This window comes from Scardinius erythrophthalmus (assembly GCF_964197995.2).
Source record: "Scardinius erythrophthalmus genome assembly, chromosome: 7".
Taxonomy (NCBI): Eukaryota; Metazoa; Chordata; class Actinopteri; order Cypriniformes; family Leuciscidae; genus Scardinius; species Scardinius erythrophthalmus.
The window spans coordinates 27,182,197-27,254,285 of NC_138227.1; the positions used below are offsets into that span (position 1 = coordinate 27,182,197).

The 72,089-nt window shown below is 40.8% G+C and overlaps 4 protein-coding genes across 4 annotated transcripts; all 4 read left to right on the forward strand.

Annotated features, from left to right (window-relative positions):
• Nucleotides 1-5,256: 5,256 nt before the first annotated feature.
• LOC308693775 (chymotrypsin-like protease CTRL-1) lies at nt 5,257-9,619 on the forward strand (the record flags this gene model as incomplete). Its single annotated transcript, XM_081370873.1, has 7 exons — nt 5,257-5,302; nt 7,710-7,810; nt 7,901-7,980; nt 8,085-8,166; nt 8,933-9,113; nt 9,232-9,362; nt 9,458-9,619. 7 exons carry the CDS (start codon nt 5,257-5,259, stop codon nt 9,617-9,619), a joined length of 783 nt encoding a protein of 260 aa, XP_081226999.1.
• Nucleotides 9,620-23,407: 13,788 nt separating this feature from the next.
• LOC308693776 (chymotrypsin-like protease CTRL-1) lies at nt 23,408-25,461 on the forward strand (the record flags this gene model as incomplete). The annotated part of the gene is made up of 7 exons (XM_081370874.1): nt 23,408-23,453; nt 23,577-23,677; nt 23,770-23,849; nt 23,954-24,035; nt 24,798-24,978; nt 25,074-25,204; nt 25,300-25,461. 7 exons carry the CDS (start codon nt 23,408-23,410, stop codon nt 25,459-25,461), a joined length of 783 nt encoding a protein of 260 aa, XP_081227000.1.
• Nucleotides 25,462-32,401: 6,940 nt separating this feature from the next.
• LOC308693777 (chymotrypsin-like protease CTRL-1) lies at nt 32,402-34,506 on the forward strand (the record flags this gene model as incomplete). The annotated part of the gene is made up of 7 exons (XM_081370875.1): nt 32,402-32,447; nt 32,608-32,708; nt 32,801-32,880; nt 32,985-33,066; nt 33,837-34,017; nt 34,119-34,249; nt 34,345-34,506. The coding sequence occupies 7 exons, from the start codon at nt 32,402-32,404 to the stop codon at nt 34,504-34,506; spliced, it is 783 nt and encodes a 260-aa protein (XP_081227001.1).
• A 19,790-nt stretch (nt 34,507-54,296) lies between these two features.
• Nucleotides 54,297-56,648, forward strand: LOC308693778 (chymotrypsin-like protease CTRL-1; the record flags this gene model as incomplete). Its single annotated transcript, XM_081370876.1, has 7 exons — nt 54,297-54,342; nt 54,519-54,619; nt 54,712-54,791; nt 54,887-54,968; nt 55,961-56,141; nt 56,261-56,391; nt 56,487-56,648. The coding sequence occupies 7 exons, from the start codon at nt 54,297-54,299 to the stop codon at nt 56,646-56,648; spliced, it is 783 nt and encodes a 260-aa protein (XP_081227002.1).
• Nucleotides 56,649-72,089: the final 15,441 nt, after the last annotated feature.

A 72,089-nucleotide genomic window follows, 5' to 3' on the forward strand; every position in this document is an offset into this window, starting at 1 on the left:
CCTGGGACCAAACGAATTTTTTCCGTAAAATCTATAGTGGGGCTACATGCCCACCAAATTTCATGTTCCCCGGTGTTTCGGTGTCCCTGGTATCGGTGACGAAAAATTCACGGGGGCCCCAGCGCGGGGGGGGAGTGGCCCCCGAGGACCAAACGAAATTTTTCCGTAAAAGTCTAGTAGACCAACATGCCATAAAAAATTCTTCATCCTCGGTGCCACGGTTCAGGTAGTTATTTAGGAAAAACTGCATTCTTTGGGTTTGGGGGGGCCCAGCGCGGGGGGGGGGGAGTGGCCCCCGGGGACCAACCGAAATTTTTCCTTAAAAGCCTAGTTTGGCTACATGCCCACCAAATTTCATGTTCCCCGGTGCTTCGGTGTCCCTGGTATCGTTGATGAAAAATTCACGGGGGCCCCAGCGCGGGGGGGGGGGAAGTGGCCCCCAGGGATCAAACGAAATTTTTCCGTAAAATATATAGTGGGGCTACATGCCCACCAAATTTCATGTTCCCCGGTGTTTCGGTGTCCCTGGTATCGGTGGCGAAAAATTCACGGGGGCCCCAGCGCGGGGGGGGGGGGGGGGGGGGGGAGTGGCCCCCGGGGACCAAACGAATTTTTCCGTAAAAGTCTAGTAGACCAACATGGCATAAAAAATTCTTCATCCTCGGTGCCACGGTTCATGTAGTTATTTAGGAAAAACTGCATTTTTTGGGTTTGGGGGGGGCACAGCGCGGGGGGGGGGGGAGTGGCCCCCGGGGACCAAACGAAATTTTTCCTTAAAAGTCTAGTGGGGCTACATGCCCACCTAATTTCATGTTCCCCGGTGTTTCGGTGTCCCTGGTATCGTTGACGAAAAATTCAGATGACAAAAAAAAAAAAAAAAAAAAACTTGGACAATCGATTATGGGCTAGGTTGATGTGGGCCCTTAAGACCAACATACCATAAAAAATTCTTCATCCTCGGTGCCACGGTTCAGGTAGTTATTTAGGAAAAACTGCATTTTTTGGGTTTGGGGGGGCCCAGCGCAGGGGGGGGGAGTGGCCCCCGGGGACCAAACGAATTTTTTCCGTAAAAGTCTAGTGGGGCTACATGCCCACCAAATTTCATGTTCCCCGGTGTTTCGGTGTCCCTGGTATCGTTGATGAAAAATTCACGGGGGCCCAAGCACGGGGGGGGGAGGGGGGATGCTGGGGGGAAGTGGCCCCCGGGGACCAAACGAATTTTTCCGTAAAAGTCTAGTAGACCAACATGGCATAAAAAATTCTTCATCCTCGGTGCCACGGTTCATGTAGTTATTTAGGAAAAACTGCATTTTTTGGGTTTGGGGGGGGCACAGCGCGGGGGGGGGAGTGGCCCCCGGGGACCAAACGAAATTTTTCCTAAAAAGTCTAGTGGGGCTACATGCCCACCTAATTTCATGTTCCCCGGTGTTTCGGTGTCCCTGGTATCGTTGACGAAAAATTCAGATGACAAAAAAAAAAAAAAAAAACTTGGACAATCGATTATGGGCTAGGTTGATTAAGACCAACATACCATAAAAAATTCTTCATCCTCGGTGCCACGGTTCAGGTAGTTATTTAGGAAAAACTGCATTTTTTGGGTTTGGGGGGGCCCAGCGCAGGGGGGGGGAGTGGCCCCCGGGGACCAAACGAATTTTTTCCGTAAAAGTCTAGTGGGGCTACATGCCCACCAAATTTCATGTTCCCCGGTGTTTCGGTGTCCCTGGTATCGTTGATGAAAAATTCACGGGGGCCCAAGCACGGGGGGGGGAGTGGCCCCCGGGGACCAAACGAAATTTTTCCTTAAAAGTCTAGTGGGGCTACATGCCCACCAAATTTCATGTTCCCCGGTGTTTCGGTGTCCCTGGTATCGTTGACGAAAAATTCACGGGGGCCCCAGCGCGGGGGGGGGAGTGGCCCCCGGGGACCAAACGAAATTTTTCCTTAAAAGTCTAGTGGGGCTACACGCCCACCAAATTTCATGTTCCCCGGTGTTTCGGTGTCCCTGGTATCGTTGACGAAAAATTCACGGGGGCACCAGCGCGGGGGGGGAAGTGGCCCCCGGGCACCAAACGAAATTTTTCCGTAAAAGTCTAGTAGACCAACATGCCATAAAAATTTCTTCATCCTCGGTGCCACGGTTCAGGTAGTTATTTAGGAAAAACTGAATTTTTTAGGTTTGGGGGGGGGCCCAGCGCGGGGGGGGGGAGTGGCCCCCGGGACCAAACGCAATTTTTCCGTAGAAGTCTAGTGGGGCTACATGCCCACCAAATTTCATGTTACCCGGTGTTTCGGTGTCCCTGGTATCGTTGACGAAAAAATTCAGTTAGATGATAGAAAAAAAAAAAAAAAAAACTTAAAAAAAAAAAAAGCTACGCTAGCAGCGGTCATAATAATTCTGATTGCTTATAGATTTAGATGTAGTTTTATGAGCTCTACTTTTATGGCTGTTTGTTAGTCTACTGTAAGTGGATGACTTAGTAATGGTGCGTTCAAGTCCTCCTGGGAAGTTCGTACATACGAGGTGGGAAGTCGTGCTTATAACGGCTTGTGCGTTCAAGTCACTTTCGTCGGAGCAAAATGGCAGAGTACTTTCTATTAATTAATTACACAAAAATACAGTAAGGTTTTTAAACTCTTGTTCTAGAAAATGAAGAACAAAGAAATGTGCATCAGGTGTACTTTGTATTTTTATGCTTTTAATTAATTTATGAAGCCACTGCCAACACATCATTACATGTTGCATTGTTATATTATAATACTATCGTATTCTGTGTTGGCGATTAGCTAACTGAGCTGTTAATAGAAAAGCCTGACAATATCACAGCTAAATACCTTTACGTATTGTGTATTCCGCCATGTTAATCACTGACACGCCCCCAACTCGTACAGATCGGGGCTTAAAGAAAATCCCGAGCTCCCCACTGGTATTTACGACATTGTGGTGGCGTTCATGTGCGTTCAACTCGTAAATACAATCTATACGAGATGACTTGAACGCACCATAATACTCTGTTGTTTTTCAGATTTATAAAATTAGCTTATGAGCACAACTTAAAGGGATAGTTCAGGATTTTAGACATGCATCTCTATAGCCACAGGAAATCTTTGAAATGTGTGAGGAGAAATAATATATCACTCTTTTGAACACATAATGATTTGAGAAGAAAAAAGCTTTATTGCCGTGACCCCAGCAATCTTGCCGGACTAATTTCATCTTGACCAAAACTGGACCGGAGCTCGGCTCACAGGACGCTGTCGGAGGTAAGTCATGGTCAATGCACCACACTGCTTATGGGGAAGCTATAGAGATTCATGTCTAAAATCCTGAACTATCCCTTTAAAAGAAAGATTTGAAACGAAACGGGGGGGGTTCTGAAAATTTGAATTTTTCAGATAAGTGGCCATTGTCAGTAGAACAAAATGCCTTTGAGGGGGAAAATTACATTTTGATTGTTTTGATTATTTTCCACTGGTGACAGAAACTCAATGATCTTTCAGCAAGTTGCAGTGTTTTTCACTGTTCCTTCATTGAGAAACTTCCTCATACCCACAAAACCATATCCTTCTCCTCATAGCTAAACGTTTAAAGACATGCAACAATAGGAGGACATCATTGTTGTCTTGCATTGTTGTCACAGAAGATCTGTGAATATCTGAGATGTAACTGATGATTAAAACTGAAACTAAACCCACTTTTAGCTGTACTCGTATTTTAAATTGAATGATCTAAAAGAGACTGCACAATAATTAGGCTACTATGTTTTTTGCCATGTGGAATCCAACAATAGTTTTGTGAAGACTTGCAAACTGTTCTCCACTGTCATTGATGTCCCATGTCAACAGTTGAAATTGCACATGTAGACAGACACAAACACACTGATCGCTGACTCGATCAAGTTATTAATAATTTAGCTTGAGAGCATACAATATTTTAATAAAATAAAAAGAGGCATAAGGAATACAAAAACCAGCCATAAAGTGAACAATTTATCATGCACAACTAGACTGTGTATGTACAGTAATTAAACCAGCCATTAACATTTATTACAATCTTTTACATAATGATCCAATTTTCTTTTTTTTTTCTTTTCTTTTAATAGCTTGGCACTTCTGGCAACTCAAGAACTTTAAAAAAGGAAGTTTACATTAGCAACAAATCAAGAGCAGAATCAGAACATGTGTTTGAAACAAGATGAGCCAGATTATCTTGCTGTTTTTTTTTACAGTTCACAGAGATATGATTGAAGCAAAGGCGTTTTTATGTGTTTCTCAGTGGCTATGTAAAATATCTTTCATATTCTATTGTGTTGTTTGTGAGGAAGTTTGATTATCTTTCCCAGTACTGTGTACAAACTGATGTTAATACTTTAAAATGTACACTTAATAATTTTGAAAACAATACAATCCAAACACAATCCAACACTTAAATTGCATTTAACAATTAGTACTAACTTTCATTACATCATCAGTCCACATACTGTGAGTCTTACTGACTAAGTAAAGCAAGCTGGCTTTATCTTCCAGTCATAAATTCTGTATAACTAAGTATAACCAATATAAGTATAATAACCAGTAGACAGAGAGACGATAGATGTGGTATATTGTACACATATATACAGTGATATGCATAAGTTTAGACACCCATGCTTAAGTTGACTAAAAAGAGGAATAAAAAATCATATTTTGGAAATTGAACTTAAAGGTATAGCGGAGGATCTTTCCAAATTTTAGATAAGACCCGCCCTCTCCACTTTTTGAAAAGTTTGATTGATTCACCAGAATGATTGACAATTAGGAGGACCAATAGTTTACACTACCCACCAGGAAGTAAAACATCCTCCGCTATACCTTTAATGCCTTAATAAAAAAAAAATAGGAAAAATCCAACTTTTAAGGACACCAATTTTATTTGTGAATGAATAATGTATCGTAAATAAATAAATGTTCTTCCTTAAAATACAGGATGCATAAGTTTGGACACCAACAAAACAACAAAACAACAACAAAAACTTTTTCCCATCAGAAACATTTCATAACCTATAACTACAGAGGAAGTATGTTGATTTTCAATAGAAAGAAGTCACACCTTCAAAAGATGCAGATTGTCTGAAGCGATTACAGATCTCAACATTCTTCAGCTGTGAAGTCATGCTGCTAGAATGGAGCTCGATCACATCCCACATTTAATAGATGATATAAAAGCGAGAGAGAGCATCTACAGGTACAACAGTGAGACATCACAAACTCATTGTCATCATGATCTTCACCATCACCTTCCTTGCCCTGGTGGCCTCTGCTCTGGGTAAGTGTCTTTAGAAGTTTGCAAGAAAATTATTGGGTGTACAATAGGGTGCATCAAATTTGAATGGGAAATTTTAATTTCAAAATATCAATTTGGCTGGCATTGCATTTTGTTCCAATTAACATAAAAATGACTTTTGCAAAGTTTTGAGGAATTCCATTGAGATTTAGGGGTGCCACCTAACACATGAACTTTGGCGAAATTTCGAAAAATGTGCAATTTTTAGTCTAATTGCCAAAAGGTTGACCTGGAAATGTTGAGTACAGTGAACTTTTATACAGTAACATGTTCTATAGGGTTATCAAAGTAAAAGTTGTTTGTTTGAACCCTTTGGGCAACTTGGGCATTTCTCAGAATTCAACTTTCAAGATTCTCCATTCATTTGTCCTATAGACAAAATGAATGGAGGTCAATGGGACATGTTCACGTGGCCTTACCCTGTTAATTTACTGTAACAATTACAATGCTACTCTCAATACACATGAGACATCTACAGTGGGGAGAACAAGTATTTGATACACTTCAGATTTATCAGGTTTTCCCACTTACAAAGCATGTAGAAGTCTGTAATTTTTATCATAGGTGCTCTTCAACTGTGAGTGACGGAATCTAAAACAGAAATCCAGAAAATCACATTGTATGATTTTTAAGTAATTAATTTGCATTTTATTGCATGACATAAGTATTTGATACATCAGAAAAGCAGAACTTTGGTACAGAAACCTTTGTTTGCAATTACAGAGATCATACGTTTCCTGTAGTTCTTGACCAGGTTTGCACACACTGCAGGAATTTTGTCCCACTCCTCCATACAGACCTTCTCCAGATCCTTCAGGTTTCGGGGCTGTCGCTGGGCAATACAGACTTTCAGCTCCCTCCAAACATTTTGTATTGGGTTCAGGTCTGGAGGCTGGCTAGGCCACTCCAGGACCTTGAGATGCTTCTTACGGAGCCACTCCTTAGTTGCCCTGGCTGTGTGTTTCGGCCCATCTTCAATGCTCTTACTGAGGGAAGGAGGTAGTTGGTCAAGATCTTGCGATACATGGCCCCATCCATCCTCCCCTCAATACGGTGCAGTTGTCATGTCCCCTTTGCAGAAAAGCATCCCCAAAGAATTATGTTTCCACCTCCATGCTTCACGGCTGGGATGGTGTTCTTGGGGTTGTACTCATCCTTCTTCTTCCTCCAAACACGGCGAGTGGAGTTTAGACCAAAAAGCTCTATTTCTGTCTCATCAGACCACATGACCTTCTCCCATTCCTCCTCTGGATCATCCAGATGGTCATTGGCAAACTTCAGACGGGCCTGGACATGCGCTGGCTTGAGCAGGGGGGCCTTGCGTGCGCTGCAGGATTTTAATCCATGACGGCGTAGTGTGTTACTAATGGTTTTCTAGACTGTGGTCCCAGCTCTCTTCAGGTCATTGACCAGGTCCTGCCGTGTAGTTCTGGGCTGATCCCTCACCTTCCTCATGATCATTGATGCCCCACGAGGTGAGATCTTGCATGGTGCCCCAGACCGAGGGAGATTGACCGTCACCTAGAACTTATTCCATTTTCTAATAATTGTGCCCAGCCTAGCATCCCAGCCTTGTGCAGGTCTACAATTTTATCCCTGATGTCCTTACACAGCTCTCTGGTCTTAGCCATTGTGGAGAGGTTGGAGTCTGTTTGATTGAGTGTGTGGATGGGTGTCTTTTATACAGGTTCTGAATTTTTGTTTTAGATTCCGTCTCTCACAGTTGAAGTGTACCTATGATAAAAATTACAGACCTCTACATGCTTTATAAGTGGGAAAACCTGCAAAATCGCCAGTGTATCAAATACTTGTTCTCCCCACTGTATACTCTGAATATGACATTGTCCACTCTTGAATACTGTTGATGTTAAGATTAATAGCTTAGCTAACATAGATAGCTGACTGTGGTTAGCAAACTGTTGCTAGCTAACATTAGCTAGATGTAATGCGCACCAAATACCTATAAATATGACTTAAATGACTTATGATAAATAAGTATACAAAGACAAAATTACAGATATGATAGTAATTATGTAATAATACATACCCAACACAGAAAGATCACCTCAAACAGAAAGATCATCTCAGTTTTCTTGAGCTGTAGTATTGTTTACCTCAGATCTCCATTGTGACCATTGAGCACTGTTGACCACTTTATCCAATAAAAACAGATGTGCGGTGGCACCCCTAAATCATCATGTACTGGAAAAATATTTTGCATGTGTTGTTTCTACATATATTGGAACATTTTTAGCACCCAGCCATATCAAAATTCAAGAATTGTGTTTTTTGATGCACCCTAGTGTACAATACATATATATATATTTACAAAACGCAAAACCTACACAAAGAGCTTCATGTGTCATGAACTTTTGTTCTTTATCTACAGGTTGTGGAGTGCCAGCGATTAAGCCACAGACGATTGGCAGCAAGATTGTGAATGGACAGAACGCCATCTCTGGTTCTTGGCCCTGGCAGGTCTCTCTCCAGGTAACGGTGTATTGACCGACTTTTATCCTGTATTTGCCTGATTTGGTCAAAGAGTATGCCATGTGTTCAATGCTTTTACCTCTGAAACAGCTATCCAACGGATTCCACTTCTGCGGTGGATCCCTGATCAACCAAAACTGGGTTCTCACTGCTGCTCACTGCGGTGTCTTGTAAGAGTCTTCAGTCTGACAAATGACACTTACAATGGTGCTTTATAGATGCTGTTTCTCTTTTCTTTTCATAGTTAGTTTTGTCTTTACTGCTCTCTTTTTAGGGTCGGCAATCATCGTGTCATTCTTGGAGAACATGATCGTGGCTCCAATGTTGAACCCATCCAGGTCAAACTAGTTTCCAAGGTAAAAATGTTGATTTCAGTGATGAATATCAAAATTAGAGATCAACTCATACTATTTATTTCAGTGTTCAATTACTGAACGCTTTTTAATGGTTGGTTCATTTCTGCTTTTTCACACAACTGAACTGAACTGAACTGAATCAACACTGAACTGACTTGAGCTGAATAATGACACTATTGTGGTTTTTAGAGCTGCTTTACAGCAGAATTTGAATGTCTCTTATATGTCTCTTGAATGTCTTTTTTTCCTGTTTATTACTGTGATCATTATTGTATAAAGTGTTAATAAATAAATAAAATAAATAAAGGTGATTTCACTTGACAATAATAAAACGAGATCACTGGACTAGAACAATAAAAACAAAACAAATAATATGCACTATAAATGTTCATTATGAATCCAGTATTGTCCTTTTAAATGACTTGATTACTTTTACCTGTTAAATTGAATTGAGTGGAGGAATAGGTATTAGTCAGATTATCTCTAGATTAACTTTTGGTCCTGTCTGTCAGTTTATGAAGTCTAGTTTACCCCTAAAGAATTATCCAAATAGATTTACAGATTTAAAATTGAGCATTTGAAAGAAAACATCTGTACCATATTCTCAAATGAACATTCATGCTGAGGGTAAAAGGGGAAAATGCATGAAAAGCTTAAGACGACAAGAAGAAATAAAACATGCTTACATGTATATCTTAGATTACCTTCCACAAAGTCAGCTTCCACTAGTAACCGTCCATCTTTTTCGTTCTTTCCGTCTGTGCAGGTCATCACACATCCGCTCTACAGCAGCTCGACCATCAACAATGACATTGCATTGCTGAAACTTGCGTCTCCAGTTGTCTTCACTCCCCGTATCTCTCCTGTATGTCTGGCTCCATCAACCATCAACATCCTGCCTGGAACTCGCTGTTTCACCACTGGATGGGGCGTAACTGCCACCACATGTAAGTTAGACAAAGACCTGTTAGACAAAGACGAATTGCAAAAATTTCTCTTGTATATTACTTGTTTTGTTTTTTCCACATGACTCTGAACAGTCTGTCTAATGTTTTATTTTTTCAGGGAGTCGTCTAATCCTGCAGCAAACAGGTATGCCCATCATGAGTCCTGCTGTGTGCAGACAGATCTGGGGTCAGAGCCAAATCACTGATGCCATGATCTGTGCTGGAGCCTCTGGATCCTCAACTTCCATAGTACGTTAAGACAGATCAGGACAAACGCATTACCATATTAACGTTGCTGCTGTTTCGATCTCAAATGTGTGTTTGTGTCTGTGTGATTCCCACAGGGTGATTCTGGTAGTCCTCTGGTGTGTGAGAGATCAGGAGTCTGGACTCTGGTGGGGTCTGTGTCCTGGTGCAGCCGCACTTATGACATCCGTTTCCCAGTAGTCTACGCCCGTATCTCCCAACTGCGTTCCTGGATCGACAAGACTATCGCTTCCAACTAGAGCGCCAGTCTGAGCATTTATCCTTCAAAGGGGGCAAATGCAGAGTTTAATCATTAATCTGTATTACAGTTGGTCCCTGTTGATGGTCTTTTTATGACTTTTGGCCTTGTGTCAGTCTGAGCTCTCGTGACCTGTCTGTTGATGTTTTGTTTTTGGTTCATGTTACATGTTACGGGTTTAAACAAATAATGTAAATTTCTGGTAATGAAATAATGAAAATTAAATTAAATTAAAGGGGTGGTATAATACCCTTTTCACAAGATGTACAATAAGTCTCTGATGTCCCCAGTGTTTGTGTGTGAAGTTTTAATGCAAAATAGCCCACAGATATTTTTATATAGCAAGTTAAAGTTGTCACTTTTTGAGGGTTTGCAAAAACTCACCGTTTTGTGCCTGGCCCTTTAAATGCAAATAAGCTGCAGAGGGCGGGGTTTCAAGAGCTCATGTGTGTGTTAGCAGCTGCGATTACAGACACACTAAAATGACAGAAACTGTTCTGCCTTTAATGTTAAAACGGAGTCAGACAAAGATGGAGAGACTCAAGAAGAAGTGACAACATGTAGAATGAAACAGGATGTCTCTGAATGGTTAGTTGATGAATTTATGTTGCTGATGTGGAGTTAACAATCTTCAAGTAGCATAGTCTGTAGCAAAATCGCTTGTATAGGAACTGTTGTGAGATGCACACAGTGACTTTCTATTGCATGTGAAAAGATGGATGCTAAAGTTTGAGTTGACTCACAAATGTACTCTTATACAACAACTTTTCCTCTTCTCAACATGGACTGCGTGTTGCTGGGGGCGGGGTTTATGTAAATTCTAGGGTTAGTGATGTCACTAACCCGGGAGGAATGTCATGTAGTCCCAACCAGTCGTTTGTTGTAGTCCTTTTCTTTAAAAGCAAATATCTTCCTTTGCTTTGAACTTTGAGTATTGTAACTTTGCAGATGTTGTTTATGCTCAAACAGCAACATTACACACTAACTAAAGTTAGAAAAGTGAAATCATAATCAACCACCCCTTTAATACAATTCAATACAATTCAATTGTAATGAAGTGTAATCATTTATCTGACCTTAAAACATAAATTACCATAATCCACATAAAGTACAGCAAACAAAATGAAATATAAAATATTTTCCTTAAAAATAGAAGTACTTTTAAAATATACATTTGAATTGCAATTTAAAAAAAAAAACTGTGTTCCACTTTAACAGTAACAAATGACAGACAAAAGTGTTGCAATAGTTCCCTATCGTTCGGTCGCTAGAGAGGCCAATCTACTTCGAGTGAAACTAAACAAGCCAATGCACATTGGCGTGCAATCATTTGCATCAGCTGTGCAGCCTCGCAGCGCGGGTATTTAACGAGCAGCTGGTGAGATTGCACTTCAGCTTTTTGCTTCGGAGCCAAGCACTTCGATGCGTTCTACACAGAGTGACTTTGACAAGCCTTATTTGGACCTCTCCTTCCGGTGCGGGCGTTACAACACGGCAGCGCGAGCAGTCTTCTTTTTCCTCTCTCTTCTTTTCTCTGTCTTTTTTGTTTTTGTTACAAACTGAGCAAACAAAAAAGCTGTTATAACAGCTGGTAAGGTGCGCCATCAGAGCGCTCAAAAGCTGTTTTTACAGCTGGTAAGACCTGCCAGCGAGAGAGAGAGAGTCAGCGCACAGACAGGTGCACATTCCTGTCTGTGTTCGCAGTGACTGTTCCCCTGCGTGTTTCAGCACCAGTGAGAGCAGTCCCTAAAAGAGTTTACACAGATAGAAAGCGTCTTTTTCAAAAAAAAAAAAACGAAAAAGATGACTTTCTATCTGTGTGTTTCTGGATGCGGTCGTTACCTGGGTTCGCATGTCGATCGCGGCATCGGAGGGTGGGTCAGACGTCTCCGCGGATGACGACTGTGTCAACGCCGGTGTGTCAACGGTGCCTGAGACGGACCCGGAGATGATGGCCATGCTTTCCCAGGCCGCCAACGGGGTCAGGCTCGTGTGGAACCCTCCACCGTGTCCCGAACCCTCGAGGTTGGATGATTGGTATCTCGGGGTGGCGCGCGCTGGTTCTCAGCAACCCACCCCAGTGCCTTTCTTCCCGGAAGTGCATGAGGAGCTTACGGGGACGTGGACGGCACCTTTCACTGCCAGAAACCGTTCCGGTGGCTCCTCCTCCCTCACCACCCTTGATGGCGGGGCAGCTAAGGGATACACGCGCATCCCGCCAGTGGAACGGGCCGTTGCTATGCAACTATGCCCTAACTCCACTTGGCGCGGAGAACCGTGTCTCCCTTCATGGGCCTGTAAGTACTCGTCGGATCTAACCGGCAAGGCTTACAAGGCCTGTGGGGAAGCTGCCTCTGCCGTGCACGCCATGGCGTTGCTGCAGGTTCATCAGGCCAAGGCACTGAAGAACCTGCACGAGGGTGGTCATGATCCCCAAGTTCTTCAGGAACTTCGTATCGCGACGGACCTCGCGCTTCGTGCGACGAAGGTGACCGCGCGGTCGGTGGGTCGTGCGATGTCCACCATGGTGGTCCAGGAACGCCATCTCTGGCTGTGTCTGGCGGACATGCGGGAGACCGACAAGCTCCGGTTCCTTAACGCCCCCGTGTCCCAGACCGGCCTCTTCGGCGACGCGGTTGAGAACTTCGCCCAGCAGTTCTCGGCTGTACAAAAGCAGACTGAGGCCATCCGTCACATCCTGCTGCGCCGGCCAGCTGCTGCTCCCACCCCTCCGTCTGCGGCTCCTCAGTCTGCTCGTCGCCGAGGGCGGCCTCCTGCGTCTGCCCCTGCTCCCGCGCCGCAGCAGCAGCCTCCATCCAAACGGCGCCGTGGAGCCAGTCGCAGGCGGTCCGCCCCGCCCGTCCAGGACCCCACCAAGAAGGGCGGCAAGGCCAAGGGCAAGCGGCCCTAGGACGGGCGACCCAAAGATGGCAGGGACTGCTCTCCAGGAGACGATGACGGCATCGCTCCATCCCCCGGAAGAGGGCCGGGTGGAAAATCCTTGTTTTCCTTTTCTTTTTGTTCCGCCACTGGCCTCAAAACCAGTGGTACCCAAATTTTCAATAAAAGAGCAGTTTCTTCCGTCTCTGGGTCCGAAGAGGGCCCGGAGAGCAGTGGGGGGAGAGAATCCTTACCACTCTCATCCAACTCTTCTATCGCCAGCAGGCAGCAGTGTGCAGCTCGAGAACGCAACCAAGCCGTCTCCTGCACCTCCCGCCTCGTGGAACCAGGTAAGTGTTGCGCAGCACACTCAGACTCCACTACGGGCCGCCTCCCAGAGAGAGCCTCCCGAGCCGAGCCCCTGTGTTCCACCTCGCTGCCCCACTCCGGGTACGCCTACGGTCCCTTTGTCCCGCTTGTACGGTCTCTGCGAGCCTGGCTAGAGCTCCCCAGTCCGTCTCGCTGGCTCATTCGGACCATCAGGCTCGGCTGTGCGATTCAGTTCGCCCAGCGTCCCCCCAAGTTACGGACCATCCACTCCACTACAGTGAGAGCAGCCGATGCCCATGTCTTGCACGCGGAGATTGCAGTCCTACTGGCGAAGGACGCGATAGAGCCGGTCCCTCCAGCCAGTATGAGGTCAGGGCACTACAGTCCCTACTTCATTGTACCCAAGAAAGGTGGTGGGTTACGACCAATCTTGGACCTGCGAGTTTTGAATCGGAGCCTTCACAGGCTACCGTTCAAAATGCTCACGCAGAAACGCATTTTCGAATGCATCCGTCACCAAGATTGGTTTGCAGCGATCGACCTGAAGGACGCGTACTTTCATGTCTCGATTCTTCCTCGACACAGGCCGTTTCTGCGCTTTGCGTTCGAGGGTCGAGCATATCAGTACAAGGTCCTACCCTTCGGGCTGGCCCTGTCCCCCCGTGTCTCACGAAAGTCGCGGAGGGGGCCTTGTTCCCATGAGAGAACAGGGCGTTCGCATTCTCAAATATATCGACGACTGGCTCATATTAGCACACTCTCGAGATCAGTTATGTGAACACAGGGACCTCGTGCTCAGGCACCTCAGCCAGCTGGGCCTTCAGGTCAACTGGGAGAAGAGCAAACTCGCCCCTGTGCAGAGGATCTCTTATCTCGGTATGGAGTTGGATTCGGTCGCACAGACAGCGCGCCTCACAGAGCAACGCACTCAGTCGGTGCTGAACTGCTTGAACACGTTCAAGGGCAGGACGGCGGTCCCACTGAAATTCTTTCAGAGGCTCCTGGGGCATATGGCAGCGGCAGCAGCGGTAACTCCGCTCGGCCTGCTCCATATGAGACCGCTTCAGCACTGGCTTCACGGCCGAGTCCCGAGATGGGCGTGGTATCACTCACCGGGTGGCAATCACACCGGAGTGCCGTCAGACCTTCAGTCCATGGTCAGACCCCTCGTTCCTCCGGGCATGAGTCCCTTTGGAACAGGTGTCCAGGCATGCTGTGGTTTTCACAGATGCCTCTGCCACCGGCTGGGGTGCCACGTACAACGGGCATGCAGTGTCAGGGGTGTGGACGGGCCCCCAACTGCACTGGCACATCAACTGCCTCGAGTTGCTAGCAGTACATCTCGCTCTGAGCCACCTGAAAAGGCCGCTACAGGGCAGAGACGTACTGGTCCGTACGGACAACACTGCGACCGTTGCGTACATCAACCATCAGGGTGGTCTACGCTCCCGTCGCATGTCGCAACTCGCCCGCCATCTCCTCCTTTGGAGTCAGAAGCATCTGAGGTCGCTTCGAGTCATGTATGTCCCCGGTGTGCTCAACCGTGTGGCCGACAAGCTATCACGAGCTGTGCTTCCGGGAGAATGGCGACTCCACCCCCAGGTGGTTCAGCTGATCTAGAGAGAGTTCGGAGAGGCTCAGGTAGACCTGTTTACCTCCTCAGAGACCTCCCACTGCCGATTGTTTTACTCCCTGACCGAGGGAACACTCGGCATGGATGCACTGGCACACAGCTGGCCCCGGGGCCTCCGCAAATATGCATTTCCTCCAGTGAGCCTACTTGCACAGACCCTGTGCAAAGTCAGAGAGGACGAGGAACAGGTCCTTCTGGTGGCTCCCTATTGGCCCACCCGGACTTGGTTCCCAGAACTCATGCTCCTCGTGACAGTCCCTCCCTGGCCCATTCCTCTGAGGAAGGATCTTCTGACTCAGAGACGGGGCACCCTTTGGCACCCGCGTCCGGACCTCTGGAAACTCAATGTCTGGTCCCTGGACGGGACGCGGAGGTTCTAGGTGACTTACCCCCAGAGGTACTTAACACCATCACTTCTGCGCTAGCGCCGTCTACGAGACGTGCGTACGCCTTGAAGTGGAACCTGTTTGTCGAGTGGTGTTCCTCCCGCAGAGAGGAACCCCGAAGATGTTCGATAGGGTCAGTGCTTTCCTTCTTGCAGCAAGGGTTGGAGCGAAGGCTGTCTCCCTCCACCCTTAAAGTACATGCTGCTGCTATTTCAGCATATCATGACCACATAGATGGCAAAACAGTTGGGAAGCACGACCTGGTCGTCAGGTTCCTTAGGGGGGCGAGACGATTAAATCCTCCTCGTCCCCCCTCCATACCCTCTTGGGACCTTTCCCTGGTGTTCCGAGCACTTCAGGATGCTCTCTTTGAGCCTTTGCAGTCAGCAGACTTAAAGCTTCTCTCCTTGAAGACTTTGCTGCTGGTTGCACTGGCCTCGATCAAGAGGGTAGGGGACCTGCAAGCATTTTCGGTCGACGAATCGTGCCTAGAGTTCGGGCCGGGTGACAACCATGTTGTACTGATACCCCGGCCTGGCTATGTGCCCAAGGTTCCTACCACTCCCTTTAGAGATCAGGTAGTGAACCTGCAAGCGCTGCCCCTGGAGGAGGCAGACCCAGCCCTGACTTTGCTCTGTCCCGTTCGCGCTCTGCGTATGTACGTGGACAGAACGCAAAGCGTCAGGACCTTAGACCAGCTCTTTGTCTGTTACGGAGGCCAGCAGAAGGGAAAGGCTGTCTCCAAGCAGAGGATGGCCCACTGGATAGTGGATGCCATCGCCTTGGCTTACGAAGCTCAAGGCATGCCCTGCCCGCTCAGGTTGCATGCACACTCCACGAGAGGCGTTGCATCCTCCTGGGCGCTGGCACGTGGCTCCTCGCTAACAGATATCTGTAGAGCTGCGGGCTGGGCGACACCTAACACGTTCGCTAGATACTATAGCCTACGTGTAGAGCCCATGTCCTCCCGTGTTCTCACCCTAAACGGGTAGAAGCACTGAGAGTACCGGCTCTGTCGGCTTGCTGCACCCTACTGTGCACCCTTATTGCTCCAGAGTTAAAACCTGTCGAGTCCTCCAAACACCCTCGGCCTGGACGTGGCGGAGCGTCTGGTGCCAGGCCTTTACCCGCTGAATCCTTGAGAACCGGGTCTAGGCTGGGTCCCATATGTGTTACCCTACGGGGATCCCATATGTGTATATCTTCCACGGCTGCTCTTATGCGGAAGCCTGTGTCTTTCACTTGGGCTAAGTCACCCATTATTCATATGCAGTACAACCCTTGGGTTAGTTCATATGTTTATTCCCACATAACTCTTCTTAAAAATGTGGATCCCGCAGCGGTCCCCTCCCTCAATTCGGGCACGCTTCCCAGTGTTATCCAATAATCTCACTGTATGGGTTATCACGGAACAACAGTGAAGGATACTCTCGGTGTAAGCCCCTTCCTATCGTCCTTCCAGGCAAGAAGGTGTAGAGGCTTACTCAGGGCGCTGGATGGGGTGCAGCAGCTGTGGCACTTTGGTAGGGATTCCTATTCGTCGTTCACCACGACGTACGTTATAGTGACCGAACGATAGGGAACGTCTCGGTTACATATGGTAACCCTCGTTCCCTGAGGGAGGGAACGGAGACGTACGTCCTGTTGCCACATCTGCCGCTACCCGCCGGGGCGACCAGCTTTTTCAGGCTTGGCTCCTCAGCAAAAAACTGAAGTGCAATCTCACCAGCTGCTCGTTAAATACCCGCGCTGCGAGGCTGCACAGCTGATGCAAATGATTGCACGCCAATGTGCATTGGCTTGTTTAGTTTCACTCGAAGTAGATTGGCCTCTCTAGCGAGTTTCCTATTTGTCGTTCACCACGACATACGTCTCCGTTCCCTCCCTCAGGGAACGAGGGTTACCATATGTAACCGAGACGTTAACAACAGTGCATGAAAAGCTACTAGATACTAACTTCCGAACAAGTCAGGATTATCAGATGTTCTGATCTGTACAGATAAACTATTTGCTAAAGGTAATGAAATGCACATGATGTTCTCTTACCACCAAACATACAGGCATAAAGATTGATAAAGACAGCCACAAAAAAAATCATTTGGATCACATGATCATGTTGAAAATCTTCTTCAGTATTCACTTTTGTAAACATGCCAAGATGACACAGATCAATCTGTTTAATCCTCTATCCATGGTTCTGAAACCTGTGTGATGTCTTGACTCAGAAGCCAAAGAGACCCAGATACAAACTGGAGAGAAACTTGCTGAAAAGGTTCCATTAGAATATGACAAACACTGATGTTCCATATACTGATTCAGACAATCACTAATATTTAAGTCATAGCACAAGTATAATAATTATGATTGCTTATAGATTGAGATGCACTTTTATGAGCTCTACTTTTATGGCTGTTTGTTAGTCTACTGCAAGTGGATGACTTAGTAATACTCTGTGCAATAATAGTGATTGCATTTTACAGATAAGTGGCCATTGTCAATAGAGCAAAATGCCATTGAGGGGAAAATTACATTTTGATTGTTTTTGTTATTTTCCACTGGTGACAGAAACTCAATGATTTTTCAGCAAGATGCAGTGTTTCATTAAGTTCCTTCATAGAGAAACTTCCTCATACCCACAAAACCATATCCTTCTCCTCATAGCTAAACTTTTAAAGACATGCAACAATAGGAGGACATCATTGTTGTCTTGCATTGTTGTCACAGAACATTTGTGAATATCTGAGATGTAACTGATGATTAAAACTGAAACTAAACCCACTTTTAGCTGTACTCATATTTTAAATTGAATGATCTAAAAGAGACTGCACAATAATTAGGCTACTATGTTTTGTGCCATGTGGAATCCAACAATAGTTTTGTAAGGACTTGCAAACTGTTCTTCACTGTCATTGATGTCCCATGTCAACAGTTGAAATTGCACATGTAGACAGACACAAACACACTGATCGCTGACTCAATCAAGTTAATAATATTTTAGCTTGAGAGCATACCATATTTTAATAAAATAAAAAGAGGCATAAGGAATACAAAACCAGCCATAAAGTGAACAATTTATCATGCACAACTAGACTGTGTATGTACAGTAATTATACCAACCATTAACATTTATTACAATCTTTTACATAATGATCCAGTTTTCTTTTTTTTTTCTTTTTTTTTTTTTAAATAGCTTTGCACTTCTGGCAACTCAAGAACTTTAATAAAGGAAGTTTACATTAGAAACAAATCAAGAGCAGAATCACAACATGTGTTTGAAACAAGATGAGCCAGATTATCTTGCTGGTTTTTTTACGGTTCACAGAGATATGATTGAAGCAAAGGCGTTTTTACGTGCTTCTCAGTGGTCGTGTAAAATATCTTTCTATTGTGTTGTTTGTGAGGAAGTTTGATTATCTTCCCCAGCACTGTGTACAAACTGATGTTAATACTTTAAAATGTACACATAATAATTTTGAAAACAATCCAATCCAAATAAAGCCTAAATGGCTAGAATTTAATTCAGCTCGAATCAAAATGAGTTTCACAAATCTGAATTCTAATAAAACACTTAAATTGCATTTAACAATTAGTGAAAACTTTCATTACATCATCAGTCCACATACTGACAGTGAGTCTTACTAAGTAAAGCAAGCTGGCTTTATCTTCCAGTCATAAATTCTGTATAACTAAGTATAACCAATTTAATAACCAGTGGACAGAGAGACGATAGATGTGGTATATATATATGGTCAGTACAAAATGCCAAGGCTATAAATGCAACGATAATTCTGTTTATAAATAAATAAACAAACATACCAATAAACAAGGAAATGAAAAGTAATAAATAAAATAAAAACCAACCCCAAAAAATGGCATTATTGTGTTAAAGGTATATGTAACAAACTTCATTTTTATTTTGTATCAGTGGAGAGTTTACTGTAATATAATGCTTTCCAAAAAGTAAATGTAAGTGATGTTGCAGAAAAACACACAGTTGCGCAACACTCTCTCCGGTACTAATTTACTGAGAGCATTCAGAAATACAATGTTTAGTCTTCACTTCATTTACAGAAACACTTTACATATAATAAATAAAACCTCACAACAGAAAACAATAAAAACGTGTTGTTGTCCCTTACTTTGTTTTGTGCCGTGTGGAATCCAACAATAGTTTTGTGAAGACTTGCAAACTGTTCTTCACTGTCATTGATGTCCCATGTCAACAGTTGAAATTGCACATGTAGACATACACAAACACACTGATCACTGACTCAATCAAGTTAATAATATTTTAGCTTGAGAGCATAAAATATTTTAATAAAATAAAAAGAGGCATAAGGAATACAAAACCAGCCATAAAGTGAACAATGCACAACTAGACTGTGTATGTACAGTAATTATACCAACCATTAACATTTATTACAATCTTTTACATAATGATCCATTTTTTTTCTTCTTTTTTTTAATAGCTTTGCACTTCTGGCAACTCAAGAACTTTAATAAAGGAAGTTTACATTAGCAACAAATCAAGAGCAGAATCACAACGTGTTTGAAACAAGATGAGCCAGATTATCTTGCTGGGTTTTTTACGGTTCACAGAGATATGATTGAAGCAAAGGCGTTTTTACGTGTTTCTCAGTGGCTATGTAAAATATCTTTCTATTGTGTTGTTTGTGAGGAAGTTTGATTATCTTTCCCAGCACTGTGTACAAACTGATGTTAATACTTTAAAATGTACACATAATAATTTTGAAAACAATACAATCCAAATAAAGCCTAAATGTCTAGAAGATGTCTAGTCTTACTAAGTAAAGCAAGCTGGCTTTATCTTCCAGTCATAAATTCTGTATAACTAAGTATAACCAATATAAGTATAATAACCAGTAGACAGAGAGACGATAGATGTGGTATATATATATATAAGTGGTCAGTACAAAATGCCAAGGCTAAATTCAACTTGCCAACAATAATTCTGTTTATAAATAAATAAACAAACATACCAATAAACAAGGAAATGAAAAGTAATAAATACAAATAAAAACCAACCCCAGAAAATGCCATTATTGTATCAGTGGAGAGTTTACTGTAATATAATGCTTTCCAAAAAGTAAATGAAAGTGATGTTGCAGAAAAACACACAGTTGCACAACACTCTCTCCAGTACTAATTTACTGAGAGCATTCAGAAATACAATGTTTAGTCTTCACTTCATTTACAGAAACACTTTACATATAATATGGAAGACAAATAATGTCAAATGTTTTTGAAATAAAAGCCTGTTGAATTGCACTACTTGAAAAAAAAAAAGCATTACATTAACCATGCTTGCATTTTAATGCATTGTATTTTAAGAGCTTGCATTTTTATGGGCTGAAATTCAACATGGTTGAATATTTAAGCTGTGAATATTTCAATTAAAAACATTTCAAACACATTTTCATTATTAAAAATTCAATAATCAAAATTCATCTTTCATATTTCACTTCCAAAATATTCAAACTGTTTAAAAATACAACCTATAATATCAACAGGCATTTTTCGGTCCATTTTATTTCGCTTCCACAAATTCAGTGGTTCAAATTCGACAGTAAATTCAATATTGACATCCAGGAACTGCAGGAAAAGCAGTAGATTGCCGAGCATACTCTCCATCTGATATTAGTCGACCTCCTAGGTGGTGCAAGCCTAGGTGCAAGCGCGTGTTGTTGACGAAGACCAGCAACAGTTAGAAGAGCTAGCCGTTCATTCACAAAATGAAAATGATTATCTGTGTCAGTATGCGGAAAAGATGATAAAGACACAAAAGGTGTGTTTATGTTTCATTCAGTAACTTCAATGTTACTTTCCCTGTGTAGCCTACACGTTATCAGCTTTCTCTACCATGAACAGGATTATAATAGAGAATGTCTAATAGGAAGAGAATTGGCACTCTCTGCTTACTTCCGGTTTCTGGACTGGCTGCAGTAACACGTCTCTGTCCATGCGGGGGCGCTCGCAGGCGAGTGCAGAATGAATGGAGGTCTATGGCGAAAAACCCTCAAAATCCACTTTTCTCAGGATATAATTTTTTTGTCTAGTAATTTGAATGTTGTATTCGAAAGGAGATGCAAAGAAATTACACATTGCTGTGTTAGATTTTTTAGAGTCACTTATTTGGTTTAAAAAGTCTTTTAAAATGTCATTCTGACGTCATTAGCAGAATGCTAGCGTGTTATGGGCAACAACAACTCAACCTGTAAGAAATCGAAAAGAAATAAGTACTCGTTCATTCAACTTTCGACCTATAACCCATGTTGAACTTGCAAAACCTACAATAAAATCTGAGTTTTCTCAACGGCAATCGGGTGAAAGAGACACATTTAGCCGTCTAGCCCCATAGACTCCCATTTATTCTGCACTCGCCCGCGATCACTTCCAGTGGAATTCTAATGGAACTGCAACCAAGATCGATACAATGGGGCTAATAGGAAGTGCCAAGGCTCTCCGTAGACGGGCTCTGATTATAATCGGCTTCCCTCAATACCTCATACTCAAGGATTCCCCTTCCGTCAGGACAAAACGCTTAACGTAGCTTGACTAATACAGTGATATAAAAGACCAAACTCGCACCTTATTGGGGATGTAGCCTAGGCTGTAGGCTACTATATAGGCTACAGGCAAGCAGATGGACTCAGAATATGAACTTAACGCGCAAAGTTTCATGCAGAGCGTTTCGTGATATACTGGCACAAAATCAACACTTGATCAATTAATTCTAACACTTTCTTTTCTCTTCTCTTCTCTTCTCTCTCTCTCTCTCTCTCTCTCTCTCTCTCTCTCTCTCTCTCTCTCTATATATATATATATATATATATATATATATATAGCCTATATAGTATAGTATATAGTAGCCTATAGTAGGCTATGCGTGTACTGCATTATTTTAAACTGGGAAGATATAGAACTTGCATATTGTTGTCCTCCTATTGTTAGTTGAACTGTAAATCGCTTTGGATAAAAGCGGCTGCTAAATGACTAAATGTAGCCTAATAAATGTAAAATTGGCTTGACATTGGACATTCGCACATTTAGGGACCGTCTCCAAAGTTGCATAAAACATTATACACATTTCTAACTTAAATTATAGCTAACTATAATTTATTTGAATCAAAAATCCAAAGGGTTCACAGTATGCCTGACACAAAATGAACAGTTTACAGTTAGTTTTATGACTGTAAGTCGTATTCAAATGCTATTGAAGTTAGAAACGTGTATAACCTCGTATACACTTTACAGCCGGTCCCTAAATGTGCGAAAGTCCAAAGTCAAGCCAACTTTATGCCAGTCTATCACTGGAAAACGCTCAGCATTAAGCTTTGCGGGTTATTCTGAGTCCATCTGGAGCTGGACTTGCATTTGGTTTTTAATATCACTGTATTAGTGCATTAAGCTACTTTAAGCATTTTGTATGTCCAGCAGGGGAATCCTGAAATATTGAGGGAAACCCTAATAGCTTGCATGCAGCACATCGCCACAATATAAAGTTAAGGCAACTAAACAACCAAGAGAAATATATATCAACCTCAAAAATGTAACATTGGATCTGTATATCCGCATCGGGGAATAACATTATAATCTTGTTCACGGTAGAGAAAGATGCATGTAGGCTACACAGGAAAAGTAACCGTGAAGACACTGAATTTAACATAAAACCGCCGTCGTAATAATCACAAATACACTTACATTGCTGTAAATGAGTTTTATGAATGAATGGCTTGTTCTAACTGTTGCTGGTGTTCGTCAACAACACGCGCTTGCACCTCCTGCTGGTGAGGTCGACTAATAGCAGATGGAGAGTATGCTCGGCAATCTACTGCTTTTCCTGCAGTTCCTGGATGTCAATGTTGAATTTACTGTCGAATTTGAATCACTGAATTTGTGGAAGCAAATTTGCAAAGCGAAATCAAATGGACCGAAAAATGCCTGTTGAATATTATAGGTTGTATTTTTAAACAGTTTGAATATTTTGGAAGTGAAATATGAAAGGTGAATATTATTGAATTTTTAATAATGAAAATGCGTTTGAAATGTTTTTAATTGAAATATTCACAGCTTAAATATTCAACCATGTTGAACTGCAGCCCATAAAAATGCAAGCCCTAAAAATACAATGCATTAAAATGCAAGCATGGTTAATGTCAGGCCTATTTTATTTTTATTTATTTTTTTCAAGTAGTGCAATTCAACAGGCTTTTTATTTCAAAAACATTTGACATTATTTTTCTTCCATAATATGATAAATAAAACCTCACAACAGACAACAGCAAAAACATTTTCCCGTCAGAAACATTTCATAACCTGTAACTACAGAGGAAGTATGTTGATTTTCAATAGAAAGTAGTCACACCTTCAAAAGATGCAGATTGTCTCCAGCGATAACAGATCTCAACATTCCTCAGCTGTGAGGTCATTTGAGCTGCTGGAATGGACCTCAATCAAATCCCACATTTAATAGATGATATAAAAGCGAGAGAGAGCATCTACAGGTACAACAGTGAGACATCACAAACTCATCGTCATCATGATCTTCACCATCACCTTCCTTGCCCTGGTGGCCTCTTCTCTGGGTAAGTGTCTTCTTTAGAAGTTTGCAAGAAAAGCATTAGTTGTACATATAAATATATATTTACAAAATGCAAAACCTACACAAAGAGCTTCATGTGTCATGAACTTCTGTTATTTATCTACAGGTTGTGGAGTGCCAGCGATTAAGCCACAGACGATTGGCAGCAAGATTGTGAACGGACAGAACGCCACCTCTGGTTCTTGGCCCTGGCAGGTCTCTCTCCAGGTAATGGTGTATTGGCCGACTTTTATCCTGCATTTGCCTGATTTGGTCAAAGAGTATATGTCATGTGTTCAATACTTTTACCTCTGAAACAGCAACCCAACGGATTCCACTTCTGCGGTGGATCCCTGATCAACCAGAACTGGGTTCTCACTGCTGCTCACTGCGGTGTCTTGTAAGAGTCTTCAGTCTGACAAATGACACATACAATGGTGCTTTATAGATGCTGTTTCTCTTTTCTTTTCATAGTTAGTTTTGTCTTTACTGCTCTCTTTTTAGGGTCGGCAATCATCGTGTCATTCTTGGAGAACATGATCGTGGCTCCAATGTTGAACCCATCCAGGTCAAACTAGTTTCCAAGGTAAAAATGTTGATTTCAGTGATGAATATCAAAATTAGAGATCAACTCATAATATTTATTTCAGTGTTCAATAACTAAACGCTTTTTAATAGTTGGTTCATTTCTGCTTTTTCACACAAATGAACTGAACTGAACTGAATCAACACTGAACTGAGCTGAATAATGACACTATTGTGGTTTTTAGAGCTGCTTTACAGCAGAATTTGAATGTCTCTTATATTTGGTGGATTTTGCATCATTGATTCTGTTTTTTTCCTATCTATTACTGTGATCAATATTGTATAAAGTGTTATATAAATAAAGGTGACTTCACTTGACAATAATAAAACGAGATCACTGGACTAGAACAATAAAGACAAAACAAATAATATGCACTATAAATGTTCATTATGAATCCAGTATTATCCTTTTAAATTACTTGATTACTTTTACCTGTTAAATTGAATTGAGTGGAGGAATAAGTATTAGTCAAATTATCTCTAGATTAACTTTTGGTCCTGTCTGTCAGCTTATGAAGTCTAGTTTACCCCTAAAAAATTATCCAAATAGATTTACAAATTTAAAATTGAGCATAGGAAAGAAAACATCTGCACCATATTCTCAAATAAACATTCATGCTGAAGGTAAAAGGGGAAAATGCATTAAAAGCTTAAGACGACAAGAAGAAATACAACATGGTTACATGTATATCTTAGATTACCTTCCACAAAGTCAGCTTCCACTAGTAACCGTCCATCTTTTTCGTTCTTTCCATCTTTGCAGGTCATCACACATCCGCTCTACAGCAGCTCGACTATCAACAATGACATTGCATTGCTGAAACTTGCGTCTCCAGTTGTCTTCACTCCCCGTATCTCTCCTGTATGTCTGGCTCCATCAACCATCAACATCCTGCCTGGAACTCGCTGCTTCACCACTGGATGGGGCGCAACTGCCACCACATGTAAGTTAGACAAAGACGAATTGCAAAAAATTTCTCTTGTATATTACTTGTTATGTTTTTCCTACATGACCCTGTCTGATGTTTTCCTTTTTCAGGGAGTCCTCTAATCCTGCAGCAAACAGGTCTGCCCATCATGAGTCCTGCTGTGTGCAGACAGATCTGGGGTCAGAGCAGTATCACTGATGCCATGATCTGTGCTGGAGCCTCTGGATCCTCATCTTGCATGGTACATGAAGACAGATCAGGACAAACACATTACCATATTAACGTTGCTGCTGTTTCGATCTCAAATGTGTGTTTGTGTCTGTGTGATTCCCACAGGGTGATTCTGGTGGTCCTCTGGTGTGTGAGAGTTCAGGGGTCTGGACTCTGGTGGGGTCTGTGTCCTGGGGCCTCCGCACTTGTGACACCCGTTTCCCTGGAGTCTACGCCCGTATCTCCCAACTGCGCTCCTGGATCGACAAGACTATCGCTTCCAACTAGAGCGCCAGTCTGAGCATTTACCCTTCCAAGGAGGCAAAGGCAGAGTTTAATCATTAATCTGTATTACAGTTGGTCCCTGTTGATGGTCTTTTTGTTTATGACTGTTGGCCTTGTGTCAGTCTGGGCTCCCGTGACCTGTCTGTTGAGTTTAATGTTTTGTTTTTGGTTCATGTTACATGTTACGGTTTCAATCAAATAATGAAAATGTCTGGTAATGAAATAATGAAAATAAAATGAATACAATCAATTATAATGAGGTGTAATCATTTATCTGACCTTAAAACATAAATTACCCTAATCCACATAAAGTACAGCAAACAAAATTAAATATAACATATTTTCCTTAAAAATATAAGTACTTTTAAATATACATTTAAATTGCAATTTAAAAAAACTGTGTTCCACTTTCACAGTAACAAATGACAGACAAAAGTTTTGCAATAGTTAACAACAGCGCATGAAAAGCTACTAGATACTAACTTCCAAACAAGTCAGGATTATCAGATGTTCTCATCTGTACAGATAAACTATTTGCCAAAGGTAATGAAATGCACATGATGTTCTCTTACCACCAAACATACAGGCATAAAGATTGATAAAGACAGCCACAAAAAAATATCATTCTGATTACATGATCATGTTAAAAATCTTCTTTGGTTTTCACTTTTGTAAACATGCCAAGATGACACAGATCAATCTGTTTAATCCTCTGGATTAAGGTTCTGAAACCTGTGTGATGTCTTGACTCAGAAGCCAAAGAGACCCAGATACAAACTGGAGAGAAACTTGTTGAAAAGGTTCCATTAGAATATGACAAATACTGATGTTCCATATACTGATTCAGACAATCACTAACATTTAAGTCATAGCACAAGTAAAATAATTCTGATTGCTTATAGTTTTAGATGTACTTTTATGAGCTCTTTTATGGCTGTTTGTTAGTCTACTGTAAGTGGATGACTTAGTAATACTCTGTTGTTTTTCAGATTTATAAAATTAGCTTATGAGCACAACTTAAAAGAAAGATTTGAAATGGATTTGAATTTTACAGATAAGTGGCCATTGTCAATAGAACAAAATGCCTTTGAGGGGGGAAATTATATTTTGATTGTTTTGATTGTTTTTGTTTAAAATCAAACTGTCCATTTTGATTTACAGAATGAGCAGGAGCTGGAACATTATGACATTAAATAAAGATATGTAAAGTTTGAAAATCTGTGATTTTTTTAGCAAGTTGCAGTGTTTTTAATTAAGTTCCTTCATTGAGAAACTTCCTCATACCCACAAAACCATATCCTCCTTCTCAAAGATAAACGTTTAAAGACATGCAACAATGGGAGGACATCATTGTTGTCTTGCATTGTTGTCACAGAACATTTGAGAATATCTGAGATGTAACTGATGATTAAAACTGAAACTGAAACTAAACCCACTTTTAGCTGTGTAAGGCTGGAGAAACTGGAAGAACTAGAAGAGAGGGCTATTCTCTGAGAAATCAAATCACACTTGAGTTGATCACACTTGAGTTGATCACCTCCTAATTTACATATCATTTCCTTCACCCATCCCTACTTGAATTCACCCAAGAATCTATATGGTAATTATCATTCAGACACAATTATGATAATCATTATCATCATTATACTACAGGGCCGTTGAATGCTTGAATCTGATTGGTTGACGAACGTTCTAAGGTGTGCATTATTTTCAGGGAAACGATCAATGAAAACATGCAGTTTAATTTGAATAAATAAAGTATATAGTCCTATCTATAATCAATAGAAAATTAAACTGAATATAGGCTAAATAAATGGATAGTCCTGCAGCACGGATTATTATTGCAGATAATATAACAAATAAATAATTATTGATAGGCCTAGTTGTTAAAAGGGCTTTGTGTTTCATTTATTTGGCTAGTCCACATCTGTCAATAATAGAAAAAAAAAATGAATGAATTCGAATTAATTAAAAGGAATTGAATTAATAAATAAATAATAATATTGACGCACATGCTTTTCTGTCTCATTATTGCAACATCTCTCTCTCTCTAATAACTGCATTAATAACTGGGGACACACTTTAAGGCCGGTTATGAATGTAATTTGATACGTATGACTGATCATGTCCAAACGCGTGTTCAGCGCGTTCAGTCTGTGTTCAAAGTCGGTGTTTAAAATCTGCTGCAGTCGATGAAAACAGTCAGAGAATGTGTCAGCTAGTCGTGTGTCCCGAGCATTAGTCTGCTATCAGTGGCTCACACCTCCGTTACTAACTCTAAAATGACGTTTTGGAATTAGCAACGGAGGCATGGGAGTAGATGCGTAAGAAATTAGTCCTACACACAAGAGCGTTTTAATGATAAAAACTTTACAAACGTCTTGAAATACATAATCTGAACAATGTTTCGAGGTGTGGCAACTGTAGTATAAGCGCAAAATAATGCACACCCGAGGTGAACGGCCACTCCGCTTCGCGTCGTGACCGCATTACCACCTCGTGTGTGCATTATTTTTCGAATAATTCAACGGCCTGTCGTCAATTATTCTTTACATATTAAACATGTTTGGTATCATTTGAAATGTCTAAGTGCGACTGGTACAAATGTCTCATTCCCAAAGAGTAAACCCAAAGGTAATAAAGTTTTTTAGAGATAACTTGCACACAAAGGAGGTTGGGTCTTCTAGGCAAATGGTCCCCTTCTCTCAAAAGGTGTAAACTCAACGCAAATTCCCATTGTTAGCAAATATTTCCATGTAAATCAACCTCTGCCCTCAGTAAGTCTGGGACGGTGATTAATGTAAATTCCCACTGTGAACTCATGTTTACATTTGAAAAGAGGTTTCTGCCTTGGTCTGTCTATATAAAGAAATGCAACAAGAGGCTCAGGGCGATTCTGTAACTCAGGTCAGCCCATAATGTTGAAGGACCTCAAAGACTTCAGCATTATGTATTTTTCTAAATGTCGGGTTTAGCCTACATCTTTTACTCTTTATCTCTGAGCATATCGATGGTATTGTATTGATTATCTTTGAACTGATTTTGAAATTAGCATGATACATTTACCTGACATAATAAATTGTAATCTTTTGATTTTATTCTAACTGACTCGTTATTTTCAGTAAAGAGTTAAAAATAATAGTCAAACATTCGCTCACATGTAATGATGTACAGATACCATTAAAACCTTTTCATTTATGGAGTCAGATGAAATAACGAGAAAATGCATATGACAAAATGTATTTCATTTAATCAAATAACTTTACCACAAGGAAAGACAGTAACGTGCAAAAAACCTTCAACCGCTGACCGGATGCCCCCATTGGGCCGATTGAGTCGGGCTACTCATATTTTAAATTGAATGATCTTAAAGAGACTGCACAATAATTAGGCTACTTTGTTTTGTGCCATGTGGAATCCAACAATAGTTTTGTGAAGCCTTGCAAACTGTTCTTCACTGTCATTGATGTCCCATGTCAACAGTTGAAATTGCACATGTAGACAGACACAAACACACTGATCGCTGGCTCGATAAATTTTACAAATATTTAGCCTGAGAGCATAATTTTTTTAATAAAATCATGAGGCATAATAAAAAAATAAAAAAATCAGCCATAAAGTGAACAAGATATCATGCACAACTAGACTGTGAATTACAGCAATTATACAGAAAAAAGTAAAACGTGTACCATTCTGGTTTACTACTAGTGGTTCCTTTATGATACTTTTGTTTCACCCCATTTGTAACTTCAGATAAAAATGCCTGTGAAAGAAATAACAATTCAAAATTAGCGACAGCTCCGTTTATAAATACAGATCTGGTAAAATGTTTATCATCTTACATGCCATTTTTAACATGCACATGATTTTCCCATACCATCAAACACTAAGACATGAAGATCGATAAAACTTGATCAATAATAAAATAAAAGGCAACTCAACTAAAACATTTCGAGTCATGTTGGTAACAAATCAAGCTGGATCAAAATATGAGCCACATCATTTTGCTGTTTTTTGATGGTTTGAACAAAGAACTGAGAAAGACGCGATAAATATATAAATTGTTTGGCAGTATTTTTCTTCCTCGTCTCTGAGCAGACAGATTTCCTCTTGCTCAGAAGTGTGAATGAATGAAACAATGAAACAATGAAGCAGGGGTTTTCACAGGTTTCTCAGTGGTTAAGTACCTGTATTGTGAGGAAGTTTAAAGAGCCTTTATTGTCGTTTCCTGCATTGTGAACAAATTGTACCGAATATATTGTACACATTATAATGTTAACAACATTAATATCAAAATAAAGCCTAAACAGCTAGCATTTAATTCAGCTTGGATCAAACTGATTTTGGTGACATTTTATTTCGATAGTCCACTTTGGACATAACTTTACAAGTATGTCAACTTACTCTCAGAGTATTAGTAGAATGTTTGGTTAGGGTTCGGTTTAGTAGAATAAGTTAACATGTACTTGTAAAGTCACTTATAGTCAATCTGATGTCTGGGGAGTGGGGACCATCTAAGTAACGTGTTAGCAGATATTAAAGTGATAGTTCACCCAAAAATTAAAATTTTACCCTCAAGTTGTTGCAAACAAAAGAAGATATTTTAAAGATTGTCTGTAGTCATACAGTAGTCAATGACTTCCAAAGTAAATATATATATATACTATGGAAGTCAATGCTACCATCAACTGTCTGGTTACCAACATTCTTCAAAATATCTTCTTTTGTGTCCAACAGAACAGAGAAAGTCAGAAAGTTTGGAACAACATGAGAGTAAAATTTAAATTTTTGGGTGAAATATCACTTTAATTAGTATGATGACAGAATTATTTTTTGGGGGGGAACTATCCTTTTGAGTAGACCGTCTACTAATAATCTAATGACTGGTAGTTGACATGTAGTTGGAAAGTTACTTGTATTTAGGAGAATGTCTACGTTGACTATCAAAATAAAGTGTTACCTGATTATTAAACATTTGAATTCTTATAAAACTGACCAAGACCCATCAAACTTTTGCAAAGTTGCATCAAACTGGCTTTATCTTCCACTCATAAATATGTATAACCAATGGAGAGAGCTGACTTTTTTTGTAGATTACCAATAAAAAAGAAACAAAAAAATAGTAATAAACAATAAATAAACCAAACCAATAAAAACAATTGTCAGTACTATATCAGCAGTATATAACAAATATTACTTAATTTTATCAGTAAAGAAAATTGAGTGAACTACTGGATTATAATGCTTTCTAGAGAATAACGCATGAAATTTAAGTAATGTTGCAGAAAAGCACACTCTCTCCAGCAGCATGTCTTAAGGGGGTCCTATTATGCTTTTCCACTTTTTCAACTTTAGTTAGTGTGTAATGTTGCTGTTTGAGCATAAAAAAGATCTGCAAGGTTACAAAGCTCAAAGTCCACTCAAAAGGGAGATATTTTATGTAACATAATCCACTTTTTAAGAACTACAATGAACGGCTTGTTTGGACTACAATGTGATTTTTCCGGATCTTATGAAGTCATAATGTTACTCATTTAAATAATCTCCTCCCACGGAATAAGCAAAAAAGGTGTGAGGCCTGGATAAGTTGCATTAGAGAGGACAGTGTTGTTACTCATGAAGAGATGCTGTTTTGTCTACCCCGTTTCCAAAACTCATTTGTTTAACCTACCTATAAGGCCGACGAACTTAGAGTGATTAACATTTATTTTAAACACTGTTCCTGGACATTATAACCCCAATGTTTATCTGTGCGCTGCACATTTTATGGAGAACAGCTTGTTTTCTGTTGCTTTTTGTATGTAATTATATATTATTATACATACTTTATGTAACTTACATACATACTTTCATTATAAGTATAATGTATAATAACATATCATTTTTTAATGTATAAAAAAAACATACCACTCTGAAGTCTGAAATGTCCTGTGAAATCCGTGCTTGCAAAGTCCGTGCATGAAATCTGTTCTGCACGATCCTCTTGTTCATTAACATTGTCAGGGTCTGAATCGGGCTCGAATTGGTTTGAAATTGCCATTATCAATATTTACACTAGAGAAGAACTCACAGTTATGGAGGGGTGGGACATTTCCCGAACACGCGCTAAGCGCTGCCAATCACAACACACTGGGCCAGCTAACCAATCACAGCACATTTCATATTTCAGAAACGGAAATAGGAGGGCCTTCATCGAAAACCAGGTGTTCAACCAGACTGGGGAGAGAGGAGCTATAATAATGTAAAATATGTGAAAAATAATGCATTTTTTAAACAATCAAGCATGAAAACATACAAACATACCCTAAAAACAAAATCAAGACTTCGTAAAAGGCCATAATAGAACCACTTTAAAAGAACCTGTTCGACTGTCCTTATTTTTTTTTTTATTTAAACTGCTTGTGGTGTTATAGAAACTGAAATTATTACTTCAAGTTTACTTAAGCCCAGCTCTCATAACTGATCATACTGTGACATAATCCCACAATTTCACTCCCTTCCTCTTCAGTATCAGCTTGAATGGATTGCCAGGTTGAATATGGGATTAGTTAAAATCACAGATTTAATGGGAAAGCAGCTTTTAGGAAGAACTTCAGTAAGGAAGAACTTTTCATGATATAATGAATGAAATTTAACAACAGCAAAAACAAAACCTTCCCACTCAAAACATTTGATAACATAAAATGACAGAGGTGAAATCTGTCAAGGAAATAGGCTGAGGTCAAAAACCCCTTCAGAGAATAAAGAATTAATCCTCTTTGCTCGTAAGGCACAAGCTCTGAACAATGGAGATCCAGATCGATGATCATTCCGCAACTATGAGATCATTGGAGCTGCGGGAAGGAACCTTGATCCCATCCCACATTTAATAAAGGCTGTGAATTATATAAAAGCGAGAGAGAGCACCTACAGGTACAACAGTGAGACATCACAAATCTACATCATGATCTTCACCATCACTTGTCTTGCCCTGGTGGCCTCTGCTCTGGGTAAGTGTCTTCTTTAGAAACTTTTTTTTCTAAAGTTTGCAAGAAAATTATTGGGTGTACATATATATATATGTACACCCAATAATACTTATTTTCCTCACTGTATATATACAAACACAAAGAGCTTCATGTGTCATGAACTTCAGTTCTTTATCTACAGGTTGTGGAGTGCCAGCGATTAAGCCACAGACGATTGGCAGCAAGATTGTGAACGGACAGAACGCCATCTCTGGTTCTTGGCCCTGGCAGGTCTCCCTCCAGGTAACGGTGTATTGGCCGACTTTTATCCTGCATTTGCCTGATTTGGTCAAAGAGTATATGTCATGTGTTCAATGCTTTTACCTCTGAAACAGCAAACCAACGGATTCCACTTCTGCGGTGGATCCCTGATCAACCAGAACTGGGTTCTCACTGCTGCTCACTGCGGTGTCTTGTAAGAGTCTTCAATCTGACAAATGACACATACAATGGTGCTTTATAGATGCTGTTTCTCTTTTCTTTTCATAGTTAGTTTTGTCTTTACTGCTCTCTTTTTAGGGTCGGCAATCATCGTGTCATTCTTGGAGAACATGATCGTGGCTCCAATGTTGAACCCATCCAGGTCAAACTAGTTTCCAAGGTAAAAATGTTGACTGATTTCAGTGATGAATATCAAAATTAGAGATCAACTCATACTATTTATTTCAGTGTTCAATTACTGAATGCTTTTTAATAGTTGGTTCATTTCTGCTTTTTCACACAACCAAACTGAACTGAACTGAATCAACACTGAACTGACTTGAGCTGAATAATGACACTATTGTGGTTTTTAGAGCTGCTTTACAGCAGAATTTGAATGTCTCTTATATTTGGTGAATTTGCATCATTGATTCTGTTTTTTTCCTGTTTATTACTGTGATCAGTATTGTATAAAGTGTTATATAAATAAAGGTGACTTCACCTGACAATAATAAAACGAGATCACTGGACTAGAACAATAAAGACAAAACAAATAATATGCACTATAAATGTTCATTATGAATCCAGTATTATCCTTTTAAATTACTTGATTACTTTTACCTGTTAAATTGAATTGAGTGGAGAAATAGGTATTAGTCAAATTATCTCTAGATTAACTTTTGGTCCTGTCTGTCAGCTTATGAAGTCTAGCTTACTCCTAAAAAATTATCCAAATAGACTTACAGATTTAAAATTGAGCATAGGAAAGAAAACATCTGTACCATATTCTCAAATGAACATTCATGCTGAGGGTAAAAGGAGAAAATGCATGAAAAGCTTAAGACGACAAGAAGAAATAAAACATGCTTACATGTATATCTTAGATTACCTTCCACAAAGTCAGCTTCCACTAGTAACTGTCCATCTTATTCGTTCTTTCTGTCTGTGCAGGTCATCACACATCCGCTCTACAGCAGCTCGACTATCAACAATGACATTGCATTGCTGAAACTTGCGTCTCCAGTTGTCTTCACTCCCCGTATCTCTCCTGTATGTCTGGCTCCATCAACCATCAACATCCTGCCTGGAACTCGCTGCTTCACCACTGGATGGGGCGCAACTGCCACCACATGTAAGTTAGACAAAGACGAATTGTAAAAATTACTCTTGTATATTACTTGTTTTGTTTTTTCCACATGACTGAACAGTCTGTCTGATGTTTTCTTTTTTCAGGGAGTCCTCTAATCCTGCAGCAAACAGGTCTGCCCATCATGAGTCCTGCTGTGTGCAGACAGATCTGGGGTCAGAGCCAAATCACTGATGCCATGATCTGTGCTGGAGCCTTTGGATCATCATCCTGCATGGTACGTGAAGACAGATCAGGACAAACACATTACCATGTTAACGTTGCTGCTGTTTCGATCTCAAATGTGTGTTTGTGTCTGTGTGATTCCCACAGGGTGATTCTGGTGGTCCTCTGGTGTGTGAGAAATCAGGGGTCTGGACTCTGGTGGGATCTGTGTCCTGGGGCCTCCGCACTTGTGACACCCGTTTCCCTGGAGTCTACGCCCGTATCTCCCAACTGCGCTCCTGGATCGACAAGACTATCGCTTCCAACTAGAGCGGCAGTCTGAGCATTTACTCTTCAAAGGAGGCAAAGGCAGAGTTTAATCATTAATCTGTATTACAGTTGGTCCCTGTTGATGGTCTTTCTGTTTATGACTTTTGGTCTTGTGTCAGTCTGGGCTCCCGTGACCTGTCTGTTGAGTTTAATGTTTTGTTTTTGGTTCATGTTACATTTCACGGTTTTAAACAAATAATGTGTGTAAACATTTCTGGTAATGAAATAATGTAAATAAAATGAAATGAATACAATAAATGGTAATGAAGTGTAATCATTTATCTGACCTTAAAACACAAAGTACCATAATTCACATAAAGTACAGCAAACAAAATGAAATGTAAAATATTTTCCTTAAAACTATAAGTACTTTTAAAATATACATTTAAATTGCAATTTAAAAAACGTCTTGGGTTACAACTGTAACCCTTGTTCCCTGAGAAGGGAACGAGACGCTGCATCGAGAATCGACACACTGGGGAACGCCTTCAGCGTGACGCATCTGAAGTCTGTATAGAACTAGTCTTGATAATCTTGATTGGTGTTGCGTCATGACGTCACTCGTGACGGTTATGCGGAAGCTATAAAAGGACACCGGATCATTACCATGTCAGCTTCTGATTGGTTGAAGCAAGTCGTTCTCAGAAGCGCGCGAAGTGTGGCCAAGGGACGTAGTGTCTCGTTCCCTTCTCAGGGAACAAGGGTTACAGTCATAACCCGAGACGTTCCCTTTTGAGGGAACTCGCGCTGCGTCAAGAATCGACACATTGGGGAACGAAATGCCCACTGTGCCACACTGAGAGATAGACGCCCTGGTGTGAAGCAATCTGGCACACTCAAGACGAGAGAACTTGTGAACCCGGTGTAGAGGGCAGATCCAGACTGTAGTGTCTTATGAAGGTGTGTGGGGAGGCCCAGCCGGCAGCATCACAGACCTCTTGAAGGGAAGCCCCTGCTAGCAGGGCTTTAGAGGATGCCACTCCTCTGGTTGAGTGGGCTCTTACTAGCAGAGTCAAAGGCAATCGTGCCTCGTAAGCTGAAGAAATAGCCTCTACTATCCACCTGCTGATAGTTTGTTTATAAACAGGGGAACCCTTCTTAGGTGACCCAAAACACACAAGTAACTGATCCGACTTTCTCCAGCCCGAGGTTCTTCGGACATAGACATCCAGGGCTCGGACCAGGCATAATAGGTGTAGCTTCTCTTGCTCATCCGACACATGCAGTGGAGGATGGAATGCCTGAAGAATTACAGACCATGCCACATTTGTGGGCACCTTAGGTACATAGCCAGGTCTGGGGTGGAGAATAGCTCTCACTCTGCAGGGAGCGAACTCAGGGCAAGACGGAGCAACGGATAGCGCCTGCAGGTCACCCACTCTATTTAATGAAGTAATAGCGAGCAGGAAGGCTATCTTAAAAGATAACAATTTCTCAGACACCTCATCCAATGGTATGAAGGGTGCCAGGGATAACCCCTCAAGAACCACAGGGACCCTGAACTGGATGACAGGCCTTATCCTCCTAGCTCCACGAAGGAAACATACTATAAGTGGGTGTCTCCCCCAGGTGTCTACCCCTAAAGGCATGTGGAAGGCAGCTATGGCCGCCACATAGACCTTAAGCGTGGACGGGGAGAGCCCGTCAGAGAAACGACTCTGGAGGAACTCCAGCACTGAAGCCACTGGGCAGTTAACTGGGTTCAACTGATGTTCTCTGCACCATAAATTGAATACATTCCATTTTAATGCATACAGTTTCCTCGTGGAGTAGGCTCTAGAGTTTAAGATGGTCTCAGCAACCTCAGTTGAGAGACCAGCATTTATGAGTTGGTCCCCCTCAGGGGCTAGACCCATAGTTTCCACAGCTCCGGCCAAAGGTGGAAAATTGTGCCCTCGGCCTGAGAAAGAAGGTCCCTCCTGATCGGAAATTGCCACAGAGGGCCTGCAAGTAGAGTTATGATGTCCAAAAACCATACTCGGGCTGGCCAGTATGGGGCTAGTAGGAGCAAGTTGATTCCATTCCCTCTCTAGAACCCCTGGGAGCAGAGCGATTGGGGGAAATGCGCACAGACTTTGCCTCGGCCACGTCTGTACCATGGCATCCAGTCCTAAGTAGGGTTGGGTATCGAGAACCGGTTCCATTTTAGAACCGGTAACAAATTCCCAAAAACCGGGTATTCGATAAGACGCACACATTTCGATTCCTCTTATCGATTCCTGACTATCTGTTATTTCAAATGTAGGCACGCGGCAAGCACGTTCATAATAGAAGCGTCATGGGCCATGGGCGCGACGAGCATACGGTGCGTGGCACTCGTTTTTGCAGGCGCGCGCGCCTATGCCTCATCAAGATGAAAATCTCAACTTTTCAGAATGGCGCAAGTGGTGCGCAGGTCAAGTGACAAAAACTAACCGACCTTTCTGTAACATCAAACGCTCGGCTGAACAGCTGATCATATCTGAACAGGGCGGGGTTTTTATTTCTCATCTCCATAAATATATCTAGTAGCTAGTGAATGGTTGGGTTGCATAGCAACGACAGACGCCACGGGAGCGCAAACGCTTGTGGAAAGAAGGAGAAAGCGGTGCGGCCGTACTTTTCCATATGTTAACGGCCCCTAATTCAGGAATCTATGTGGCTTAAAATCATTAGTCTAATAGTCTATTTTTTTAAAAAATAGTTTGAATAATTAATTCAAACACTTTTAATTCAGTGTCTCATAAATACTTGTTTAGTGAATGAATGATTCACCGTTTTTGACCGAATCTCTCAAGTCCAATTCAATAAATAATTAAATGAAAAAAAAAAAAACAGTCGATTTTTTGCCACACTGCTGGAGTAATAATGTAGGCTAATCAACACATTTATATGAAGATACTCCTTTCACTTTAGCCATTTTATTAGTTATTGCTTAAAATTGGCAAGAATAAAAGGTAGAAATATTTTTTTTTCAAGTATTTGCCCTTTTTTTTCTCCCTCCAAAAAATATTAGAATCGGAAACAAGAATCGATAAAACGGATTCGATAAGCAGAATCGGAATCGGAATCGCTAAAAATGAAACGATTCCCAACCCTAGTCCTAAGGGAGCTGGATGAGTGAGGGAGAAGCAGATCGGGCACTGGGTGTTCTCGTGAGAGGCGAACAGATCCATTTCCGCTTGGCCGAACTTCCTCCATATTAACTCCACCGTCTCGGGGTGGAGTCTCCATTCCCCGGGCCTCAGCCCCTACCTCAACAGGATGTCTGCTCCCACAATTTTGTCCCCAGGGACAAACATGGCTCTGACTGAAAGAAGTTTGCATTGGGACGACAGAAGAACCTGATGTGCCAGTCTGCATAGAGGGCGCAATCTCAGGCCCCGCTGTCGATTTATATATGAGACCACCGATGTATTGTCTGTTCGTACTAGGACATGATGGCCTCTGAGGTTCGGAAGTAAATGTCTGAGTGCCAGAAATACAGCCAGCATCTCTAGGCAATTGTTGTGCCAAGAGAGATGGTGGCTCTTCTATGAACCCCTGGTGTAGTGGCCTTCCATGACCGTTCCCCAGCCTGTGAGGGATAAATCCGTGGTGACTATTTTTCTCTGCCACGGTGCTCCCAACACGGGGCCTTGGTACAGGAACCATGGTTTCTTCCACATCATCAAAGAATGAAGGCATCTGCGCGTTACTTTGATCGCGCAAAATGGGTTCCCCCTCTGGGAAAACCCTCTGGTCCTGAGCCACCACTGCAGGGCTCTCATATACAGCAGGCCAAAAGGTATCATTTGATACCTTTAGTTTCCACAGCTAGAAGACCCAGAACTCTTTGAAAATGTTTGACAGTGATGGCCTGGCCTAGCTTGAAACTCGTTACTGTAGTCAAGATAGTGTTTACACAAGCAGGAGACAATTGTGCCCGCATCGTGACTGAGTCCCATTCTACTCCCAGGAAAATAGTTATCTGTAGAGGAATTAGTGAGCTTTTCTTGACATTGAGTCTCAATCCCAAGCAACTTAGATGGTTCAGAACAACATCTCGATGTTTAACCGCCATCTTCTCTGATTGTGCTAGAATGAGCCAATCGTCGATATAGTTGAGAATGCGATGCCTTGAAGTCTCAAAGAAGCAAGAGCTGCATCCATGCATTTCATGAAGGTATGAGGAGACAGTGCTAGGCCGAATGGAAGTATTCTGTACTGATACGCTTTCCCCCAAAAGAGAACCTCAGAAACTTCCTGTGTTGGGGCAGGATGGATATATGGAAGTATGCATCTTTTAGATCTAGGGGATACTTAGCATCTTGAACTTGAATCTCCTCAGAGACCGGTTCAGTACCCTGAGATCTATAATAGGACGTAACCCCCATCCTTTTTGGGAACTATGAAGTACCGGCTGTAGAACCCGGCTTCCCTCTCTTGAGGAGGAACCAGCTCTATGGCTTCCTTTGCTAGGAGGGACTGAACTTCTTGTCCCATGACCTGACCCTGCTCGGGGCTGACAAGCGTGTATGACCCCGTTGAACCTTGATGGACGATACTCGAACTGAATTCTGTATCCCTTTTCCACTGTGCGCAGGACCCACTGAGATATATTTTGAAGACCTTTCCAGGTGTCGAAATAATCTACTAGGGGTATCAGTCTGTTTGGACTGACCGCGATTGTCATAATTTGGGTTTCGGTGACCTGAAGCAGTTGACTGGCAGGAGCTAACCGAAATAATTTTTCTGCAGGCCTCATGAGAGGGCGCGAAATCAGCAGGGCCACAGTATTATCGGGCGATTCGCGTTCGCTGGAAACCGGTGCGTCCCGAGGCGCATTTAGCGGTGGGAGACAAACATCGATTTCCTGAGGGCTCCACGAAGGAGCGAGATGTTGGTTCTCGATCGCGGGGGGGGACCGCCCTCAGAGGCCTGCGTATCTCGTCAGGACCTCTTTGCTGAAGCCTTCCTCGCCTGAATGACAGTCCTCAGATCTGCCTTCGGCTTGGAAGACTTCGGCTGAGAGTGTTGCAACTGGCTCTAGGCCTTTTGCAGGGGAGCACGAGAGGCAACACTCTCCTTCTGCTGCTGCAGGTATGAGGAGCTGGTGGCTGCCTTGTGGGACTGCCCCCTGGCAGCAGACCCACGAGACCTAGGACGGCGGCGGGGGATAAAATGTTTGAGAGCGGCTGACTGTCGTTTCGCCTCCTGAAACCTCTCGACGACGGTGTTGACGGCGTCGCCGAAGAGGCCAGAGGGCGAAATCGGGGCATCGAGGAGGAAGGCCCTGTCCTTGTCCCCGATGCCCAACAGGTTCAGCCACAGATGTCTCTCCGCCGTAGCTACCAAAGATGCCATGGAGTGGCCGATGGCGTAGGTCGTCTCCTTGGTAGCCCGGAGAGACAAGCTCGACACATTTCTTTAATGTCGCCAAGGGCGACCTCCCCACTGTCGTCCACCTCTTTGAGGAGGTCGGACTGGTATGCCTGCAGGAGCCCCATCGTGTGCAGGAATGCACCAGCCCGACCTGCCGCCATATATGCCTTCCCAACCAAGGCCGATGTTGTACGGCAGGGCTTGGAGGGAAGCGCCGGAGCTCTTAGGGACGAGAATGAGAGATGGGCAGTGAATGATTCTTCTACCCGTGGCATCGTCCCATCACCCTTCTCTTTCGAAGCCAAGGATGGTAGAATATAGGTGGACATTAGGTGTTTAACTTAGCCACTGCCCTGGTCACAACCTCCAGCAGCTCTCCGGCAGGAGAATGGGGTGGCGAGTCCTCGCATTCTCCCGCATCGATGCTCAAAATATCCAGCTCCTCTGAGCCAGATAGTTCGAGCATCGGATCCTCCTCATGGACGGAAGAAGCCGCAGAGCAGGCTTCCGATCCCTGAGCAGGATCCATGGAGCTGGCCTCTGAATGCTAAGAAAGGGCCGAGGCCGTCTCAGCGTCATCCGCCAACTCCATCTGCGATCCCCATGAATGCAGACGTCGCCTCGGCAGACCTGATGCATGGGGAGTGCGAACCTGGCCTGATTCATCAAACAGGCTCAGGCAGGAGCGGAGCATTCTTAGTGGCATTTGATCACAGTTTGCACAGACAGCGCCCCTCTAGCGCTGCCCGTGCATGCTCCACTCCCAAACAAACTACACAGAGCGAGAGTGTATCACCCTCGCTCAAATAGCGCGGGCAAGGGGACGCACACTGTCTGAATTGTTTGCTTTTGATGGCCATACTATTAATAAAGGGACAAACAACACCAAATAAGACGGTAGACACAGAACGCTTGCTGAAGACCAGAAGCTGACGCGGTTATGTTCCGGCGACCTTTTATAGCTTCCACATCACCGTCACATGCGACATCACGAGTGACGTCATGACGCAACACCAATCAAGATTGGACTAGTTCTATACAGATTCAGACGCGTCACGCTTCCCTAATGTGTCGATTCTCGACGCAGCGCAAGTTCCCTCGAAATGGAACTGTGTTCCACTTTCACAGTAACAAATGACAGACAAAAGTGTTGCAATAGTTAACAACAGTGTATGAAAAGCTACTAGATACTAACTTCCAAATAAGTCAGCAAGTCACATTAATTATCACGGACGTATCGCCTGCGATAATTAATGCGATATGGCTCAGCTTGTCAGTGAACTACGGTACTACGGGTCTGTAGTAAATGCCGCTCCATCTGAAAGCAGGTGATGGCGATTTACTACTAATCAAGGAACCGGCTTTACTGACGAGATGTGCATAACAATGTCATGCGATATATCGCCCAGCCCTACTTAAAAGCAAACTTTTCATTTTGATGAACAGAATGAGCAGGAGCTGGAACATTATGACATTAAATAAAGATATGTAAAGTTTGGCGTTGTCATGATTATTCAAAGTTTCACCCTCACGGACTCTTAATATGTTTCCCTTCAGTCACACATCTCTTTTGTTCTCAGTTTCCCACGACTTGTTTGTCTCCTAGGTTACTCATTGCATTCTAGTTTGTTTCTATGGTTCATCATCATCCGTTTTCTTGTTTGTATCACCTGTGTTAATCCTATCATCTTTGTTTTCACTTAGTATAAATATACCTGTGTTTTAGTTCTCATTTTTCAGTTTTCGTTAATGCTTATTTGGTGTAGTTCTTTTTCGGTTAATAAAGTCTGTTCACTTTTTTCTTCATTCTTGCTTCATACCTACAACACACTCAGACAAAGTGTGACAGGCGTTTCCACTAGTGACATAAACTCAAAGATTTTCCAGCAAGCTGCAGTGTTTAATTAATTTCATTCCTTTAGAAACTTCCTCATAACCACAAAACCAAATCCTCCTTCTCAAATGTAAACGTTTAAAGACATGCAACAATGAGAGGACATTAATGTTGTCACAAAACACTTGTGAATATCTGAGATGTAACTGATGATTAAAACAGTTTTAGCTGTACTCGTATTTTAAACTGAATGATCTTAAAGAGACTGCACAATAATTAGGCTACTTTGTTTTGTGCCATGTGGAATCCAACAATAGTTTTGTGAAGCCTTGCAAACTGTTCTTCACTGTCATTGATGTCCCTTGTCAACAGTTGAAATTGCACATGTAGACAGACACAAACACACTGATTGCTGACTCGATACATTTTAAAAATATTTAGCTTGAGAGCAAACTTTTTTTAATAAAATCAAGATGCATAAGAAATAAAAAAAAATCAGCCATAAAGTGAACAAGATATTGTCACGGAGCGCTCCGTGCTGCCTCCCTCTGGAATCATCAGATCACTATCTCCCGAATTCTAGAAACTGCACTTCCCATCATTCCAGTCACCTTATCATCTGTCATTACCATCACCTGGACATCTTCAGCTCACCTATATCTGGACTGTTCTTCCCATTGTTTAGTTGCGAAGTCTTGTTTTGCCAGTGTTATTCCTGCAAACAGTTCCGAGCATTATTTCTAAGATTCCCGTTTCCCTGGTTTTGATTTGCGCCTGTTTTCCTGGACATTTACGAACGTTTCTCTGCCTGCCCTGACATCCGCTCACTTCTGACTACGAATTTGGATTGCCCTTCGGTTTTGTCTGCTTGTGTTGCATGTCAGCTCTAAAGTGTCTTCTGGTGTGTTACAATAAAGCTTTGCACATGGATCCAACTGCCTCAGCCTCTCGTTCACAACAGCCTTCGGCCCCTGAGTCCCGAGCACAACAGAAGACTTCGCCACCCCCGGATCCAGCAGCTTTACATCATCTCTCTACGGAGCTCTCGAGTCAAGCCTCAGTTCTCACCGTACATCAACAACAACTGGTAAAACTAACCTCCATTACTGACGAGTTAGTGAAAACCATGCAAGCCCTTACTGCTCAAACGACAGCCACTAATCAAGCTCAAAACGCCAGTCCACCTGTTCCACCATCACCCAGCGTGAGTACCGCATCTAATAATCCTCGTTTATCTCTACCTGAGAAATTTAATGGCTCACCTGCTGCTTGCAAGGGATTTCTTCTGCAGTGTACGCTTTACATCAGCCAACAGCCACAGTTGTTTCCGTCTGATGATGCTCGTGTAGCTTTTATCTGTTCTCATCTTACGGGACGGGCACTGGAATGGGCCACCGCACTTTGGGCAGGAGGAGAGCTTTCATTCCCGAGTTATGACGACTTCGTTGCTCAGTTTCGAGAGGTTTTTGAACACGCGGCAGGAGGGAAGGATCCCGGTGAGCAATTATTATCCTTACGTCAAGGAAATTCCACGGCGGCAGATTATACTCTCTCATTTCGCACCCTCGCGGCTCAGACGGGCTGGACCGACGATCCACTTAAACTCCTCTATCGAAAGGGCCTGCACGCGGATCTTCAGGGAGAATTAGCCTGCCGTGACGACGACAAAACTTTGAGTCAACTCATGGAGCTCGCTGTCCGTCTGGATAACCTCTCGCGAGCCCGCCGCACCTCGCTCAGAACACACTACAACGAGTATCCCTCCGCCAGCTCCGGGCCCGAACCCATGCAGATCGGCTTCACGCGCCTTTCCACAGAGGAGCGCGAGAGGAGGCGGAGAAACAATCTATGTTTATACTGCGCTCAAACCGGCCATCTGAGGGCGTCCTGTCCCGTGAGACCCACTCACGGCGATTTTTCTGCGGTGAGTCCCAATACTTGTTATTCTAATTCTCTCAATTTGGAGGTTTCTCTGTGTACTACTAATGAATCTCTGAAAGTTACAGCTTTAATTGACTCTGGGGCAGCTGGAAACTTCATTGATCTGGCCTTTGCTAGAGCTCATAATTTATCTCTAACTCCATGTGGATCCCGTGTGGATGTGGCAGCGCTAGACGGGCGCCCCCTGGGGTCGGGTCAGGTCCAGTACACCACTAAACAGCTCACCCTTAACATTGGAACTAAACATACGGAATTAATTCATCTGTTCACTATCCACTCTCCTCTTCATCCGTTAATCCTAGGATTTCCCTGGCTGGAGAAGCACAATCCTCATATTTCGTGGTCTGAAAGGAGGATTATTCAGTGGTCCCCTCACTGTATTTCCCACTGTCAACCTGCTGTTCATGGTCCTGAAGCAGCCCAGAATTGTATCAAAAATCCAGATCTCCAAGGTGTTCCAGCTGTTTATCACGACCTCGCCCAGGCTTTCAGTGAGCAGGAGGCTTCTCGGCTACCACCCCATCGTGCAGGAGACTGCGCGATCGAACTGTTGCCTGGAGCGTTACCTCCCCGCGGGAGAGTATATCCATTATCCCAGCCTGAGACTGACGCAATGAAGGCTTACATAGATGAACAACTCGCTAAGGGCTTTATTACACCCTCTATTTCTCCTGTTTCAGCTGGGTTCTTTTTTGTAAAAAAAAAAGATGGAGGCCTTCGTCCTTGTATCGACTATCGTAGTCTGAACGAAGTTACTGTGAAATATCGCTACCCTCTGCCTCTGGTTCCCGCAGCCCTGGAGATGCTTCGCACCGCTAAGTTTTTTACAAAGCTGGACTTACGGAATGCCTATAATCTTATTCGGATTCGGAGGGGTGATGAGTGGAAGACGGCTTTCTCGACGACCACGGGGCACTATGAATACCGGGTAATGCCGTTTGGCCTTTCGAACTGTCCCTCTGTGTTCCAAGCTTTTGTAAATGAAGTATTCCGCGACATGCTGAGCCAGAGAGTCATAGTTTATATTGATGACATCCTTATTTATTCAAATTCCTTGGAAGACCACGTACGGGATGTGCGAGCTGTCCTCCAACGCCTCATCGACAACCAGCTGTATGCAAAGGTTCAGAAGTGTGAATTTCATCAAACCCGCATATCCTTCCTTGGCTATGTCATCAGCGCAGAGGGTGTTACCATGGATGACAGCAAGGTTACAGCCGTTGTGAACTGGCCTCGACCCACCACTGTGAAGGAGCTTCAACGGTTCCTGGGGTTTGCGAATTTCTATCGAAGGTTTATCCGAAACTTCAGCATCACTGTGGCCCCGCTAACATCCCTCCTTCAGGGGGGGGGGAAACATTTCAAGTGGTTGTCTGAGTGCACTTTGGCGTTCAATCTTCTAAAGGAAAAGTTCACCTCAGCTCCCATTCTCCACCATCCGGATCCCGAACGGGAATTCATTGTGGAGGTGGACGCCTCTAATACCGGCATCGGCGCTATTCTGTCCCAACGCCACGGTAACCCGGCTAAGATGTTTCCCTGTGCCTTTTATTCACGCAAGCTCAATCCTGCAGAACGGAATTACGAAGTGGGAGACAGAGAACTTCTGGCTATGAAAGCCGCCTTCGAGGAGTGGAGACATTGGCTTGAGGGGTCTCGCCATCCCTTCACCGTTCTCACTGACCATCGCAACCTGGAGTACATTAGATCAGCCAAACGTTTGAATGCCCGACAGGCAAGATGGTCTCTGTTCTTCTCCAGATTTAATTTTAAAATTACCTATCGTCCAGGATCTAAGAATGGAAAGGCTGATGCGCTCTCTCGCCAGTTCGATGGTTCCAGTGAACAGTTTGAACCCACATCAATTCTGCCATCCACACTCATTGTTGCGCCAGTTCAATGGGATATCATCTCGGAGATTACGGAAACCTTGAGGAACCATCCTGTCCCTTCCGAGTGTCCCCCTGATCGACTCTTTGTGCCTCCTGAACTTCGCGCTCGAGTTCTCCAGTGGGTTCATTGCACCCCCAGTGCAGGTCACCCCGGGATTTCTGCTACCCAGCATCTTGTCACGAACCGTTTCTGGTGGTCCTCGTTAAAAGCTGATGTCATCAAGTTCATCCACCAATGCACCATCTGCAATACTGTCAAATCCTCACATTTGAAACCAGCCGGACTCCTTCAGCCCCTACCAGTTCCTCGACGCCCATGGTCCCACATAGCTGTGGATTTTGTCTCTGATCTTCCTTCCTCCCAGGGATACACTGCTGTCCTTTCCGTGGTTGATCGATTCTCCAAGGCCTGTCGTTTCATCCCCCTGGCTGGTCTGCCCACCGCCCTACAGACGGCGGAGGTACTCATGCATCAAGTATTCCGTATTTATGGTCTTCCGGAGGACATTGTCTCGGACCGTGGTCCTCAATTCACTTCTCGAGTCTGGAGAGAACTCTGTTCCAAGTTAAATATAAATGTAAGCCTAACTTCGGGGTACCACCCTCAGGCCAACGGACAGGTCGAGCGTCTTAATCAGGACCTCACACGCTACCTCCGTACATACTGTCATCAGAACCAACAGGACTGGAGCCGATACCTGGTTTGGGCGGAGTATGCCCAGAATTCCCTCCGTAAGCCTGCCACCGGACTAACTCCATTCCAGTGTGTGCTAGGGTTCCAACCCCCGCTGTTCCCATGGGCCGGCGAGCCCACGAATCTCCCGGCTGTTGATTCTTGGCTTCAACGTAGCGAGGAAACATGGAACTCTGCGCATGTCCACCTCCAACGAGCCGTCCGCCAGTTCCAACACCAGGCTGACCGAAGGAGGCGCGGGGGTCCCCGTTACCGCCCTGGACAGTGGGTGTGGTTATCCACCCGGGACTTCCGTTTAAAACTCCCATGCAAAAAGCTATCTCCCCGATTCATTGGTCCCTTCCAGATCCTCCGTCAGATCACACCTGTGTCTTATCGTCTTGCACTTCCCTCTACTTATCGTATCTCACCCACTTTCCATGTGTCTCTCCTCAGGCCCGCGGCAGCTCCCAGGAGAGAGGAGGCCCAGGAGGAGGTCGCTCCAGTGCAGGCTCCCCCCATTGATGTCAGCGGCGAGCAGGCGTACCGGGTGCGAGAGGTCTTGGATTCCCGGCGTCGCGGCGGGGTTCTCCAGTACCTCATCGACTGGGAGGGGTACAGCCCGGAGGAACGCTCCTGGGTCAGGTCCCAAGACATTCTGGATCCCTCTTTGGTGGCTTCCTTCTATCAAGAACACCCGGATCGTCCAGCCCCGAGGCCCCGTGGGAGACCCCGCCGCCGTCCAGGTCCTCGCTTCCGGAGCCGCTCGCAGGGGGGGGGCTCTGTCACGGAGCGCTCCGTGCTGCCTCCCTCTGGAATCATCAGATCACTATCTCCCGAATTCTAGAAACTGCACTTCCCATCATTCCAGTCACCTTATCATCTGTCATTACCATCACCTGGACATCTTCAGCTCACCTATATCTGGACTGTTCTTCCCATTGTTTAGTTGCGAAGTCTTGTTTTGCCAGTGTTATTCCTGCAAACAGTTCCGAGCATTATTTCTAAGATTCCTGTTTCCCTGGTTTTGATTTGCGCCTGTTTTCCTGGACATTTACGAACGTTTCTCTGCCTGCCCTGACATCCGCTCACTTCTGACTACGAATTTGGATTGCCCTTCGGTTTTGTCTGCTTGTGTTGCATGTCAGCTCTAAAGTGTCTTCTGGTGTGTTACAATAAAGCTTTGCACATGGATCCAACTGCCTCAGCCTCTCGTTCACAACAGCCTTCGGCCCCTGAGTCCCGAGCACAACAGATATCATGCACAACTAGACTGTGAATTACAGCAATTATACAGAAAAAACGTAAAACGTGTACCATTCTGGTTTACTACTAGTGGCTCCTTAATGATACTTTTGTTTCACCCCATTTGTAACTTCAGATAAAAATGCCTGTGAAAGAAAGAAATAACAATTCAAAATTACTAGTGACAGCTCTGTTTATAAATACAGATCTGATAAAATGTTTATCATATTACATGACATTTGTAACATGCACATGATTTTCCCATACCATCAAAGACTAGGGCATGAATATCCATAAAACTTGATCAATAATAATAATTAAAAAAAAGGCTAGCAGTTTTGGTAACTCAACTAAAAGATGTTGAGTCATGTTGGCAACAAATCAAGCTGGATCAAAATATGAGCCACATCATTTTGCTGTTCTTTGATGGTTTGAAGAAAGAACTGAGAAAGACGTGATAAATGTATAAATTCTTTGGAAGTAATTTTCTTCCTCGTCTCTGAGCAGACAGATTTCCTCTTGCTCAGAAGTGTGAATGAATGAAACAATGAAACAATGAAGCAGGGGTTTTCACAGGTTTCTCAGTGGTTAAGTACCTGTATTGTGATGATGTTTAAAGAGCCTTTATTGTCTTTTCCTGCATTGTGAACAAATTGTACCGAATATATTGTACACATTATAATGTTAACAACATTAATATCAAAATAAAGCCTAAACAGCTAACATTTAATTCAGCATGGATCAAAATGATTTTGGTTACATTTTATTTCGATAGTTTACTTTGGACATAACTTTACAAGTACATGTCAACTTACTCTCAGAGTATTAGTAGAATGTTTGGTTAGGGTTCGGTTTAGTAGAATAAGTTAACATGTACTTGTAAAGTCACTTATAGTCAATCTGATGTCTGGGGAGTGGGGACCATCTAAATAAAGTGTTAGTAGATATTAAAGTGATAATTCACCCAAAAATTAAAATTTTACCCTGAAGTTGTTGCAAACAAAAGAAGATATTTTAAAGATTGTCTGTAGTCATACAGTAGCCAATGACTTCCAAAGTAAATATATATATATACTATGGAAGTCAATGCTACCATCAACTGTCTGGTTATCAACATTCTTCAGAATGTCTTCTTTTGTGTTCAACAGAACAAAGAAATTCAGAAAGTTTGGAACAACACGAGGGTGAGTATGATGACAGAATAATTTTTTTTTGGGGAGCTATCCCTTTAGGTAGACAGTCTACCCAAGTGAAAAGGAAATATATTTAAATTGTGCTTATTTTGATATACTTAATGTATTTTAAGTGTACTGTATTAATTATATATTTAATTGTGTTATTGTGATACATCTTAAAGTATACTAAATGTACTTTAATATGTATTTAAGTTCAATTTTAAGGTAATAGTAATATATTTTAATATACTTAATTGAGTTAAAATTGACCTATTTTAAGTACATTTAGTGTAATTTAATAGCACTTCTTTAAATTGTATTTTTAATACACTTTAAACATGTTTTAGAACTACAGCTTAAGTATATTTTTAGCTTCACATTAATGTGTTCCCAGTATATTTTAAATATAGTATCAGCTTATTAATAATGTATTAGAAGAACACTATAAGAGCCACTATTAGTATAATAAAAATACATTTTTATAAAACCATTCAGTATGAAAATAATATATTTTAATGTATTACAAATACAGTGAAAAATTATCATTCCGTAAAACACAGTAAAAAATATTTGTATAAAACACACACACACTTTGAAAGTTAGTAAACTTTAACGTACTACACCCAGTGTACATCAGTACAGCAGCATATGTAAACTGTACAAAAAAAAAATACATTAACATAAAATGCAGTGATCTGCAGAGGTATTATAAACAACAACAAAAAAACTAACTTGAGTCAATAAATCTGATGTATGTAAGTATCAATAAGTATGATGTTTTGACATTTCCCTCTGTTGTACATACAAGGTGAAAAAGACGTACTGTTAAATATATTATAAATGCATTAAAGTACATTTGTTTTGTACTAAAAACATACTTAAGTACATATTTAATACATTTAATTTTAAGTCTTTTTCGCCTGGTAAAATGGAATTCTTTAACATGGCATGTAATGCTTAGTTCATATTTTAACAGTAGACATTCAATATAAAATGTTAATGTAATTCAGAAAAGGAGTTAATAAAATATCTCTTGAACAACTGTGAAGCCTACATGGTATGTCACTGTATCACAGCAAAAAACAGGGTTCGTACACCTTTTCCAAGGTCAAATTCAAGCAATTTTTAAGGTCCATTTTAAAGCTTTTTCCAGCACCTTACACCACCGTTAATTACATACCAATACATAGTCAAAATTATTATTTAGCGTTTTTATCACATTAAAAGAGATAATGCTATAAACAGCCAAAATTGTGTTTCATAATCAGATATTTAAGCAAATCACAAGATTAATTTTTTCAAAATGTATCTAAGTAGATAATGCATAATACTTTTCATTATATTAATGTCCAAATATTGCTTCTCAGATAATTTTCAGGCTGTAAAAGTGAAGTAATTTCAAGGGCTGGAAATTAGTGGTGGGGGGGGGAAAAAAATCTAAATTCTGTTCAGTATCGCGATATTTTGCACACGCAATTATATCGATACAGTAGCGCAAAGTATTACAATATTTAATTAGAAAATTATCTGTTTTACTTTCGGGTTAGGGCTGTGACGGTGGGAGGTTTTTTTTTTACCACCGGCGGTGGTGCAGTGATTGGGGGGTTTTGAAATAAAAAAAAAAATAGTGTTTATTTGAGCAAAAAGTGTTTATTTGAGCAATTCCGTCAAAGAAACAACACACTAAAGCCTGTAAAGCATTGAAATAAATATCAGTAAATATTGGCAAATTTAATAATATAATTTAAAAAAAAAAGATGCGTGATACAACCTGAAATGGACGTTTTGCTAACATTTTCCTACAAGACTGAACGAATAGCCTTTCAACAAGCCTGATTCAAAAATCTCTATAACAGAGGTGATATGAGATTAAACCATACTTACTACTCTACTCTTTGTTTGTCTCTGCACTCAGATTTCAGTTTTTCTTCTATAGCAGCTGATCTGAAAAACAACAAATATTAATATTAAAAAAAGAGAGAGATTTACATACATACTAGTGGTGGGCCGTTATCGGCGTTAACGCTATCGCGCGATAAGAAAAATATCGCTGTTAATCTATTCCCCAAATTGGGTTGGGAGATGGCTCTACTACACAAGCTATGATGACGCAATCTACCCGCGGCCGCGAGGTAAACCCGGCTGCAACGCATATTCGTCGTCATCTTAAAGGGACACTTCACCCATTTGCATTAAGCTTTGCATTGTTAGAAACCCAGTCATACTATTGAATTGTCGTGCAACACTCTCTCATTTTCCCCTGAGACGGGAGAAATCTGTTATTTACCTCTTACACTTCCTCCTACAATGACGCAAAAATCGTCATTTTGCGTCATTGTAGGAGGAAGTGTTAGAGGGGGGGATTTCTGTTGAGACTACAGACACTAGTTTCTCATCTTTCCCAGGGTGGGGCGCGCTCACGCTACAGACCTATTACAGATCAGTGGGTGGGACTTTACTCTCTGAAACTGAAAGCAATATCCTCCATCTTGTTTGAAGCTAAGCTAACAGGCGCTGTGGAGACAGATATAAAGTTATGACAATAGCAGAGGAGAGTGCTCAATATGATATAGAAGAAGAGGATTTCGGAAGTCTGATGCTTGAATCAGGTGTTTGTGGCTACCTTTACAAGCCGCATTATAGCGAAGAGCAGCCGAGGCAGAAGACCTGCCTGCCGCGGACGAGGAGCCCGGACTGGCTCGAGTTAGGGCGGACTGGTGGCGCCGGTGATCTCACTATGCAACTACGAACCGCTACGAACACAGAGATAGAGTCCGTCTGCGGCAAAGAATTTCAACGATGACAATTTCTCCTGGACGAAATCTCTGAATCAGACGAGGACACGGACGTTTGTGTTGAGAACTATCCTAGTTTCGCACCGCATATGTTCTGACTGAACATCCAGGTACCATGCAATAATTCACCTTTTCGAAAGAAATACAAACGAGGAGTAATGCACTATATGAGTTCGCCAACTAACTAGACATTTTGTGTGAATGTGAAATGAATTTCAAGCTCTGGTAGTAGCTAGCCTTGTAGACGGAAGAGTGATTTCTCTTATAGGCAGATATGCGCTTTCTGGATTAGTGGGAGGGGCTTGCGGAGCTGTGCAATGTGGTGCATTGTGGGAGTTGTTGTCTTTCATACAAATGCGTTCTGAAGTTATTTTTTGTCTTTTCTCGGTCACGAAGGCACCAAATTCAAAAATTATTTTACATTTCGACTACATATATGACCCACTTTAAATAAAAAACAATGTTCAAATGGGTGAAATGACCCTTTAAGTAAACACGGCTGAAAGTGAAAGCTGTAACATCCATTATTTGGACTTGGTTCGGATTTAAGCCGTCCGACAAACAGCAGCAAACTATCCGAGTGTGTGGGGTAACGGTTCGGTAAGTTAACACACGACTAATCCGTTCTACCACCTCAAATTCAAAACGAAACATGATATCACTGAATACCAGCGCGCGCGTATTATTCTCAATCCAGTGGTGTAACGTTAACACATAATCTCTGTCTACGCCCGATTTTAAGAATCATTGTTGTGTTTCTTTTTAACTGAAAAGACATCAGTTAGACAATATTATAACTTTAAATTTGGGGTTTCATAAGCTCCAAGCTATAATAAACATTAGACCTACTTAAGATCTCCGCAGCTAGTGGACTGCAAAATTATGTTGTATACTTACAGTTTTGCACAATATATGTTCTCAAAACTACATATACCCTTTTAAAAAAAATAATTTGGCAGTTGTTTAGCAGGGTCTGTGTAACCTGTTCTGAAATGGTTTTATTATAATATACGTATATCGTTATCGCAAGAGGCTGCAATGTATATCACAATATAGATTTTAGGCCATATCGCCCATCCCTAATTGATAGCCTATAGTAGTTGATAATAACATAGGCCTTTGTTGCCTACGGACGGTAACAGTACAGTAGTAACCTTTTACAGTCTATGAGTAGAACAGCTTTCTCAAGCAGTTTGTGATGCATTTTGGAAACAGGAGATGAGCCCCTGGTCTAATGCACCACCTGGCTTGAGAAACCCGTTCTCAAAGACTTAGCCTACTTTTATAGTCATTATTTGGGTAGCACACATATTCTGAATGCCTTCGGCAGAATTCAAATGAGCCATTTTAATCTAGATTAAAAAAAATAATCTATGCCCACCTCTAATATATACATATTTATATATCAGTCAGGCATGGCGCATTTACACTCTGTTCACATTAAGTAGCCTCTGTATCTGGATAACTGATCAGATTTCTGTTTCCTGCATAAATTTAAATTAGGTCTGAAGCAGGACACCAGATTAAGAGAAAAGATGATAAAAATTAACCTTCCTAAAAGGCTGACGAACTTAGAGTGATTAACATTTATTTTAAACACTGTTCCTGGACATTATAACTCCAATGTTTATCTGTGCGCTGCACATTTTATGGAGAACAGCTTGTTTTCTGTTGCATTTTGTATGTAATTATATATTATTATACATACTTTCTGTATAACTTACATATTATACATACTTTCATTGTAAGTATAATGTATAATAAAATTACAAAAAACATACGATTCTGAAGTCTGAAATGTCCTGTGAAATCCTTGCTTGCAAAGTCCATGCATAAAATCTGTTCTGCACGATCCTCTTGTTCGTTAACATTGTCAGGGTCTGAATCGGGCTCGAATTGGTTTGAAATATATGCCATTATTAATATTTACACTAGAGAAGAACTCACAGTTATGGAGGGGTGGGACATTTCCCGAACACGCGCTATGCGCTGCCAATCACAACACACTGGGCCAGCTAACCAATCACAGCACATTTAATATTTCAGAAACGGAAATAGGAGGGGCTTCATCGAAAACCAGGTGTTCAACCAGACTGGGGAGAGAGGAGCTGTAATAATGTAAAATATGTGAAAAATAATGCATTTTTTAAACAATCAAGCATGAAAACATACAAACATACCCTAAAAACAAAATCAAGACTTCGTAAAAGGCCATAATAGAACCACTTTAAAAGAACCTGTTCGACTGTCCTTATTTTTTTTTATTTAAACTGCTTGTGGTGTTATAGAAACTGAAATAATTACTTCAAGTTTACTTAAGCCCAGGTCTCATAACTGATCATACTGTGTCATAATCCCACAATTTCACTCCCTTCCTCTTCAGTATCAGCTTGAATGGATTGCCAGGTTGAATATGGGATTAGTTAAAATCACAGATTTAATGGGAAAGCAGCTTATTTCCTGCAAGTATTGCTGAAAAACTTTTAGGAAGAGCTTCATTAAGGAAGAGCTTTTCATGATATAATGAATGAAATTTCACAACAGCAAAAACAAAACCTTCCCACTCAAAACATTTGCTAACATAAAATGACAGAGGTGAAATCATGATGCCTGTCAAGGAAATAGATAGAGGTCAAAAACCCCTTCAGAGAATAAAGAATTAATCCTCTTTGCACGTAAGACACCAGCTCTGAACAATGGAGAAGTAGATTGATGTTCGATGAACATTCCGCAACTATGAGATCATTGGAGCTATGGACCTTGATCACGTCCCACATGCTGTAAATGATATAAAAGCGAGAGAGAGAGAGAGAGAGAGAGAGAGAGAGAGAGAGAGAGAGAGAGAGAGAGAGCACCTACAGGTACAACAGTGAGACATCACAAATCTACATCATGATCTTCACCATCACCTGCCTTGCCCTTGTGGCCTCTGCTATGGGTAAGTGTCTTCTTTAGAAGTTTGCAAGAAAAGTGAAGGGTGAATATATAATATATATATTTATTTAGGTTTTGTATTTTGTAAATATATATATATATATATATATATTTACAAAATACAAAACCTAAATAAAGAGCTTTATTCTTGTGCCATGAACTTTTGTTGTTTATCTACAGGTTGTGGAGTGCCAGCAATTAAGCCACAGACAATTGGCAGCAGGATTGTGAACGGACAGAACGCCATCTCTGGTTCTTGGCCCTGGCAGGTCTCCCTCCAGGTAACGGTGTATTGGCCGACTTTTATCCTGCATTTGCCTGATTTGGTCAAAGAGTATATGTCATGTGTTCAATGCTTTTACCTCTGAAACAGCAAACCAACGGATTCCACTTCTGCGGTGGATCCCTGATCAACCAGAACTGGGTTCTCACTGCTGCTCACTGCGGTGTCGTGTAAGTCTGACAAACGTCACAAACAATATTGCTTAATAAATGCTGTTGCTCTTTTCTTTTTACAGTTAGTTTTTTCTTTATCTCTCTCTTTTTAGAGTGGGCCGTCATCGTGTCATTCTTGGAGAACATAATCGTGGCTCCAATGTTGAACCCATCCAGGTCAAACTAGTTTCCAAGGTAAAAATGTTGAATGTTGAAACTTACTGGAACAGAGATGACATTGAAAAAAGAGAGCAGTTTTATAAGTTGCAGTTGCAAAAATACCTATTGCATACAGAATAAATTAATGTTATTTCAAAGGATCTAATAACTGGTCATTTTTAATTGTTGTTTTACTCTGTTCTTTTAAATGCAGTAATAACCAAGTGATCAAGATACTACAGAACATAATATTTATTATAAATATTTTATTTAAATATTCATCAAAATATTTTATTAGTACTACTACTAGTATCTCTTGTAATTTATGCAAAGGTATGATCTAAAAGGTTACACATTTATTTTAATATTCGATTTGCACTTTTTAAAATTATTATTTTATTTAAAAAGTTAAACAGTGGTGTTTTTTAGTTGGTGAAAATTGGAAAAGCTCAATTAAGTTGAAAAGTATATTTTAAAAAAGGTAAAAACAATATCGGTTAAATGTATTTTTCTAATCATAGATTTGAAGTCATCTATCCTGCATGCTATTGTTCTCCTAAAACTTGCCTTTACACATTTTTTGCGCAATTTTCCACCGGACAAAATTGCGATTGTTAACTCATGATTTCTGTTCTGTCTGTGCGCACAAATCTTGCGCTTCTATCTACTCCTCAACCAGACCACCTAGAGACTTCGGGTTTTCGGCATTATGTTAAGGAAGGTCTAATCTCGGGAACGCACAAAAAAAATCCAGGAAAAGATTTACTATCTCTTAGTGTTGTGATCCCATGACGTGAGAAAATTGCGCTAAAACAACAATTGCGCTAACAAATGTCAGTAGACCGGGAAGATTTTCGCAGCGCTGAAAAGGGGCGGGGCTACATAAGGTCTGTACAATTCAACAAAGTAAAGAAAATATCCAAACTATATTCTGAAATTATAGGGTATAAGAAAATGCTTACATCTTAGTTTACCTTTTATAAAGTCAGCTTTCAGTAGTAACCATTCATCCTTATTTGTCTGTGCAGGTCATCAGGCATCCGCTCTACAACAGCAGGACCATCAACAATGACATTGCATTGCTGAAACTTGTGTCTCCAGTTGTCTTCACTCCCCGTATCTCTCCTGTATGTCTGGCTCCATCAACCATCAACATCCTGCCTGGAACTCGCTGCTTCACCACTGGATGGGGCAGAACTGCCACCACATGTAAGTCACATGTAATTTTGATTTATGATGTTATAACAACATTTATATTCATTCCACTAATCCAATAATTCCTTTTAAAGTTCTACTAACAATATCATTTTTTCTTCTCTTTTTTTCAGCGAGTCCTTTAATCCTGCAGCAAACAGGTCTGCCCATCACGCGTCCTGCTGTGTGCAGACAGATCTGGAGTCAGAGCCAAATCACTGATGCCATGATCTGTGCTGGAGCCTCTGGATCCTCATCTTGCCAAGTATATGAAGACATTTCAAGACAAACACATTACCATATCTATGTTGCTGCTGTTTCGATCTCAAATGTGTGTTTGTATCTGTGTGATTCCCACAGGGTGATTCTGGTGGTCCTCTGGTGTGTGAGAGTTCAGGGGTCTGGACTCTGGTGGGGTCTGTGTCCTGGGGCAGCCGCACTTGTGACACCCGTTTCCCTGGAGTCTACGCCCGTATCTCCCAACTGCGCTCCTGGATTGACACCACTATTGCTTCCAACTAGAGCGCCAGTCTGAATATTTCTTGAATATAACTAAGTCTGGACTTCTGATTGCCTGTCTGTGACTTCATACTGTTTTCCTGTTTCAGCTGTACAAATAATAAAAATGTGTCAAATAAAATGATGAGTAAAAAAAAAAAATGGAAAAAAATAATAATAAAGAGTGTTGCAGAGTGTATAATGATCTGATCTTTACGGCCTGGTTTCACATCTTAGATTAAGCCAGGATTAGGCCTTAGTTTAATTAGGACATTTAAGTAGCTTTTATAAATGTGCCTTTACTGCTAAAACATTACTGCTGTACATCTTGAGACAAAACAAAGAAGTGACATATTTTAAGATATGTCAGTGCAAGTTGCTTTCTGTTAAAACAGCTCAAACATGCTTTTTAGTCTAGTACTAGGCTTAAGCCTTGTCTATGAAACTGGGGATAAATGTAATAGGTATATGTTGCCATAATAAAAAATGACAAAATAATATACTCCTTTAAAGTAAAGCATTTTAAAGTATAATATAACATAAACATAAAGTCCACTTTCATAATGACAGAAACTTTGAAGCAAGATACAATGCAGGTTCCTAGACATAGTAACTTTCAAACACATAAGGATTATCAGATGTTCTCACCTGTGATTATTTCCTATAGCAATGATCATGCGCGTAATTTGCACGGGGGTTACGGGGGTTATGACCCCCCCGAAAATCTGATCCAGCTAATATAACCCCCCCCCCCCCACATATTAAAATAAATATGAAATATTCCGAATGAATACTTTTGTTCGTTTTCTTTATTTCATTTGCCAGCAAGAAAGATAGTATCATATTTTAAATAATCTGTAATGTACTTCCCGCCCACCGCACCGCCGACTACTTGGTATTACCCAACCCGCTTTCTCTACCAAGTTTGTTCACTATATTGCGCAGTCGCTGGGATGAATGGTTGGAGAAAGCTGACGGTGCATGCTAACGGATGGAAAGATGAAAAAGGACACTGAAAGGCAGCCAGACAACGATTTTTCATTGTTGGTCGACACCATTTTTTACAGTCTATGGTCGACACCAGCCAAAAAGAGGAAAAATCCTGACCAAACGGAGGTGCGTTTCTCAAAGTGTGAGGCGCGGGCGCGTGCGCGGCCCACTGCTGGGGGGGGAATAGAGACATGACAAATGGGGCGCGACAAACAGGTTTTGTGCCCATCTTTTTAATTCCTTTATTTATTGACCATACACTCAAAACAAAACAAAGACACATTTAAATGTAAGCCTTGCTGAACCTTTTTACACGTAAGTTTAAAAGTAGTAGCTAGGCTATCACTTTATGGTTCCCATGGAGACGCGTCATTCATTGCTTGTCACACCGCAGCCACAATAGCGCTGAATGAATGACTGATGATCTGCTTTTATTTCTTTTTATTCAAAATTTCACAAATTTGTTAGCTATAGCAGGATATATCTGATATTCCGATTGTCAAATATGTGCAAGTGGATGTGTTTTGTTGTTTAAACACCTTTATAACGATCGCGTTAGTTGTATGCGCAACGTATTTTAGGTAAGTTATCTTAAAATACCTAAAAACAAAAATACGTAAATTATTAGGAATTTACCACCTCCGGCTCAATTTGAGATTATTATCATAATTTTTATTTTTTTATAATTTTTTTGTTCTTTTTGCAGTTTGCAAAGTGACAAAATGAATCAAAGCACAACTAGTCCACACTTTCCCAGTTTCTGAATTTGATGTTATCAGAGGCTAAATGCAAACACAATTTTTTTTTATCTACTTTTGAGTCTTATTTCATGCAAAGTGATAATATAATTGCACTTTCATTTTCTCTCTTTGAAAGTTTTTAATGCTGTTATTTGATGTTAAGTTTTTAAAATGTGATGTTAATAAAATACATTTTAACAGATAAACTTAAAGATTTTGTTAGTGGATGGTGAGTTTTGGTGATGCCCACCAATATGTGAAATCTGTTCAGAATAAAGGTGCAAGCTGCACTCCAGTGTGCCACCCTATATTGTAATATTGAGAGTTGAATTGTGCATAATACATTTGCTGCATGTAGGTGCCAATACAGTGATGCAATTGATTAATCTTTAAGTTTTTTTTTTTTTTTTAGTTTTTTTTTTATAAGATATTGAACACACAAAAAATCAATTAATTGGAAGCTGCCACTGCTGGCTAGTGCTTAAACACTGTGTCATTATGGCATAAATAGTCAAGTGAACAACTGCATTTACGTTAAGTAGCCTAAATCAGTAAAAGTATCACAATGTATTTCTAAAACAGGAACGGCAAATTACCTTTTACACAAGAAAATTATTCAATAAATAAATTAATAAATATGCAGCGAGTTTAACCCCCCCAATGGTAGACCCAAAGTTACGCCCTTGGCAATGATGGTCTCTTACCACCAAACCTAAACGTTTAAAAAAGTGCCAAGAAGATACAAACATAAATAATTTCCCATTTCCAATCTTCCCCTTTTGCTAGAACTTTAGAACTAATTATTGCTTCTTAATTACAATCAAATCTTACTGCAAACAATCTTTTTGAGCCCCTTCATTCTGGCTTCCGTAAACGCCACAGCACGTTAGTTAAGGTCACTAAGGACTGGCTGTCTTTACATTTTGATCCCTCTTGATCTCAGAGCTGCTTTTGACTCTCTTTTACACATTTAAAGACTGTCTTTGGTGTTTCTAATACTGCACTAAACTGGTTTAAGTCCTACCTTTCAGATTGTAAGCAGTTTGTTACTATGGGTGGTTGCAGGTCTGAGGTAGGTGTGGTGCATTCTGGCGTTCCTCAGGGACGATTTTGGGCCCTTTTGTAATTAAATTTTTTCCACTTGGTCAACTCTTAAAGTGCCCCTATTATGTTTTTCTGAAAATGACCTTTCATGTAGTGTGTAACATAGCTCTAAGTGAATGAAAACATACTGCAAAGCTTTAAATCTGAAAGTTCACCGTACATAAAGTTATTGTCCTTCAAATGTTATTGTCTTTCAAAAGTAAGAGTCGACTCTGAGTCAATGAAATGAATCGTTTTTCAAACGAGTCATAAGCCATTTTGTTGTGATGTCAAGACGAAGCACTAGCATATCGCCTGCCCACTTATTGCGCGCGCAGACACCAGTAAAAGCTTGAACCTCAAACCGGCAGCTGATTCCTGTGGATACTGGATAGCATCATGTCGAGAAGACACTGTGCTCTACAATGTGAAGGTAAAGCCAGTTTTTTTCACTGCCCAAGGATGAGCTTGTGAAGAGTCAGTGGTTAAATATTCATCTTTACCATGATATCACAGCAGTATAATCCTAAACTTTTGCTGTGTTCCCTTTATTTTACTGATGACTGCTTCTCAAAACTCAAAGTTCAATGCAGGATTCGCAAACCGCTTGCTCTTGAAAGATGGTGTTCAAAATACTTAAGTTTTGAGTTTTATATTGTGTAGGTCTCCTGCTAACTGGCTAACTCACATTATTACTGTCTTACTGAAATACTTCTGCTAATCAGTTGTGAGCCACTATTACCTAAAACTTTGTCTATTAATGCAGATTGTCTGTCGTTCTTACTACTTTGAGTAAAGATTAAGCATGGAGCAAGATTTGTTTTACCAACGTTTATGTTACATCAGTCATTCACGCTAGAGCTCGGTTAATGTATGTACTGTTATTGATACAGTTTCAACATGTTCACCGCAATAAATTAGAAAGATACTTGGTAAATAACTAAGTATAATAAAATCTATGAATAAATAAATACAAAGTAAAATAATCTGTTTGTTGATGGACATGCACTTGGTAATGCTGATGGTGATTAATTACAGTTGCAACATCCCATAATGTACCTCAAACTGAGTAACGTATCACTGAGAAATGTCCTGCTCAAGTCGTCCTTGCGATGGAGGTTCGGGTTGAACAACAGTTCCTCCAATGTTTTATCATCGGACTCGCGCTCGGATTGATATGGTAAAATCAACGTCATTGTTCGTTACTGTCTTTAGTTTTCCATGTAGGAAGCTGACGTTGTTATGGCAATGGGCATTTTGTTTTCGACGCGCACTGTACGTGGTAGACCAATCACAACAGACTGAGCTGTCTGGACAATCAGAGCAGAGTAGCTTGCGGAAAGGAGGGATTTAGAAAATGGCACCCTAAGCACTCGTGGTCTTCCTACGAGTCCGCACTTTCGTGACGTAATGCCGCTTTGACTGTCGAGAAGAAGTCTGCTGTGGAGCGGGCTCGACAAAAGTGCGCATCGGGGGCGCATATCGACCGCAAAGGGGGGCGCTCGCGAGTACCTTTGTGAGGCTTAAAATGACAAATGGGACACTCTACGGTCTCACGGACTTAACGGACACGCGTACGCAGCAGCCAATGTAAGTCCACAAGACCGAAAGTGCATATGAAGTGTGCCATTTGGGACAGGGCCATTGATTAATCTCATGAGTCATTTGAGAATCACTGAAAATGTGGTGATGTGCAAATGTATATTATGAGATATTGAAACAGTTTTTTGACCTTTGATGCATGTAAACCTGTTGTAGGAGACTCCAAAACAACATTAGGAAACTTTAAAATAGCATAATAGGGGCACTTTAAGACCATTCATAACTTCAATTTTCACACAGATGACACCCAGATTTACATACATTCAAAACCTGATGATAATGTGGCTGTGACCTTTCTTTCTCAACTTTTTTTTTTATCTTAGAAATATTGACTACGCTCACATTGTGTCTTTCCCTGTGGCTGAAAAGTTAATTAACTTTGTTTTTGTTTTTTCTGCATTGATAATTGCAATGCTCTACTTGCTAGGGTTTCAAAAGCTACACTAAATAAATTACAGTTTGTGTGAAATTCTGCCGCTAGATTCCTGAATAGGACTAGAACAAGGGATCATATCACTCCTATCTTGGAGTCCTTACACTGGCTCCCTGTTGTCACAGTCACCAGCTCAGTCACCAACTCTGTAAGCTGTCTGCACTACACTTCCCAGCATCCCTTCTGGTCCCCACCTGCACTCAGTCAGCCATCACCACACCTGCTGCTGATCATCACCAGATACTGATTCCCTGCACCTGCACTCCCTCATCAACAGGGAGCCTATATCAACCTGCATCACGCTCACATCAGTGTCTGGTCTCGTCAACGTTACTGTTATGAAAACAGTCAGACTCCTTACCTGAACACTCACCTGAGATCATCCTTTCAAGTCCCCTGTCTCCCGTCTATCTCCTGTCCGTCATCCCGATCCAGATCTCCAGTCATTGTGTTCATCCTTCACCTGCACAGAGTTTCCACTTCAGTCATTGCCAGTTAAGTCTTCATCACCTATCATCAAGTCACCATCCTTTCACCATCGTCTGGTTCCCGCTGTTGTCCCATCACTCTGCTTTTAATGGGGACCTAGTAACATTGCCGAATCAGTTTGGGAACGCACCCTGTGTTAACAAAAGCCAGGACCAATGCCGTAAGGGGTGTATCGTAGTGATGATGCACGTGCCATCATGCGACTCTGTTGCCCTTAGAAGAAAGTTTGTGTTCGTCATCAACAAAGAAAGATCAAAAAAATGTCTGCAAACTGAAGAATGAAGGAGAGGCCAGGGAGCTCCTTACTATCTGCGCTGAAGCTGAGACTGTTCACCAACTTTGTGAAACGGTACGCGATGCGTTAGTGTACATGTTTTCGACGCGTACGTTACACATCACATCCTGACGTCATGTGTCTTTACGGTATCTTTACAGGATGTGTGTGAATGTACTCACAGATTCCTGGAAAATCACTGGCAGTGTGAATGAACCAACATCAAACGATCCCGGGACATATCCCGGGACACATTATCTGTGTCTTTTCTGGAATCTCTGTCTGAAAGGGGCTTTACTGTTTTTAAATCTTTTTTAAAAAGATTTTTTTAGGGTAGCTTTTATTTGATTACATTGTTATTGTTTTATTCTATGTCTCCCACTGTTTTAAGAGATGTGATTGCTAGAAGGAAAACAGTTTTCAGAAACTTTCTGGAACAGTCTCGATAGGCTCGAAAAGAGCCGTAGATAATCCCACTAGCACAATGGCCAGGACCCAAGCTGGAACTTTGTACAACTTGCAGGCTTCAGCCTCAAAGCACCATGGCGGAAACGTGTCACCAATGTTTCTCCCTAGTGATACACCATCCAAAGGACATGGAAGGCAGCTATGGCCACAACATACACCTACAGTGTGGGAGGGGATAGCCCTGGGGAAAAATGATCCTGCAGGAACTCCAGCACTGAACCAACCAGGCAGTTAACTGGATCCCACTGGATCCCACATGATGGCCTCTTAGGTATGGGAGGAAAGCTTTAACACTAGGAAGACAGCCATCATTCCCAGGCAATTTATGTCCATGAGAGACGATGACTTCTCCACAGACCCCGAGATGAGCGGCCTTCCATGACCGCTCCCCAGCCCGTGAGGGTAGCATCTGTCATGAGCGTGACATGATGATGACGAGCTCCTAACACAGGACCTTGAGACAAAAACCAAGGCTTCATCCACATCACTAAGGTGCGAGGTTACACCTGCACGTAACCTTGATCATGCGGAGTGGGTTGGGAGAACCCCTTGATCTTGGCATATGCTCTGATTGAGCTAGAATGAGCCAATCGTCTATGTAATTCAACATGCAAATGCCCTGGAGTCTCAAACAAAGCCAGAGCCGCATCCACACATTTCGTGAAAGTGCTGAATGTTAAAGCTAGACCAAAGGAAAGATCCTGATACTGGTGGGAAGAGCCTGATACTGGTGTGCTTTGCCCCCGATAGCAAACCTCAACTAAGCATTAGTAGATATATTTTAGGACTATCTAATTAAAGTGAAAAACAGTTTATATCAGTAGAAAGTCTATAACCTATCAACAGATTAATATATTGTTTATGATCAGTTGACTATTAATAGACATTATCCACTAAGTGTTAGTAGATATATTTTAGGACTTTTATTTTAAGACAGTTTATATCAGTAGAAAGTCTATAACCTATCAACAGATTGCATACCTAACCTGACTGAAGTAGAACAAACACTATGGCCAGCACATCAGAGAAAAAAAATCACTTTTATTAAATAAAAAAAAAAATAAAAAAAAATAATACAACCCATTATTTACTAGGATATCACGATCACATCTGAACCATCTGATTATGTGAAAAAAAAATTATATTGAGCATTCCAAATAAGAAAACTCTCAATAGTCTAACTTACATCATTTCAAATGCCCGAGGCCAAGATCAAAAGTTATAAACAACAAATAACAATAATTATTAATTAATACATTTAGCCTTTCATGACAGTAAGTTTTACAGAAAATCGCATTTATTAAATGCAGTTTAACGTTATAGGCCTAACAGTTACTCATTTAAGAAATAATCTCTGTTCCTGCTGCAAACTCGCTTCGGAGGATTAACAGACAAGACTATAGTTTAAACCCTTAACAATACCTTCTTTAATCGTTTAACCATTTTGTAACATTTAGTTTATTTAGCGTTACGGTGAGACACAAAAGGCGTTTTCTCCTATAGAACCATAATACACCAAAACACAATATAAATTAACAAAATAAATCATTTTTATTAGCTAACATAACGTTAGATGTAATCCAAATCTTTATAATCCATACGCAAGAAAGAAACAGATCCAAATTCAGCCCTTCATCCACATCCAGCGATCTCCATCTCCATTCTCAGCAGCGACCGTAAATGTCAAATCCCGCACGCTCGTGATGAATTTAAATTCAAAAATTGCGCCCTCAAGAAGCGTTACGACATGTTTTACGGCAGTGATATCAAACGCTCATTGGCTCTCGCCTGCTTCGTCACAGATTGCAACATGCCGTGTTTCAGTTGAAACAACATTGAAATGCAGAAGCGTGTGCGCGCGCGCCGTCTTCACGCAGAGGGAAGCTGGGTTAACATTTTTATGGATTAATAACTTAAATTCTGCTCTGTCTCTTATACAAAACTATTATATACTGCCAGAGAAGACTGCAACACATCGTCATTTGAGCGACTTTTGGTACCGATTTACATTTTCGCAATAAATTATTATGATTACTCATCTGTTGTTTTTCTTCATAATTTTAGCCTGCATAGTTTTAAGAAATGATTATGGGTAGGTTTAGGGGCAGGGGTAGGATTAATGTTAATGGCTCAAAATATATTTTAATGCTATAAATAAAACTGGCATTTCCCTACACATCTCTGTCCATAAAGTGTTTTATTCTTTTTATATTCTGTATAAAATGAGTAATTTATATTTAGGTTTGGGAGTAGGGTTAAGGGAACTTACATTTATCTATAAAACAGTATAAGGGAAACGATACTGATAACTTTATGATTCGTAAACGTTTTCTGTGAATTCGTAATAATTCTACGTTGCAGACATGTCTGTATCATACGTTGCAGCATCTATCCAAACGTACAAAAAAAGTATGTTTACAATCTGTTGATAGGTTATAGACTTTCTACTGATATAAACTGTTTTTCACTTTAATTAGATAGTCCTAAAATATATCTACTAACGCTTAGTTGAGAATGTCTATTAATAGTCTACTGATCATAAACAATTTATTTGTTGACAAGCAACAGATCTAATCTTTAGTTGACTATCAACAGATTATCTACAAATGGTTAACAATTTTTAAAACAGCTTTACATTAGCTAAAATAATCATTAATTTGATGCACATGAGACCCCTTGAGTAGGATATACAGTATCATATACTTCATATGCTGACATGACTGTTGACATTTAACTGACAGAATGATCTTGAGTTGTTGGTACTCAATCTACAGAAAGTTAGTTGACAATTGAAAGTTAGTCGACAATTGGTTAATAACCTGTTGCAAAATAATATTGACAGTGAACAGGCACTTTGTTGTAAAATCTGTAGATTAACACTTGAATTGTACCTTATAGTCTAGGCAGTCAGTTGAACGTATGTTTCTTGTCAGTTGAAACAGTGTTGTTGAATGTCAACTGATGCACTGTTGACAAGCTACTGAATGGCAACAAACGGACTATCAAAATAAAGTGTTACCATTTGTTTGTGATTTTTATTCGTCGTGTATAATATGACTGATATAATGTACAATGGCTTCCTCTGCATGCTCTTCAATTAAATAGAGGTGCAATACTCCAGATTTCCCCCAATTTTTTTTAATTCAGTTGATAGCTATATGTACAATCTTGAGATGCTGTTTGAGAAGAGTGTTTATATGTGTGTGGTTTCCTACAAGAAATGTAGAAAATACAATAGGTTTCAACACTTTCACTGAATTAAATTCTACACATCTTTACAAATATAAATCAAATTTCTAATTAATATAGCTACATTGAGTGACACAGAAACTAATGACAGACTGTGATCATTAAAATGGCGTCTTAAAGATGTACAGATAAAGATACAGAATAGCCTACTTGTCACCATTATGTTCTGTTTGTGTCATCATCTGGACTTTTAGTTTTTTTCATTCTCATCATGTGTTCCTTTTGTTCAGTTTTCCCGCTCCTCATTTGTGTTCTTGGTTTCAGTTGTGTCCTATTAATTATCCTCATTTGTGTTTGCTTTATAAGTTGATCCCTCACATTCATTCTCTTTTTGGTCTACAGTACATTTAGCGTGTATTGCCCTGCCTGTCCAAGTATTATTTGTATTACCCTCATTAAACTTGCGTATTGGAACTTTATTCTTCATCTTCGTCTGCCTTCCTGCAACCACTCCTGACACTACTATAGGGTGAAGTCAGCTAAAATGGACCACGTTTTGGTAAATTACTTATACCATCAAATTAGCTATGCATGAGATCTAATGATTATTATTTTTAAATAGGAAGGGTCTATTCCAATAAATAAATAGATCAATAAATATTATTTATTTTATTCTTTTTTTGTTAAAATGTATAATTGTTTTAAAATTGAGAGTTAGAGTATCAGCAGGTTCTGTTAAAATGGGCCAATATAAAAAGAGAATAACACCGGTAATTTAGGCTGAAATCATTTTATTACACAGTAAATTGACACTATTGTCTTTAGTGTGCCATAGCAACAACACCATAAATGAATTTCATAAAATATAAAGCTGAACGAATATTTAATTTACATTTTTTAAAATGAAAAAAAAACTGAACATGTTGTATAGGTGTTTCTGTGCATTTGTGTCTTTTGTGTGCATGTGTATGCTTTTCAAATATTTGTCAAACATTTTGCTAAAGATAGGACCTCTTTGACTATAAAACAAAACACTTCAACATTTCCTGTATACTGTAGGTCTTAACATCGCAATTCGCACCTAGTCAGGGAAGTGCGATATTTTGCTGCATTCCCTTCAAAGGCAGTCTTTGCAGATATAACCATCTTCATCACAGATGCCATTATCCTCTCCACAGCTCTTTGGTACCATAAATTGCACAGACAACAGCATACCCAGTCCTCATGGCCTTTGGGTCATTCACATTGCCATACACTCTCTGGCCTGCGTTTTTTTTTTTTTTTTTTTTTTTTGGTAGTAACTTGCTTTACTTATTTGAAAAAGGTAACTCAGATGTTTTGTTAATTTAAAGTAATGTGTTTTTTAATAGTTACTAATTAAGTAACTCGCATTGCTTCAAATGTGTAACCCCACACTGACCTTATGACATGATTAATGGAAAAATAGCTGGAAAAGTTAACTATTTATAATCATAAAATATATCTGCCAGGCCCAACAACATTTACACATTGAGTGATATGTCATTTTTGTTAACCAATAATAATACTATTAAAATTCATTAATTGAAATTAACCTAAAATATAAATATTAGATGAAAAGCTTTAAAAAATGTAAAATGTTGCTTCGGCAACTATAACTGCAATACAATAAGTTGAAGTAGTACTAAACTAAAACTGATATGAAAATTAGAGCTAAAAGGTAATATTAAAAAAAAATTAATAACGACAAACGCATAAAATTACAAAAACTAAGTAAAATTGAAATTAAAAATAAATACAAAAGCAAATTTAAAATATTAATACACTTTACAGTATAATGGTATATAAATAATCCTACTTTATAGTATTTTTCAGCAACCATATATTCTTTGTTGTATCCAAAAAGAGGCAATAAATTCATAATATGTGCCACTCTCTGTGTAGTTCACAGACTGGTACTGACTAATGGAAAAATTCCTGAAGCCCCAAAACAATGGTGCTGACAAGAAGGAAATCTCAACCATAAAACACTCAGCCTGAGAACAATCAACTGGTGTCTATTCTTGGTATTCAGGGTTAAGATTTACTTATAATGCAACAATCTGGCAGATCCAGTTCTTGGCCAGTTATGCAGACCTTTGTCCATTTTGGTGATGCATGTTTTGGTGATTCATGGCTGACTTCACATTACCGGTTTCCTATTTCAGTTGCACAAATCCTGAAGATCTGCAGAAAAAAAAAAAAATGGCTATAAATGGCTATACATTTCTTGTAGCTATAAATCTCATTCTCTCTCTTCTCCTGATCAACCACTAGAGGTCGGTAATAATCTATTAAGATACCGAACCTTGAGTTTCGCAGGGGTGAGGCCAGAATTTTCTTCAAAACTCTGATGTCATATTAAACAGAATACAAATAGAGGTGTATAAAAAAAAAAAAACAAATAGCAATAAATATTAATACTGTTTACAAAATTATTATTTTGTATAAATAACAAATTAAATATATTAATATAACAATGCAAATGTTTTCACTTAATTTTAAAATGCATTATAAGATTGTCATGAAGGGGTTGTTAAATTCTCACCACTGCCTTGCCATTTCAGAGATACTCTGACCCAGTCACTTGCCATAACAATTTGGCTCTTTTCAAAGTCGTTTAGATATTTATTCCTGCACATTTCTCCTGCATCCAATGTGTTGATTTCGAGAAATCATTGTTTGCTTACCATCTAATTGTAACAAGTATAGTCAGTTATGGTTTAGTTTTCACTTTGTTCTGTTCCTGTTCCTAGTTAGTTTCTTTCCTTGGTTGATAATTAGCTCCACACACCTGTTTCTGTTCAGTTCATTATGTCTCACTGTGTATTTAAACACTGAGGGGCTGTTTACACAACAAAGATATGCTTTTAAAATTAATGCTTTTAGTGGTTGCATTCCCCTGTATTTCTCTGCGATCTCCTGAGTGCTATTAGTTTAAGTGTTAATAAAAGTTTTGCCAAAAAGGAGTGGTCAGTAATTCCAGTCTTACTTCCGTAACATTCATACACCACAATGCAACAAATTTGCATAATGCTAACCTATGGTCTTCATTGGCTTCCTACGAACAACGTCTACTTTGACCCGCCCTCAAAATGTAGTTGGTTTGTGTTGTGTACATGTCGAGAAGACGCTGTTTTCTGAGCTGCAAAGGCAAATTCTCTTTGTAAACACTTCCACGATGAGGATGTGAAGAAACGGTATAAATTACAACAGCGGTATAACCTATTGTTGTGTTACCATCATTTTACTGACGATTGCTTCTCAAATTTCAGCAAGGTCATTGTGGGATTTGCAAAGTGCTTATCCATTAAAGATTGGTCGGTACCCAGTTTATTTGGACCAACTTGCTCCTCTGAATCACAACTTGTAAATATAATTAAAGGGGTGGTTGATTAGGATTCCACTTTTTTTAACTTGAGTTAGTGTGTAATGTTTCTGTTTGAGCATAACATCTGCAAAGTTAGAATGCTCAAAGTTCAAAGCAAAGGGAGATATTTGCTTTTTTTTAAAAAAAGGACTACAACCAACCCTAAAATGTACATAAACCCCCGCCTCCAAGAAGACGGTGAGTCCATGTTGAGAAGAGGTGAAGGAAGCTCTGCCTTCTGTGCCGGGAGCAGCAGTTCGTTTGCATTTAAAGGGACACACACAAAACGACGTGTTTTTGCTCACCCTCAAAAAGGGACAATTTTAACATGCTTTAAAACTAAAATTTCACATACACACTCTGGGGACATCAGAGACTTATTTTACATCATGTAAAAAGTTTTGCGATTTATATTTTGTACACCAAGTGCAGCTTTACATCTCCAGCCAACCAGCTAACTCAAGTTATTACTGTCTTACTGAAATGCTTCTGCTAATCAGCTGTGTGCCACTATTACCTAAAACTGGGTCAATTAATGCAGTTTGTCTGTTGTTCTTACTACAATGAGTAATGAGTAAAGGATGGAGCAAGATTTGGTTTACAAAATGTAATGTTGCATCAGTCATTCATGCTAGGGCTCAGCTAACATATGCCCTGTCATTGATATGGTTAATGATGCACTTCCCACACGTGCACCTCAATAAATTAGAAATATACACACAGGCTTGTTGATGGACATTCACTTGTTAATGCTAATTTAGAGGAATTACAGTTGCAACATGTTGCAATGTACGACATACCGAGTAAAAACATACCGCCCAGAGAAAATGTTTGCAGAGAATGAAGGTTTAAGTTGAATAACTAGCTTTTGAACTATGGTAAAATTGAAGACATTGTTACTGTCTTTATAGTGTGTACAATAGCTGAGGATTTAGGAAGCCTCCGGAACTGAAATTCAGTTTTGGTAACGGGTGTTTCGTTTCCGACACGCATGGTCGACCAATCACAACAGATTGGGCCATCTGACCAATTAAAACAGAGTAGCTCTATTAAGGGTGGGACTTAGAATGACTGAATCTTTTGAACAAAGGTTTTTTTTTTTTTTGTTTTTTTTTTTTTTTTTCAGGCTCTTTGAGATTAGTTCATTAGGTGCATTAGGTGATGTGCTATGTATGTTATTAGAAAATGAAAGTGTTTTTTGACCTTTGATGCATGTAACCCTGTTTTAGGAGACCTCCAAAACAAACCTTTATGAACCTTTAAAATAGCATAATAGGGGCACTTTAATATGTGGCAGTGGCACAGTGGCCTTGTTAGGAGATGATCAACAATATTCGCTTCACTCATTTAGTAAGATGTACAAGCTGTTTTCCTCATGGGGACCAAAAACAAGCAAGTAAAAAGAACGAAAACAGAAGGGATTTTCTTGACAAATTATTTCTTTTTTATTAATGCACTCCAAAAGCATTTGTTACATCCGACAAACCAATACACAACCAGAATGTTTTACAGTAACACATCTGCAAGATCATTAGGACATGTCAAGGATTTTTTTTTTCTATGTGCAGCCAGGTGAGGTATAGTGTGTATTTGGTGTATTCTGGGTAGCGCTGTCAACTATAGAATTATTGTTTCCTGTTACCTTATAACTCCTCCTACCTGACCACTCTCGCAACGTATTCATAAGTTCCCAACTATTCTTCCCCACTTTTTTACTAAAATAGTCACTTATCAAAGTGTATTTTAGCAATACCTCTTTATCCAAATTGTGTAAATGCTCCTTATAGTTGTACAGAAAAAACAGCATGATTACTTCATAAAAGATTGGTTTATACTCAAGACAAAACCACACCTCAATAACTGTGACAAAAATTTGAGGGACTCTTGCACATTGCTTCATGTAATGTAAACTTCCACCTAATGGTCTAGTATTTTGTAAAGGAACTGTACGGGGTTACCATCCACCTTTTATAGAAAATAAAACTGAAAGATATGCCACATGCCACTGTATTGTTTTAGCAGAGCCATGTGTGGGCTGAAAAGGGGGGTTCTCCCAGACCCTCACACAGGGTTCAATAACAGTTTGTTTAACCTTCTCTCCAGCTTTTTTCTTGAGATTGTACCTGTGATTAAACTATTTTCATAAAAGAAAATATACTCAAAGTGTCACCAGTTTTGTTAGGGTAATACAGTCAGACTGTCCATCCATCTAAAGTAATATATAAAATGTGTAGGCCTATAATATCAAATGTGGCTGTTCATCTCTGTTATTTACATCTATTACATAATGAAAGGCAGAAAAGGGTGATCATTTTTTACATTTCCACATAGACTTGTGGGAGCATGTAGACATTTTCCTCTATGTTCATATGTCAAACACAACTGTGGTGAATGTGGTGCTTGTGTGTATACATGATGTAAATTTGGGGTGAACGTGCAGGGAAATACCTCCAGTCAAACCACAACTCTGGGAAACACTACTGTACATTCAGTGATCTCTTCTGAAGCAAGTTAGGTGTGGTGAGTGCTGGCGTTTCTGAGGAACAAGAAACTTAACACTATAGCTAAGGAGTGGGTGGGTCGGGGGTGTTTCATGCAAAAAAGAGGGTTATTTCAAAACGAACTATTTTCTCCAGAAAAGCCAAGCTTGGTGAAATCACAGACACATTTCAAAGCTGTATCGTCAATCGTTTCACACAGTTTAGAGTCAGACCTCAAAGAAGGGCAGTATATGACACAATGGAATCGTGTGAGACGTTGTGCTTTTTACCTTACAAAAGGTTAGACGTAGATGTGACCAGTGACAAAG